The sequence below is a fragment of the Ochotona princeps genome, chromosome 28 (assembly GCF_030435755.1).
Source record: "Ochotona princeps isolate mOchPri1 chromosome 28, mOchPri1.hap1, whole genome shotgun sequence".
Lineage (NCBI taxonomy): Eukaryota > Metazoa > Chordata > Mammalia > Lagomorpha > Ochotonidae > Ochotona > Ochotona princeps.
In genome coordinates this window covers 142,494-204,294 of record NC_080859.1, presented here as the reverse complement: position 1 = coordinate 204,294, position 61,801 = coordinate 142,494, and the positions used below count along the sequence as shown (strand labels likewise).

The following is a 61,801-nucleotide window of genomic DNA, read 5'->3' as shown; positions in this document are numbered from 1 at the left end:
AAGCCGGGAACCAGGAACCTCTTCCAGGTCTCCCACGAGGGTGCAGGGTCCCAATGCATTGGGCCGTCCTCGACTGCTTTCCCAGGCCACAAGCAGGGAGCTGGATGGGAAGTAGAGCTGCCGGGATTAGAACCGGCGCCCATATGTAATCCCGGGGCTTTCAAGGCGAGGACTTTAGCCCTTAAGCCACGCTGCTGGGCCCACATGCTTGTTTTTAATGTACTGAATCCTGTCCCAGCTTGGATACCAGCGCGGGCGTTCCCCAAAGATCAGAATCTTAGCTTAGTGAGCTAAGGCAGGAAGTTAATGAGCTTGTTGGAGTGGGGCCCCTGTGGTGGGATCCTGGTTACTTCGCAAGGAAAGGCTGTGTAGCTGGGGGAGAAGGGACAGCTGTGCCTTCTCTCTCCGCTCCCCATGTGAGTCTCTACCTGTCCAGCACCTACTGTCTTCTTCAGACACCAGACCAGCGGGACCTGCCTGAATTGGACCCTCCACAACGGTGAGCAGAAATAAACCCTAATGCCTGTCATGTGCTTTACTTGTATCAGCAAAAAGCTGAGTGGTGAAATATTAAGAAACATTTTGGGCTGTGGATAAGAGACTGGGAAATGAGTTGGAGGGCGGCCAGGAAGGAAACACCACTTCTGACTGTGTGCATTCTAGGTAACTTGAGAAATTGGAATGAGTGGTTTTTTTTTTTGTTGTTGTTGTTGTTGTTGTTGTTGTTTTTAATTTAGCCAAAAACTTTTACATGTTTGAAGAGAAAGCAGCTGGAAAGGCTTGCCTGTTAATAAAAGTAAAAAGATTCACTCAATTATTTTTCTTTCATCAAGAGCCCAGTGAAAATATTCAAATAGAATAACCTGACATGTTGTAATGGTTGAGGCCTGTTGAGGATTTTATCATTTCATTATAATCTGCCTAGACTATATTTTAGTTCTTAAATAATCAATAATTATGGGAGATGTTTGGCTTTATTTTTTAAGAAAAATGTTCAAAATATGGGCCATTTTGAGAATGTATGTACTAACTAAATATGTAAACAAGCAAAAATGCAAATTTTGACCTCAATGAAAGTCCTGGCTCTGTGTGCTACAGGTAACCTTGTAACTGCAGCTCACTAAGAAACCCAACACGAGTCAGCCAGTCACGCTCAAGAGGCTCAGCAGCTCCAGCCTGGGTGCAGACTTTAGGTTTTTCTTGAAGGTAGCATATTGATACGGTTGTGAGGGAAGAAGTTGCAGTGCTGGGAAAGGGGGACAGGCAGTTTTTGAAACTGGAACTATGTGTGTTCTTTCTATTCTGATAAAAATGTTACATCTTTGGAAATATGCTGTCAATCACAATAAAAAAAGACCCCCTGTTAATATCTGGTGGGCAGTGGACAGAGGTGATGCCTGGCATTCTCCACTGAATGTGCTCAGATGGCAGGGAAAGGCAGATGGGCTGCCCCAGGATGGAAGCCCCTCCTGGCAGGAAGGGGCTGAGACTCTGAAAGGCCCCATCCCCTGGGAATCAGTGGCCCGTCTGTGTCTCAGATGGCTTTAGCAGTTACCATTCAAGTCCATAGTGTAAAGCTGTTGTGTAAGACACACTTGTGTATGTAAGGCTGTGAAAATGTGTGTTTGTTGTGTTTGTGGGAAGGGCAAGGATGTTGCAGGTACCACTTGCTGTAGTGCCTGTCCCTCAGGAAGCTGGATCAAAGAGAGTAGAAGGTACTTTTGCAGTCTTCCCAAAAACAACAAAAAAGAGTGTGAATTGCTTTTTAACTAAAAAAATGGATTTTCAGGACCAGTTTTGTGGGGGCGTGCGGCCAACCTGCAATGCTGGTATCCCTGTGGGTGCCAGTTCATGTTGTTTTTGCTGTACTTTGAATCCAGCTCCATGCTAAAGTACCAGGAAAAGCAGCAGGAAATGACCTAAGCACTTAGACCCTGGCTTGGGTTTGGGAAACCAGAACGAGATTGCATGCTTCTGACTTGAGCCTGGCCAATGTGTGACCATCTGGGGAGTGAGCCAGGGGATGGAAGATTCTCTTTCTCTGTCTCTCCTTTTTTTCCTGTAACTCTTTTTTTTTCTTTCTAAATCTATTTTATTGTGTTGTTGTTGACAATCTTTACATAGTTAATTACAGTTAAAGAAAGAAAAAGAAAAAAAAAAGGTTCAAGGGGATGGGGAGGTGGGTAATACTATTATGTCCATATTGTTTCCATCATGTATCTGAGGTAAAGGGGGATATTGAGGGAGAAGCCCCACCCGGTTTCCCGCCCACCCCGAGTCCCGGATGTGGGGCATGCTCTGAGATATGTGCTCGAGTGGTGTTAATAGTTCTCCGGTTATGAATCGCTGCCAGTTTCGCTCGATGAGGTCATCCACTGATTGATATGGTCCATTATAAAGTCTCCGTTTGCCCCATACTTTGCTGCCAACATATAGCTGAGATGAATGATTGATCCGCTCCGTCTTCTGTCTTTTCTTGATTAGAGTTCTGAGTCCAGCATTTCGATTGGGGAGATCTCCAAAGAAACTTTGAGGTATTCCCAGACTAGTTTCTTGTATGTTCTAGCAAGCACAGGGCCCGGCACAGTCCATCACCCCGATCAGCTGGTGGTTTCAATTGCTGGGTTGGTTCTGTTTTCGGTCCCGAGTTGCACTGGAACCAATGGGTGTTGCAGTCCAGTCTGGTTCGGCCCTTACATCAACCAGTGGGAGCTGCAGCCTAGGTTGGGGCGACCCACAATAACCCCCACGAGGCCTGCCCCCTACCCTGGTTTGCCAGTATGTGTAGCAGAGGACCAGTCTGTCCCCCATCCCATTTGGCTCTTGTACTTGTCAATGGGTATTAAAGCTTAGTTCCATCTAACCAACTCAACCATCCAGCCCTCACGGGTGTTGTTGAGTGCCTCTCTATTTAGCCATCCCAGCCCCCGTCCTAGTTTTCATGCCCTCCCACAGGAATAGTGACCCAAGAAGGGGGAACCCACTTTTTCCCTCTCAGGTCTCTGTCCTGGTTTATGCACTCTTTATGTGGTTCTGTGATTTGACTTGACAGAATTAGTCCCCAGTGCCAGCTTCTGCGGCTATGCCCATACATCCCTCACCCACTCTAATTTATGCTTGCACCAGCAGGAATAATCAGCCCAGCCTGGCTTTTCCCTGGTCTAATCCACATGCAGCGCACAGGTGATGTAGCCTCGCTTAGTCTGGTCTGTCTCTATTCCAGCCCACGCTCTCCAGTGGGAGTAGCTGTCCAGCGAGGGGACCAGCCCCTTAATCCCCCTGCTGGTTCTGCCCCTCCCTTCCTGGATCTCACGTGTGCTGGTTGGATGCTGCATTCATATCCAGTACAGGCAACCACGCCCTGGCATTCCATAATGTGTACTGGTTTTGTCGCGACCAAACCCGGCTCATCCCACACTCTGTTCTGGTGATCGGATTTGCCAGTGGGTGACATGAACTGATTCAGCCTGGTCTGCTCCTGACCCATGCCGAATGTGTGCCAGTGGGAAACTTTCCATGGCCTATTCTGGGCTGTTTCCTATCATGCTTCTTGCGCTAACCTGCAGGGACTGTGTCCTGCCAGAGGAGTTGCCCAGGCTCCTCCATCAGAACCCCTCCCAATGGCAGATTTTGCGCATGCCAGGGGTCCTTGAGCCAACCCTACTCAGTTCACCTCCTGTCCTAGCAGGAACAGTGGCTTTTCCTGGCTGGCTTTCACCCCATTCTGGTTCTTGTTGTTGGATGTTTCAGCCCGGCCATGGCTCGTCCATACCCGCATACAGCTCACGCATGGCTCAAGAGGGGATTGGGACCCAGCCTAATCAGTCCCACATCTACCCTCTGGTTCTTCATGACACCAGATGGTGTAGGGATCTGAACTGGCCTGGTGCATCCAATCCCAGCCCACACTAGTGCCTCGGATGACTACAACTGTTTCCTAGATAGAATGCAGCCCCCATTCCAGCACACGCACCCCTTGGTGGGAACCTCAACCCAGTTAACGTGTCCCCATGCCTCCCCAACTGGGCCTGTTCCTAGCCGTAGATCATGAGCCTGCCAGTGGTTGCTCTGACTCAGCTTATCTCAGTCCCTCACTTTTCCTGGCCTCTGCCTTAGTCAGTGTGACTTAGCGTCCTTGACTCAACTAGCTACCTAAGCAGCGATTCAGACAACCAATACCCCAGAGCTCCCTGGCCGGGCGGCCAGCAGGCACAGCCTGGCACCACATGGTGCACTGGCCACCCTGGGGGAGGCCAAGGACTCGTACACTGCCTTGCAGCAGTGTCTTTGGCGTGAGCCCCCAGCATTGGGTCCGACCCGGCAGGGGCACCCCCCACAGCCGCCACACTGTGAGGAGCGGCACTTGCCCCCGATCCCAAGGCCCGAACCTCCTGTAACTCTTTCAAACAAACAAATCTTTTAAAGTAAACCTAAATATTTTCAAAAGAAAACTCTAAAAGGCTTTTTTTTATCTTAGTTTGCAAAAGTCATGCATTCCAAGTTTATTGTGTGAAACATCTTGCAATTCTAAGTTTTCATTTCCGTGATCAAGTTCCTGATGTTCATTTATTGTCAGCATCCTGCGTCCTGCCCCAACCAGACGACACGAGGGTCACTCCAGCCAGGGCTGGACAGAGCTGCCTTAGCCTTCGTTGGATCTCTGAGGGACTGAGCAGTTGCAGGTTTTTGCTAGATGCTTTGCCTATCCAAGGTTTTATTTATTTATGTGCAGCATTTATTCTTAACATTTTAAATTTACTCCTTTTGCTTTAATTTGAAAGGCAGATACACAGAAATAGAGGTCTCCCAACAGGCCTAAGACAGGAGCCTACCTCTCAAGCCAAGTTTCCCTTGTGAATGGCGGGGACCCAGGGCCATTAGCTTTCCTAGACACATTAGCAGTAATGCTGCTTTGGAAGAAGCAGAGGTGGGATTCGATCCTAGCACTCAGATATGGGATGGCGGTATCCCAAGGGACAGTTCAACCAGCACCAGTCCCAGTGTTCTGTTGGTTGAAGCCATCCAGTTTTTGTGATGCTCTGGTATAGCAATGACTGGCAAACGAATGCCGCCCTGACTCCTACACTGACTTGCACTGCTTCCCCAGCCTGCCCTCCAACCCATGCTCATCATTTTTTTTCCTTTTTCTTTGAAGCCTCTCCTCATATAAATATGTGACCTCCTGGTGTTGCTTTCTCAAATACAGGCAATCCACCTAGTTAATGCTGTTTTACCTTCTGGCATTACTGCTTTGCTTCTTATAGCTTATCTCCATTGCAGCCATTTCGGGAGTGAATCATGAATGGTAGATCTCTCTGTCACTCGTCTCTGTAAATCTATCCTTCAAATTAAAATAAATAAATAAATAAATAAATGAAAGGAAGTGGAGTAGCCAGAACTCCAACCAGTGCCCAGTGTGGGATGCTAGTATCATTAAATGACCAGCTTAACCTACCTGAGAAACCATGTAAGAACATATCTAAACAGCTGACCTCAGCATCCTCTAAAGTCCTTTATGGTCATGGTTAATTTTCTGCTGCCGCAGACAGTTGGCTACAATTCTACAAGTCCAAGATTGAGGGGGGTGCTTCAGGGGAGCACTCTCTTGCTGTGTCCTCATATGGTACAACAACAAGGAAGTACTGATACAAAGCTATGAGGCCTTGTAGAATCACCATTAATCCACACCAGGGTCCCTGCCCTTGTGACTTTGTCACCTGGGAGGAGGGGCACCTCCTCACATGCTGATACAGAGACCAGGTTTCCAGTACCTGCCTTCAGTTCTCCTGTTCAGATAGTTCCCAGGCTTGGGACTCTTACAGAAGGCACAACCCAGGTGTGTGTGGCTGTGCTGTTGGTAAAGCAGCTGGTGTTGGGGGTGTTCACGGACACCCTGAACTTCTAGCACGCAGTTGAGCCTGGGTTGTTTCCCAAAGGTGGAGGTGAGGCCCGAAGGGAACAGTGGTCTTGGGGTGCCAACCCCCAACATCGTCATCACTATCCTACCTGGTAGCTGCCACGAAGTGGAAGGAAACCAAAGGTGTTTCTGTAGAGCCCAAATTTAGCTCCAGCAGAAAAAGGGTCAATAGGATGCCTGCAGGCAGAAGACCTTATGAGATAAGGAGAGGCAGAAGACCTTGCAAGATAGAGAGCTAGGAGCCGTTGGGTGCTTTCCAAGAGCTTGGAACAGTAAGTTTCAGTTTCCCAAGTTTTTATTTTACAAGAGAGATAAGTTTCCATTTCTCAGACACTGAGCCATTCTTGAAGACTGCTTTAAGCAGGGGCAGCTTTTGTACCAATCATAGCCTTGTGTGACCTAAAGGTGCCAATGGGATCCCTGTAACTATGCATCTGCTTCTGTAACCCCGCTTTTTGCTTCCCATATCTTATAAAAAGACCCAGCTTGTGCGGCTCGGGGCGACTCCTTACTTGAACGAGCGGGAGCGCCCACGAGCCCGTGTGAAATAAACCTTGCCTCATGCGTGATTGCATCTCTTGGTCTCCTGTCTCGTATCTGCCGGAGGGCTCCGTTTGTTGAGGGGCGAGGGCCCCTGGCCCCTGTCCACTCGGGTCTAACATTTGGAGGTCCCACCGAGATTTGGGGACCCTCTGCCGCACCCACGAACAGCTGGCCAACAGGAGGTAAGGCTGTGACTGCATTCAATCGCTTTCTGTTGTCTCTTATTGTTGTTTCTCTTTGTGATATCGTGAGACTTGGTTTTTGGAGATCTCTGTGATATTGTGAGACTTAGTTTTTGGAGATCTTTTTTTTTGTGATATTGTGAGACTTGGTTTTTGGAGATCTCTTTGTAATTTTGGTGATCTCTTTGTGATATTGAGAGACTTGGTCTTTGGTGTTTTCCTGACGGATCCGTGTGGCCTCTGATGAGGCGTGTGGGGGAGACTTGAGAAGGAGTTGACGGACTCAGACTTCTCTCTCCCCACCCCGGGGGGTGCCCCGTGGGAGTGGAAGCCTTCGAGCTTCGTGTGGAAGCCTTCGAGCTTCGTGTGGTGGCCGTGTGGCCTCTAATGAGGCGTGTGGGGGAGACTGGAGAAGGAGTTGACGAACTCGGACTTCTCCCTCCCCGCCCCTGGGGACGCCCTGTGGGAGTGGAAGCCTTTGGGCTTCGTGTGGAAGCCTCCGGGCTTGGTGTGGTGGCCACATCTTTTTTTTCCTTTTCTTTCTTCCTTGTTGTGGTTGTTTTTGGGTGCATTTGTTGTCCAGGGGTGGAGTTTGGTTGAACTCCCCGTGTGTTCTGTGGAGGCGCTGGTGCTGTGTGAGTAAGCGCGCTGTGTGTGTGTGTGTGAAAAAGACTTGTGTATGTTGCCTGTAGTGTGTGAAGTTTGATAAACAAGTAGTGTGTATGTATTAAAATGGGCCAAAAGGTCACAACTCCCCTGAGCCTCTCCCTAGATCACTGGAGTGAGGTCCGTGACCGGAGCCACAGCCCCTCCGTGGATGTGAAAAAGAAGAAATAAATGACCCTTTGCGCGGCTGAATGGCCATCATTCGATGTCGGATGGCCGCGAGAGGGAACTTTTAATCTACCCATTATTTTACAGGTTAAGGATCCGGATCTGGAGGAGTGGTAAATGTGTGGGAAAGTGTGTAAAGTAGACCGGTCCAAGTGAAAATTAATTTGCTGTAAAAATTTGTATATTTGCGGGCCTAAATTGGATGTGTACTGTGTGTCCTTGTTTTGTAGCCCTGTTTTTATTTTAGGCTTGAATTAGATACCTGGGAAGGCTCCCACAGCTTCAGAGTGCTGCTGGTTGGCCAAGGTGTGGCTTCTAGGCAGCAAGACCTGGGCGGGAGCAAACTCTTCAGTTAATTTAACTCTTTCTAGTCTGAGAGATTTTGGTTCCTTTTCTGGGGTGGTCTCTGCCTCTGACTAGGACTGTAGAATCCTATGTGCCTTTTGTGGTGTATTTTACTGATATTACTAATGGGTTCATGTGCCTTATCAGAGTTTTTATATTATGGCAAGTGATTTCGGTAATAAACTCTCAGGGTTTTACAATGTTCTTTGCTACTTTTTGGTCTTAAAAGTTAGCACTGGCTTCTAGTGTTGTAACTCAGATCAGATCTGACCTACTTGTCAGCATGCTCAGTTCTCCTGACTTTGGGAATTCCATAGGATCCATGGAACTCTCAAAGAAAGAGACAAAATTTGGATAATTCAGTTCTTATTTGAAACAATCTGGATTATATTCTCACAATGTTATGAAATTATGCAAAGTTGGTTGCTTCATATGTTCTATACAGTAATGGATATTTACATGGTTACAAAGAATGTGTATTGATGTTTATGTCCATTGGTCAAAATGTTTTTGATCACAAAATTAATTCAGGTTATAAGTTATCTGTGTTCTTATTTATGAAAAAGTACTGTTTTTAAAATTTTGCCTTACAAGAAAACAAGGAGTTTTTAAAGAATGTGTAATAAAGTTGTCTATATCGTACATAATCTTCTAAGTATTTAACCTTTTTTAGAGCAACAGAATCAAAACAAAAGTCAAAAGTTCTTGTCATAAGTTCTTCAGTGCCCTTGACTTCAGTAAAACAGAAGATAAGAAGATAGTCCAGGCCAATCAGCCCAAGAAAAAAGAAGGGGCATGCTTGGAGCCTGGCCTTTAAAGAAATTGGGACTTTAGAACTTTGACCTTGTCTCTGCCTTCATTTAAAAAGAAAAAAGTTCCCAAATCAACTAAAAGGAGGTAACCGCTTCTAGTTCTGAAGCGGGTTTGGGTTTTAAAATGTGTTCATGAGTTGGTTATATATGAAAAATAATTAAAGATTGCCTAAAGCAATTGTATTTAAAGGTTAACCTGTTTTTGTTTAGAAAATGTTTTAGTTTAGAGTTTTAAATGTTTCAAAATATAGATCCAGAGAATTGCCAGATGAAAGCTGGTTGTGAATCTGAGAATGTGTTCTTAGTAAGAAGGTTATAAAAAGAGGGTACTTTTGTTAAAGAAAAAGCATAGCTTGTAAAATTTTTTTTGTCCTACAGAATGGCTACAAAAAAAAAAAAAAAGAGCTGGGACAAAATACTTAAAGGTTTAAGCACGTTAAAAAAGAGTTGGGAAGTTGGAAAAGTTGAAATGTGAGTCTTGTAAATTTTATATAATTGGCTATAATTTTTGAGATACTATGACAGTATTGTTTAAACTTTTAACACTAATATCTAAGATATATTGATATTAGATACAAATGTGTTCTTGATGAAAAATGTTATAAAGAAGAGGTTTTTTTGGAAAAAAAAATAAAACATTTGCAGAATAAAGTTTGCTGAAGAAAGAATAGAGAAGCCGTAAAGAATGTGAGAAGGATACATCTTATATGATTTGTATGCAATATAATTAATCATAGTCTCTAAATACTATTTACAACATTTCCTAGGTAGTCTGTTTAATTGGTGAAGTTGTGAGATGATTTTATGCATTAATTTCTGTCTTTAATGTTGTAGTTTCCTTTTGGTGATTGACTAAGGAAATATACATTTTGCCTTCCAGTTAGGTAACTTTTGAGTTCTCTATATTGTCTTTGTTAAGTTTGCATAACTTAAAAAGAACAGTGTTTTCAAGAATATTTTCTGATATGTATTTAATTTAAAATATCTACATAATTACTTTATAAGTAAAAAAATTGATCTGGTACTGCTTAAATCAGCTTGACTAAATATTACTTGATAATAATGAGAAATCTCTAATTAGATCCTTTAAGACCTCTTGGTATATTTAACAGGTTTAACTCTTGTGTTTTGGAATTTCCAAATGAGCCCTAGAGGTCTGAAAGTCAAAAGAATGTGTGTCAAAGTCTCTATCTTTCTTTTAGTAAAAGTAATAACTTGGTTTGAATATTTGGATTATATGCAAAATATTATAAAATGTGAGATTATGTTAAATTTCAAGTTCTCTCATATTGTTATTAGTCATAATGGTTAGGCTCCTAGGCCTAAAAAGTACAAGCATGTGTAAAATCCTACAGATAATTTCACAGGGCTAAATAAAACATAGGTGTCTCTACCTAATCAGTGTTTTATAATTCTAATTGTGGCTACTGTATTTTTCTAAGTTGTGACAGACCTATTGTATCCATTAAAACTATGGTTTATTCAGATTACTAAGAGCAAGATGTAATTCTAAATAATTGATCACTTTAAAACACTTAAGAGAATTCTCAAGTAACTGTTATAAAAGCTGTTTTGTTTTATAATGTGTGTTATCTGATATGCATGTGCACGTTTATGTGGAAAACTATGAAGTCTATTTTAATTGGCTTATAAATGAAAATGTTCATAAATAAAATTGTTAAGCTGAATCCTTTTGAAAATAATATATGGATGCATAATTAAGTTCTTGGAGAATTATGTCTGTTCCTGTTTTCTCAGAATCTACAAAGTTTGTTCAACTATATAGTTCTGCATGCATTCAAATAGACTTACTGCTAAAGGCACAGTTTCAAAACGTCATAGAATGCCAGATCCCCATAAACTAAGTGGTAAAATGCATGGCTGTATATATATATAAAAGTGTTCAATGATAATTTAGATGTCAGGTAGTGTTAAAAATGCTCCAACATAGGAAACGGTTCTTACAGCAGACTCATAGACTGACAATCTTGAGTAACACTCAGTGGCCTCAGAATCAACCCAAAGGCATTCTGGTCTGACAGAAGAGCCAGCATGAGAACAAGCATATCAGGTGTAGAAAGCCAGGACACTGCTGCGAAGACTGTCCCTCCGTGAAAAACCTCAGTGGTCCACACCCCAGTGCAAAGAAGCAGCCATCAAAGATGGTTGTGCTCTTCTCTCAATAGAGGAGAGAACTTCCACTTTGTATATGGCCTTGTCTAAAAAATCCTGGGAGTGTTGTGGATTGAAGAAGCTTCCACAGCCTAAGCATTGTGTGTCAGGAGCCTCAGGTGATCACTGATGTCACACATAAGAGTGTTAATTTGTTAAACTCATTAGAGTCACTGTGTACTGACTTCCCATGCAGGACCTCTATCTTCAGAGTTACACTAAAAAGATACATTATTAATATTCATAGATTCTTTTAAGTAGTGATTTGTGAATCTAAAAAAGCCTTTTTAGACTCCACTTAACATGAAAGCTAAAATAAAGGTCGCCTCGGCCCTTGTTTAGTAGAGTAATGTGGGTTTGTGCCCCTCATTAGTACTACAGTGATTTCACAACCTAAGAGAGGCCCCACCAGAGTTCTGCCATGCATTCCAGGCTTAATTAGAGGTAAACTCTACCTTCCTCTGATAACTGTGGTAGACATTACCTATGCAATAATTTCCAAAAAGTCAGCTTGCATTTACCTGTCCTGTAGCGGGCTTATATCCAGATACTACATGCTAATCCTTACATTGTTACTGTGCCTTCTAATTAATCTAGGTCAACTATTTATACAGCTCAAAAAGAGTTTCATAATTTAGTAAAACAAAGGTTAAAACCTAACAATTCTCTTACATCTAAGCTCTGGAGCTCAAGTATTAAAACTAATGTTATGTTTTGTTATCTAGATTTCAACAAGAAAAAGATTTTCATGTGCCAGGCTGTGCATCGAGCACCTGATGACTTCTGCCTTCTATCAGGAACCGTTAGATAGGCCCCCCCACTATTGCTGTTACTCTACTGCGCCCATTCTCAACAGGAAATAGTCAAGAGCGGATGACAACGTCCCCTTTCCCTAAACAGTTAACAATTAAGGTCTCCGGTTCCTGACAGAACTGTGTTGTACACATATAACATCTTAACACTAAAAGATTCTTAAATATTAGTATTTTCAATGATGCTTGTACCTTGTTAATTGTATTAATAAGTGTTATTAAATCAGATATTTAATTAACTACTAAAATGAAAAATAAAGAACCTAAATGTTCTCTGCTTTTTGTGATTCTGCCCTAATGACTTGGCTAAAGACTGTATAAACTCCAGGCCTGACAGTCTACGTGACACCCAACAGGACACCTGGCAAGTCACGTAAGCAAACCACTCCTCAAAAAGAAAGATTGTGCACTGCCCTAAAGGAAAAGTGTTGTTTTTATACAGATCAGACAGGCATAGTTACTGAGACATTAAATAAACTGAGAGAAAGACTGGACCAAAGACAGAATTTGAGGCCCAACAGGGCTGATTTGAAGGAGTGTTTAACCGCTCACCCTGGCTGACTACCTTAATCTCTTCGCTACTGGGACCACTCATCATTTTGTTTTTGCTCCTAACCATTGGGCCATATATCATCAATAGACTAATACGATTCATGAGAAAAAGATTGTCAGTGATCCAGATTTCTATACTAACAAACCAGTATCAAGCCCTCAGACCAGAACAAGAAGCAACTTGAGTCAATGATTTGCCTCATGCCCAAAAGAAAAGGGGGGAATGTGGAGCCCAAATTTAGCTCCAGCAGAAAAAGGGTCAATAGGATGCCTGCAGGCAGAAGACCTTATGAGATAAGGAGAGGCAGAAGACCTTGCAAGATAGAGAGCTAGGAGCCGTTGGGTGCTTTCCAAGAGCTTGGAACAGTAAGTTTCAGTTTCCCAAGTTTTTATTTTACAAGAGAGATAAGTTTCCATTTCTCAGACACTGAGCCATTCTTGAAGACTGCTTTAAGCAGGGGCAGCTTTTGTACCAATCATAGCCTTGTGTGACCTAAAGGTGCCAATGGGATCCCTGTAACTATGCATCTGCTTCTGTAACCCCGCTTTTTGCTTCCCATATCTTATAAAAAGACCCAGCTTGTGCGGCTCGGGGCGACTCCTTACTTGAACGAGTGGGAGCGCCCACGAGCCCGTGTGAAATAAACCTTGCCTCATGCGTGATTGCATCTCTTGGTCTCCTGTCTCGTGTCTGCCGGAGGGCTCCGTTTGTTGAGGGGCGAGGGCCCCTGGCCCCTGCCCACTCGAGTCTAACATTTCTATTTGTGTAAAGGTAGTGACTGATGGAAGTGGATGGAGAAAATGCCCTCAGACAAAATGTGGAGGAGTCGGGCACCAAGATTCCAGTGACTTCAAAGACATCCAAGCCAGAGAGCCCTAAGGTTGGAGGTGTGGCCCCCTTTCACTTTAGAAGCCAAATATCCATGTCCAGGGCCAAGACAGCCAGCACCTTGCTTTACATGGTTACTTTTCTGTGTTTCTCTAGTTACTTGCCACCAGCAGGGTCCCTGGCCCTTGCTCTCAGCCACCGATTTCGTGCCAACCCAACCTCCTGTTATCTGTGCCTGCATGGCCCCGTCCTGCCCTGTGGGACCTGTGATGGAGGCTTGTCAGCACAGCCCATGGGCTTTCAGCCTGCACGGTCTCTGCGGGCTCTGACTGTGTTGCCCCCTCTCTCACAGGGTTCTTCTGGGGGCAGGAATGACAGCTTACCCTCTGTATCCTCACAGCCTGCTTTCAAAGGTGGTAAACAATTGAACAATGCGCTGGGCTGAATGGTTTACCTTCGTTCATGTCCTGCTGTGAATGTCATCCTATTTGGAAGTAGGGTCCTTGCAGGGGTAAGGGACGAGATTGTTCTGGACTAAGGTGGGCCTTAAAGGAGAGGGACATTTGGGAACAAGGCAGATGACAAGATAGCCCTGTCACCTAGGAAGTAGGAATGTGGAAGGGGTCCCTTGGCGGAGACCACAGCCCCAACGGCTTTGATGTCTGGCTTCAGGGTCCTTAAACCGAGGAAGTGAAAGCCTTTTGCAAGTCCTTCCCTTTGATCATTACTTGCTGCAGTCCTAGGAGGGGCATGCTTGGCCAAGACAGAGGTGCAATCTGGAATGGAAGACCTGGGGGACAGAGGGGAGTCAGCAAGTAGGGGTGAGGTCTGAGGCAGAAGCAGGTGGAGTTTGCAAACTTCTACTGCAGTCAGGGACAGGACAGCCTGTGAGTGGACATCCACTTTGGATATGTTGAGTCAAAACGGCAGATTGGGCAAGAGGGCAGATTGGATTTCCCCAGGTCACTGGCTTGACTAACTGCGAATTTCCTGCCCTGAGGCATGGCTGAGTAGGGCCAGCTCCTGTAAGTTCAGGCCCAGAGGCAGCCCGCCCAGTGCTGACTGCGGGCCGGCTGGTTGGCTCCCTCTTTTTGCATTTTCCTTGAGGGGAAACAGCAGCTTCCCTATGGGGTCGAGAGACTGATGCATAGCGCCAGTGCACTGAACCAAACGCGGCCTCGGCACAGGGGGAGCGAAGCCACGGAGGCCAGGCGCAGAGCCCTGATGGAGGTTCCGGAAAGAAGAGTGCCCCTGGGAGGAGGCAGCCAGGGCACGGCTCCGGTGAGTCTGCAAGGCGGTTGTTGAAAAGGTTCTCCCTGCGTTGGCTCTGTGGGTGAAGGGTGCAGGTCCCACGCGACGCTGGGCACCTGCTCCCTGGTCCTGTCTTGGAGAGACGCACAGCGGACCAGGGTGTTCGAGACCAGCCGAGTCCCCGGATCTGAGGCCGGAGGCTCGTGAAGCGTGGGTGCGAGGGACCGGAGGCCACCCTCGCGCTACAGCCGTCCTCGTACCCCGTGGAGCGTGACGAGGAGGTTCCGCTGAGAGGCAGGGTTCCCTGCGCCTCAGGCCGCCGGCGCCTCCCACTCGCCCCTCCGCACCGCGTTCCTCCCGGGCCAGGAGTGCAGCCGCGCCTGGGCACCTTTGGGTGACCCCTGCAGGCCGAGGTAAGTGCGCCCCAGCGGTCTGCGAAGCTGCTGCTCCACGCGCGGCGGTGGGACCCCGGCGCGACCCGCAGCTCCGTGCGGCAGCTCCTCCGTTCTCCGCGTCACGGGGGCCGCGTCGAGGGACCGGGACAGTGCACCGGCACCGCGCGGCGCGTGGGCGGCCCGCCCGTGGGCTCTGAGGCCACGGGACCCCCGCGCGGGGACGCCCCTCTTCGTGAATCCGGATGGCCCGGACGGGCTGGTTTGCACGCCGGGCGGCCGCTATGCCCCCACACTCTTGCTAGCGACTTTCACTTTGCAACTTTGGAGCCTCTTCCCTCCCGGAGAAGGGGCTGGAGTGCCAGAAGCTGAGCGCGGCCTGGTTCCGCGTGTGCTGGGAGACGGGGGAGTGGGGCGGGGGACGTCCTGCGTGCGAACTTTGCGCTCCGGGAGACGCCTGCTGCGGTGCCCTGCAGACGGCGAGAAGGTGGGGGTCCCCGCTGGCCCGGGTACCTTCCCCGCATCTGGCGTCTGGAGCAGGGTGCCCCACTTTCTTAGGCTGAGGTCAGAGCCAGCTGGGAGCGGGGTGCTTGCTGATGGTGCGGGATGGCGGTGAGAACCCGTCCCGTAGGGGCCGAGGAGGGGGGTGGCGGAACGCCGGGCTTTGGAGCCCCGCGGGTCTCTGGTGGGAGTCGCCCCGGCGTGCCGGCCCTGAGGAGGGAGCTGTGCCGGCAGGATCCGGTGAAGTGCTGCTCTAGGGTAGGGTTGGAGGAGGCTGCGGACCCAGCTGACTGACTGCCCCAGGAGGCCCTCCGAGGATCGCTGGGGACAGAGTGCTATTCCTGCTCGGCCCCTCCCCCAGGATCAGGACCTGCTTTAGTGGAGTGAAAAGGGATGTCTTTGGGGAATGGGTGGAATGCAGGCTCCAGAGGACTCTGAGGAGCCTAGACCAGAGCTGAGCGGGTAAGGTACTGTCTATGGAAGCAAGGAAATATAGAAAGAGTCCATGTAGTGGCCTCCGAGCAGCTTTTTGAGAGCTACTGCTCAGTCATAGAGACAAAAGACAGCAAAGTTAGTAAGGTCTGGGGACGCTAACACACCTGAGTCCAGGCTGCTGGGAGACCCAGCCTCCACTTCATGAGTCCGGGAAGGCAACAGGCATGGCCTAGGAGCTGGGGCCCCTGATGGAATTTCTAGCTGGTGACTTGGGCCTGGGCTTTTTGAAGACTTAGCAGTAGAAGGAAAATTCCCTCTGTGTGCTACTCTGTTTCTCTTCTTTCAAGCTAAAAAGGTTTTTGTTTTTTTTTTAATGAAGTCAGGATACCTAACCACCAAGTCGTCGGAGCACCTTACCCCTGCTGCACGTGCTGGGTGAACTGTAATGAAGGGTGGGAGTGTAACACAACAGGGCACGCGGAGACGTCTCAGCAATTTAGAGGTGTGCAGTTTTTTAAAACTTAATTTGCGTGTTCTTTTATAGGTATTCCCATGTGCTGGTGGTTTTTCCTGGTGGGTTTGTGAAGGCTGGCACTGTAGGAGAGCTAAATTTGTTTCTTACCTGGGCAGGGTCAGTGTGGGCCAGAAAGGTCAAGGCCGGATTCAGCAGTCGCAATTTTCCATGTGGGAAGCCAGACGGCCTTTGATGAGACTAGGCCACATCCTCCTGAATCACCAAGCTTGTCTCCTGCAGGTGACAGGGGATGGGAAGAGTAGATGACCAAAGGAGGCAAAGGTGGGAAAAGTGGATTTTGTGAGGCTGAACAGGAAGCATTGAGTGGAGGAGCTGGGGCCCTTGGGGCCCTGTGATCCACGGAGAGCTTGGTCTGAAATACCCCTGTTGTGCCGGATTTTGAAATCCCCAGATAATCAAGCCATTAAGGCAGAATCACAAAAGGCAGAAAACATCCAGGTTCTTCACCTCGTAGGTCTGGACCCAGCATGCACGCCAGGATTTGTGCTCCTTAAGGATCCAGCCAGCCTGTCATCCTGTCTCAGCTTAGGATGGGGCAGTGGTGTGAAGAACTGGACACCACCTGCCCCACTGCCACCCAGTGCTCCCTGCACCCCTCACCACATGGACCTGCTGCCCCCAGTCCTGTGGTCAGCTCGCGGGCTTCCTGCGGTGCAAAGTGGCCTGGGCTCCCTCTTGACCCCTGGGTCTGGAGAGTGAGCCCTGCTTGCTGGGGCCCCCCCAGCTTGGCCACCTGTGGCTGTCCATGACCACAGTGGTCTTGGGTTGGGCTTGGTTATTCTGCTTTGCGTTTTGGTTTGCTGTAGCTTGTCCAGACCACCCTGCTGTTCCCTGAGATTTCTCCTGTCCCCCACATTCTCTCTGAGGAACCAGTATAGCTCACTTCTTGGACTCCGTGCGATCTGCCTCTGCTGTCGCCTGGCTCCCAGCAGATCTGTCCTGCTCACTTCCTGCTCCCACCACAGCCGGCTGTGGCACGGTGTGGTAGTACAAGTGGTGACCTCCTGTCCCTGGACCATGTAAGTCTTCAGCATGGGGGCGTTTGCTGCTGATGTGTGTTTTGTAGGAAGTATAAGGCTGAGCTTCAGCTTGCTTGTTCAGAAATGTCAGGCTATAAGAAGCGAAGACCATGTCTTGCAGTGTCTTTCTCCCAAACTTCAGAACTTAGGAGTTTTGTGCCGAAGTTTGGATGTGACCAGGAGACTCATGTTGCATCATTTTGAAAACACGGACTTATTTTTTCTATGTAGAAGGCTGAGGTAGGGAGCGAGAAAGAGAGGAGAGGGAGAAAGAGAGATCTTCCTTCTGCTGGTTCACTTTCATGTGCATGAGTCTCGAAAAAGTACAATTAGAAAACACAAATGTGGGCCTGGCATGGTGGCCTAACGGCTGAAGTGCTCACCTTGAACATGCCCGGATCTCATATGGGCACTGGTTCTAATCCCGGCAGCCCCACTTCCCATCCAGCTCCCTGCTTGTGGCCTGGGAAAGTAGTGGAGGACGGCCCAGAACCTTGGAACCCTGCACCCTCATGGGAGACCTGGAAGAAGTTCCTGGCTCCTGGCTTCGGATTGGCTCAGCTCCAGCCATTGTGGTCATTTGGGGAGCGAATCAGCAAACCGAAGATCTTCCACTCTGTCTCTCTTCCTCTCTATATATCTGACTTTGCAATAAAAATTAATAAATCTTTTTTAAAAATAAATAAAATGTTATTCCTGGCTTTGACGGCAATAGCCTGAGCTGTTGCAGTCATTTGGAGAGTGAACCAACCAGTGGAAGATCAAAAAAAAAGAAGAAAGAAAGAAAACACAAATGTACTAAAATATCAGAGCTGTAGGAGGCGAGAAACAGAACAACTTTACAGCAAGAAACGCTTCTGGCACGAAAAAGGACCTGGAGGCCCAAGCAGCCAGGCATCCACCTCACCTCCCTACGTGGAAATTCCATTCTTGAATCAAACTTCAAGATCTCAATAAATGCATGCATGCTTTCCTTCTCTGAGACGCTATCACGTCTCTTGTGTTCTGCTCCCCACATCCTGGCAGGAGGCCACAGCCATGCCTGCTGCTGATAAAAGTCTCTGTTATCTCAAGCTCATCTCCCTGGTGAGGGAAGCACCGTCATCCCTTCACGCTGCTGGGCCTGAACGGGCAGCGCACACAGCAAGGTCAGCAGATGAGCGTGCTGTGTTGACAGCCTCATCAGAAGAGGTGGGCCCAGGGATGTGCATTCGAGTGGACGGGTCGGGTGGTGGACAGGAAAGTGTGACACGGGGCCAGGTTAGTGCAGCAGGGAAGTGACCAGAAGAACAGGGGATTGTGTAAAACTTAGAGATGTTCTGTAAGGGCCGTGACTTCTTGCTTGATGGGAAGGCGATCGTCATGTGCTAAGAAGTAGCAGGATGTCAGAGTGACCATGTGTCTGCTTATTTTCCTTTCTTTCTTCTTCTTCTTTTTTAATTATTCATTTGAAAGAGCTACAGAAAGGGAGGTCTTCCATCTGCTGGTTCATTCTCCACATGACCCCATCAGCCAGGGCTGGATCAGGCCCTCCACATCTCCCATGTGGGTAGTAGGATCTGAGCACTTGAGCCATTCTCAGCTGCTCTTCCCAGGGGGCATTAACAGGGAGCTTGGTCAGACATGGAGCAGCTGGGACACCCATATGGGATGCCAGCTGTACCCACTCTGCCACAGCCTGGCCGCTGGCCCCATGCCTGCTGTTTTTCAAGTGCCTGAAACTCAGAGGTCAGGAGCTGTGACGTGCATTCCTGGCCACTTCACACTGGGTGGCATCTGGCAAGCTCTTTCACTGCTTTTCCTTCTCCAGCCATATCTTGTCAGTCTCCTCATTTTCTCTCCTAGTCTATTTGAGGAGAATGTGTGTGAGGTTGCCCCCAAGGCACAGGCTCCTTGGCTGGGCTAGGGGTAGAGGTGAGCCAGCCTCCTTGCAGTCTGTGAGCCCTGGCATCTCTCCGGATTGACCACAAGTTCCCGGCAACTCCCCTGGACTGCAACGGAGTTGTGCTTTGGGTTGTGAAGCACAGCGCCTGACATAGTGCCTGTGCTTGCCGGTTCCTTCTCTTCCTTCACCGGCTGCCTGTGTTGCTGCAGTGTTTGCATTTGGAGTATTAAAGGAAAAGTGATGGAAGAGCAGATGGCTGTGAACCTAAGAAATGGCTCTGGCGTGGCCTGGGTATGAAGGGGGAGAGACCTGGGACAGAGGATGGCAGTGGTGGTTTGTGGAGATGATGCTGTCCTCTCAGGCAGAGCCAGAGGAAATAGAAGCACTTGGATTAGGAGAGGGTCAAGAGGAACCCGAGGTGGACACGGTTGAAGTGGCAAAGCCTGGAACTTGAAAAGCACTTGTAGGATGCAGTGGAGACAGTGGGGTTGCTGGCAGCCGTGTGGGCGAGGCTACCAGCAGAAATGAGGGTCTGCAGAGAAGATGGTGAGAGGGAGGGTGGTGAAGTCGCAGCCTGAGAGCAAAGTCCTGATGCTGAGCCATCTCCAGATGCTCCTGACTGCTCGAAAGAGACAAGAGAACTAGTGTTTCTTAAATGTGTACTGGCTCCCTTAAACCTGTTTACTTCTCACTGCAGGTCTAGCAAGTAAGAATGTAATGTACTAAAGGGGTAGAGATGGGACGCAAAAGGATAAAGTCTCAGAGTTCTCAGGGCTGACCCTTGCACAGCCCTGTTGGCACAGCCAGTGCTCGTGACAGATGACTGGGTAAGCACAACGGTGCAGACACAGTGAGGGAGAGGGTTTGGCCTGAAGAGAGGAGTCTTTTCTGTCTTAAAGCAGTTTTCTGTGGGGGAGGACAGAAGAGGGACGACCTTTTGCTGGTTTACTCTCCGAATGCTGCTATAGCTGCGCCTGCCAGGGCTGAAGCTGAGAATATAAGCCAGGTGGTCCATGTAGACTATAGGAACCAAATTACTAGAGACACCATTGCTGCCTGAGGGTGTGCAGGAGGCTGGAGCCCAGAGGTCATGAGGCAGTCCCTGAGTGCACCCAGTGCCAGATCAGTGACCCCAACCCTCTGCCCACGGTGCATCTGCTCCTTTCTCTGCTTGAATGTGCCTGGGTGGAGTGAGGTCCCTCATCCCAGCAGCTGCACAGTCTGATCCTGGTTCCTCCCTCACTGACGGTGAGGCAGGAACCATGACATCATATTAGCAGCAGACTCAGGCCCTGGATGCAAAGCCACTGACTGTGTCATCCCAGATCCCCTACTGAGTTAGTAACTCTGTTGTTCTGTGCTGAGTCATCTGGTGCCCCATGCTGAGTCACCTAAGGTCCCGTGTTAAGTCAGCCTTGGGTTATGTGCTGAGTCACTCCAGGGTTCCATGCTGAGTCACTCTAAGTTTCTGTGTTGAGTCACTCTTAGATCCTGCGCTGTGTTATATAGTCACAGGAAGGTCATCCATTCACAAACGGGCTTTTGGAGACCAAGTCCATCCCTGCCCCTGCCCAGAGGTCAGCCGGAAGCTGAATGGTGTTTGACTGGGGTTTGGTGATCACTGCCTGGTCTCACCAATGTCACAGTTAGTCTGCGATCCTTGGGGACTGCTTCCCTGAAGATACTCAACTAGAGCCTCTCGCTGCCTCCACCTGGAGGCGGATGAGATACTCAGCTGATCTGAGACATGCATTTTTGCACTTGGCTATATATAGATAACACAGTGATATAGGTTAGACACATCAGTCTGCTTTAAATGTAGTCTTCTGGTTGGCTGTGTGTTAAGGGCTGTCCTTTTCAAAGTACATGTTGTTAAACTGTTCTTCTTTTCTTGCATAACAAGCACCGGGAGTGAGTGTCCAGTGGCTACAGGATATGGGGTTGAAGTCCCCAGGCCTCTTTTGGTCCAGAGGTGGCTGCTTGGTCTCCAGCCAGCATACTACCAGGGTAGGTGGGGGAAAGAGAGAGTGGATAGCGGTCCTCTGGAGTGGAAGCAGAACAGAGGTGCTCACACATGCAACACACCTGCAGGCTGGTCCCCCTCACACCTGTTGGCCGGTTCCCCTCACACATGTGGGCCGATCCCCCTCACACCTGTGGAATGATCCCCCCACACCTGTGGGCCAATCCCCCTCACACCTGTGGGCTGGTCCTCCTCACACCTGCGGGCTGGTCCCCCTCACACCTGCAGGCCGGTCCCCCCCCTCACACCTGCAGAACAGAGGTGCTCACACATGGAAGAAGAACAGAGGTGCTCACACATGCAATACACCTGCAGGCCGGTGCCCCTCACACCTGTGGGCTGGTCCCCCTCATACCTGTGGGCCGATCCCCCTCACATCTGTGGGCTGATCCCCCTCACACCTGCAGGCCGGTCCCCCTCACACCTGTTGGCCGGTTCCCCTCACACCTGTGGGCCGATCCCCCTCACATCTGTGGGCTGATCCCCCTCACACCTGCAGGCTGGTCCCCCTCACACCTGTTGGCCGGTTCCCCTACACCTGTGGGCCGATCCCCCTCACATCTGTGGGCCGATCCCCCTCACACCTGCAGGCCGGTCCCCCTCACACCTGTTGGCTGGTTCCCCTCACACCTTCATGAAGGCCAAAACCCTTACACCTGTGGGCCGATCCCTTCACACCTGTTGGCCGGTTCCCCTCACACCTTCATGCAGGCCGAAACCCTCTCACACCTGTGGGTTTGTCCTCCTCACACCTGCAGACCAGTCCCTCTCACACCTACCTGCAGACCTGTCCCTCTTATACCTGCAGGCCAAATCCCCTGGGCCTTATCTGGAGTCTTGTTGGCAGTCCCCTAGTGTGGAAGCTGGAAGAACTTTCTAAAAGACCCATTTTGGGGGGCTATTTTTTGCATGGGAGCGCGAGGGTTTAGGACCCAGCTCTGGTTCTTCACTCCAGACCCCTCTCCGTCAGACCTGGGGAGGTGGCAGAGATGACTCACACAGCCAGTCTCTCACCCACGTGGGTGGCCTGGATGAGATCCTGATTCCTGGCTATGGCCCCAGCTGTGCCTATTCAGGGTATTTGGGGAGTGGACCAACAGCGGGAGTTCCTCTGTCTCTCAATGAACAAGTTTATTTTTAAATTAGAGGTTACAGAATATGTACACATTTGTGACTGTCTCAGTAAAGAGGAGCCATGGGTGAGTGCAGGAAGGTGACTGGGCCTGTGTCTCGATGTCCCCTGCCTGGCTCTGTCATGTGGCAGTTGGTGCTTGTCAACATCACAACCTGGCAGTGGGGTCCGCTGAAGATAACAAACATTCCCTCCTCATGGCTCAAAACTGTGTGTTCTGTCCATACACGGGCAGTGTGATCAAGGTACATGTCATTTCTGGTGGACACTCCAGACCTGCATCTGAGTAGATGCCACTGATCCCTAAGTTTGTGCCTATATTGCTGCTATGCAGGAGTGGGCACTTTGCCTGGGGATTAGCATCCATACTTCCCACCCTCTAACTCCAGTAGCATCCCCACTTCCCATGTCATGTAATGGCTCCTGCCTGTACTGGGAAGCCGTGGTAATGGTTCAGATACTGAGTCCCTCCACCCATATGTGTTTCCTGGGCGGAGATCCTGGTTCCCTGCTCCAGCCTGGCTCATCCCAGCGGTTTCATGTGCCCCCGAGTGTAGGCTGCTGACGTGTGCCCCAGAATGTAGCTGCTGACATAGTGTAGCCCCTGTGTGTCCAAGAGTACAGACTGTTATTTTCATGGCTTGGCAGCAAGCTGCATAGTGCACTCCGGTGTCATGTGACTGAGTGGCTCCATGGGCCTTGCATAGTCGCCACCATGAGGCTACATGGGACAGTCACCCTGGGGAAATGGTGTCCGAGTACTGCAATGCCCAGTGACTTGTCTGGGCTCTGCACTCGCAGCCATGCGTGTAGAGCCATCCTTCACTATAAGAGGATGGCATCTGTGGACTCATGCTTGTGACCTGGAGCCCACTGCCTAGAGGGAATACAGCCGCCTGTGGCATCTTTCTCAGCAGCATCCCTTGGACAAGGCGTGCTGCAGCTGCTTGGGCTGTGCTGTGTGATCTGGGTGGCAGAAGCCCATGCACAGCCCATGGGGCCGCTGCGTTGAGTGTGTAGTCATGGGTATGGCTGCAGGCTGAGGATTAACCTGTTAAGCCACAGGTCCCTCAAAAAATTCATTAGCTGTCACTTTTGAAAGATACTGAACATCCTGGTACAAAAAACAACCATCTTCCCACCTCTCAAGCCCCAAGACAGGTGCGTGTCTAGGAAGTTCTGAAACTTGGGAACAACTCTGTTGTCCAGCAGTGGAAACAAGTAGTGTCGGAATGAAGGGAATGATACATACAGATCTCACAGAATTAGAATGAACTCAAACTGTGTCAACTCCTGGTTCTCCAAAGAAACCGTCCTTGCCATGGAAGTCCTAGGTAAAGGCTCTGAGTTTAGTGTTTATAAATCATTGGGGCTGCAGCACAGAGAATGGAGTTGGGATGGGCCCATGAGGAAGTGGCTTCATATGCAGGCAACGCCTGAGCTGGCTAGGAGCAGAGCGGATCCTGGAGTGAAAGGAGCTGCTGGAATCGAGGTGTGTTTGCTGTGGGAGAGGATGGTCTGCCTTGCGCTTAACAGTGTGACCTCAGAATGGGCTGTCACCTGCATCAGGATTCCTTGTGTGGCCTCTGGGGATTACTCCTCTTCTGTGACTCTTTTTTCTTTTTTTTTCTGTTTAAAAACAGGAATAAATATAGCTACCTATGTCACAGAGGTGCTGAGTGCAATGGGTAAATAAGATAATGTGGGGAGAACCAGTGTCAGTGCTGAACCTTGGGCAAGAGCTGTTGCTTGACCTCCAATGACATGCTCAGGCAGCCTTAATGGGGATGGGAGTGGACCCAGGGTGGACTGGACACCAGCATGATGGGCCTCTCCCATCCACTGCCTGGTGGGAACCAAAGCATGAAGTTGCCTCTCTGTGGTCCGCATATGTTCCCAGAATTTGTCTGTGCAAGCGACAATGTGTTAGTGTTGAGAGGTGGGAATGGCGGGGGACAGAGCCCTGGTGAATAGGGTCTGGGAGCTGGCAGGGGCAGGGGAGCTGGTTGGCCTGCTTGTGAGGACACAGCAGCAGTGTGAGCTGTCCCAGGGGGTGAGCTGCGCAGCCCCAGGAGCCGTAATCATGTTCTGCTATTACACATTATCCTAGCCAGGAGGGAATTCACTGGCCGTGTGAGGAGAGTGTGTGTGGCATCTTGTCTCTGTGCATTGCTGTTCTAGGTAATGATTCTCCTTGGTAGGGAAAGAACAAAATCTTGAACTTTCTAAATCAATGAACGCCCCTTTTCCATTTCCAAGCTAAGCTGTAACAATACAAGGTAAAAACTGTTGGAGGGAATATTCTCCAGTTGAAAACTTTGCTGAAGTAGTTAATAATTCTCCCAGAGCCATCTTGTATCTCAGGCCACTAGGGAAAGAGGATGAGTAATCAGTGGCCGTGCTTGAACCAGAATAACTGGCAGCTCCCTTGGGGCAGGCTGCTACTAGCCACTCCTAGAAAATTTATTCATCACTCCTTTTGCTCCTGGCCCCGCCTCCCATTGCAAGCATGGAGCCTGACTCAGCACAGGCTGCTTCTCCCAGTGAAGGGCTGGGTCCACTGGACAGGAAGGAGGACCCAGGACTGAAGCTTGAGGCATAGGGCCTGCTGGTCGAGGAGCAGAACTGCTGTAAAAGTAGCACGGGTTTTCTTGTATCCTGTGGTGCAGTGTCACATGGAGGATTTAGAGTATATCTGAGCAAGCAGGACTCTGGGCTCTGGCAGAGTTTGGGGGCCTTGCTTGGGTGGAGATGATGGTGTTGCCTGCTTCGTGGTTGCTGCTGGTTACATCACTGTGCCCCTATGTGACACAGACATGGAGCAGCGTGGCACAGTGCCATCACAGCTCAGTGTGTGTCGGCATCCAGTGAGAACAGACAAGCCCTGGATCTGGTAACATTTGGAGGGCAGCTGGAGAAGAAGATAGGGGTGAGGATGAGCAGGGAGCCACAGTCAACACTCAGCAGGCAGTTGTGCTCCTGGCTATGCCACAGCACCTGGCACACAGGAGCTCGCTGAACGGGACTGCCACAGCACCTGGCACACAGGAGCTCGCTGAACGGCACACAGAGAGACCTGTCTGGGTCCAGGCGCTGGTTAGGCCTCCCTGAACTGCAGCCCCTGTCCCTTGCTGGATACTTATCACTAGACCACACTGCTCACTCCGTTCTTGCTTACCCATTGCAAGAGTCCCTGGGTCAGCAGAGCCAAGGGTGGATCTTTCTTCACATTGTACGAGATCATCTTGAGCATGGAAAAACCTGAGAGTAGAGCCCAGCAGGGTGGGCCACAGTGGGAGGAGCCTCATTCTCCATACAAGCCTGAGACCTTGGCCCAGGGTTTGGCCAGAGCCTCCATGGCATCTTGAAGCTTCTCTCCCAGCCCTGGCACCCATGGGAGCCACTGGGAGGAGTGCAGACAGAGATCACCATCCTCCCCCACTATTTCCCCAGAAAACTATGTCTGCACTTCTCCCTGCTCCCGTCTTCTGCCTAAAGAGAAGTTGGTTGTTGGGCAGGCATGCGGCACAGTGGGTAAGTGGCCACTGGGCACACCTACAGCCCAAATGGCAATGAAGCCGAGGTCCTGGCTGCTGCTGGGAAGGCTGTGGACATGAGCCTCCCGCTACCTGGGGCTCCTGCCTTCAGCCTGACCCAGCCCCAGTTGTTGTAGGCACGTGGGGAGTGAAGCAATGATTGGAATCTGTCCCTCTCTCTGTCACTTTGCCTTTCAAAGTGTTAGAAAAAAGAAGGCCTTGCCTGGTGCTCCCATCACCTGCTGGCTTTGGTGATTCCAGGCAACTTGGGAAAAGGATGTGGTTGGAAAGAAACTTCAAGCAGTGTCCTGGCTGGGACCTCAGTGAGGGAACAGTTTGCTTGGGTTATTGCAGACTTTTTTTCACCCAAGCTTGCTGTCATTTTCATCTTTTGTCTATTACCTGCACTGGTCACTGCACATGGACATGAACTCCGCTCGCAGGGAAAGGAAATACCATTTCCTGGCAGCACAGTGCCCACCCACGCCCTCAGGTTCAGTGTTTCCAGGCTGCTGTCCTCAGAGCCCATGGCCAGCATAGCTGCCCACACCAGGAGCCCCTTCCCAGTCACCAGCCCCGTGGCCTCTGGGCTGCAGTAGCTGTACCCACACTGTCCACTTCTCCCCACTGCAGGTGGGAGCTGGGTCCAGCTTTCTGAAACACCCAGCCCAGTCTCTAAACTCTGGTCTCCTCTGAGCCCCTCTCCCTTGGTGCATGGCCTGGCCCTGGTGTTCGCCCCAGCTAGGGAGAAGCCACAGCCCCTTTGGGGTTCGTCAGAGACTCACACACACACCCAAGGGCGTTGCACCTCCTCTGTTTCCCCTGTCCTGCAGTTCCAGGCCTTTTTGGCCTTGGTAACCAAGGCAAGGGGTTTATCTGCACTTGGGGTGGGTAGCACTGACTGCTGCTTTATAGGGATAAAACAGGCTCTGCTCACTTAGCCAAGCTGCACTCCAAACCAGGTAGGCCAAGAGCCAGGGTCTGGCCCTGCTTCTTCATTCTGAACTGAGCAATGTCCCTGTCCTGGGAACTTCAAGTCCAGGAGCCCAAGCCAGTTCCCGGAGGACACCTCTGGGCTCCTTTCCCTTCTTGTGACCTCCTGGTCCCAAGCTGACCTGAGGAGGCCCTGGAAGTGTGTAATGGGGATGGAGGCTGGCCTTTCTGTGTTAGTGTGAAGATGGCTATTAAATGAACATGACAACTCTGGGAGACTTGAGAAGCCTCTGGAAATTCCAGGTCTTTTCATTGCACCGGGGAAGAGTTAACTGAGTTGATTAGACAGTCCTTGCCTGACAAAGAAAAGAAAAGCAAACATTTTATTTGGGCAAGACTAGTTTTTAAAAAGATTCATTTATCTAAAACACAGTTACAGAGAGAGAAGAGGGAGAGACACAGAACGAGATGTCCTGTCTGCTGGTTCACTTCCCGAATGGCCATGACAGCTGGAACTGGACTGAACCAAAGCCAGGAGCCAGGAGCTCCGTCTGGGTCTCCCACATAAACAGCAGGGTCTCAAACACTTGAACCATGTTCCACTGCTTTTCCAAGAGCATTGGCAGGGAATGGCTTACCTCACTGCCCTAAGACTCACTCTAGTTGAGTGTTTGTGTAAGCTCCTTCCCATGAACTGGGGTTGGCTTCCCTATGACTTATTTTGCTGTAGCACTGAATTTGCCTATAGGCTCAGGCTTCTGGACTTGTTCCTTCATGACCACAGACTGCACCGCAGAGTCTGGCTTAGGTGGCCAGTATCCCCCTCCACAGGGGCTGCCCCATGCTCCTGACCTTACGCTCCTCATACACACCCTTGTTGCTCTCTGAGTCCCGGCTCCATGTTCATGTCCCGGAATCTTCCTCCCTGTGAGCATGTCCTACAGTTGTTCAGCTCCATGAGTCTGAAACTAAACTGGACACTCTGCTGGTTTCTGGCTTGGTATATGATGAGGTCCTCACTCATGACCTAAGCTTGAAACCTGAGGGTGGCCAACTGTCACTTGCCTCAGAGCCATGCTAGCTATGTCAGCTTCTGCCCCGTGCCATGAGTTTAGGCTAAAGGCCCAGACACATGCTGACTGTCGTGAAGCTGTAGACAGCTGAACTCAACGCACAAGGCCAGGATGAAGCTGCAGCAATGGGATGGTTCTCAACTGCTATAGAGCCCTTTGTGTGTTAGGAGCTAAACTGTTGATCCTTGCGAGGAAATGGATACTAACAAAACAGAAGTGAAGGAAAGTGTGTGTTTAGTTTGCTCAGCTTCTGTAATTGGCACGGCTTAGCCTGTTGTGTCCAACATAGCTGCTTGGAGTCCTCTGCTGCTCTTGTTCCTGAACATGGCATTCACTGGGCTCCCGTCTAAGCAGACCGCAGGCTTATTGGAACCTGAACATGGGGTCAGAACATGTGTGCCCCTGGGCAGCAGGGGGACCTCTTGAGGATGTGCAGTGTGCTGTACATCTGCCCAAACTGGAGCGATCCCTCCTCTGACATCACACAGCTGGCCCTTCATGTCTGCAACTTCTGCATCTACATATCCAACCGTCTGTGGATGAGAGTATTTGAAAAATACTTTTCCAGAAAGTTCTAAAAAGCACAGCTTGAATTTGCCCAGCACCAAGTATTGAATCCATGCAAATGGTGGTGGTGCAAGTAGCCCAGCAAGGACTGTATAGACTTGGTGCACATATTCTGCCCTTTTTGTAGGGATGTCTTTGGCCTGGACTGTCCTCCACAAATACCAGCTGGTGACTGCATTTATGTTCTAGGAGTCTGTCTTCCATTCTGCTTGGCACACAACAGCTCCCAAAGCTGGGTTAACACAGAACAGCATGGGATCTCACCATTCCACCTTCTCCATTTCCCTCTCTGGAGTCTTCCAAGGGCATGAACCTGACTGTCTCCATCTTTGAGCAGGTGGACATCACTCGTGGACTCAGGGAAAACTCAACTGGTTTTCTCCTGGTGCTTGGTGCCCTTTGTTAATCCTGGCACTCCTCTGTCCTCTTGCAGAATGAAGATTTTCAGATGTTGTCTCAAGTATACCCTGCAGCAGCAGATCTTCTTTGTGTTCCTGACCCTGTGGCTGCTGTCCCTGGTGAAGCTGCTGGACGTGAGGAGACTCCTCTTCCCACCCCGAGACCTATACCTTGTGGAGTTCACTTTGAGCACCTCGCCCTTTGTGAGGCACAGGTACACCCACCTTAAAGATGCAGACAGGGATGAAGTTAACTGCTCAGCTGTCTTTGAACAGGAGCCCCTGGAGATCGGCAAAAGCCTGGAAATCCGAAAGAGACACATCATCGACCTTGAGGATGAGGACGTCATGGCCATGACCCGTGACTGCGACATTTACCAGGCTCTCAGGCAGTATGACCCCAGGCCTGTGTCGAGGGAGGAGAGGCACTTCCCGATTGCCTATTCACTAGTTGTCCACAAAGATGCAATCATGGTGGAAAGGCTGCTCCGGGCCATTTACACCCCGCACAATGTTTACTGCATCCATTACGACCTCAAGTCCCCGGTCACCTTCAAAGTTGCTATGAACAACCTAGCAAAGTGCTTCTCCAATGTCTTCATTGCCTCCAAGCTGGAGGCTGTGCAGTATGCACACGTTTCCAGGCTCCAGGCAGATCTGAATTGCTTGTCAGACCTGCTGAAGTCTTCTGTACAGTGGAAATACGTTATCAATCTGTGTGGGCAGGATTTTCCCCTGAAGTCAAACTTTGAGTTGGTGTCAGAGTTGAAGAAGCTCAACGGAGCAAACATGTTGGAGACAATCAAACCCCCCAGCAGCAAGACTGAGAGATTCATGTACCACCATGAGCTCAGGCAAGTGCCTTACAACGCAGCACAGGTGCCAGTGAGGACAAAATCCTCCAAAGGGGCGCCCCCACACGGCATTGAAATCTTTGTTGGCAGTGCCTACTTTGTGCTCAGTCATGCCTTTGTTAACTATGTCTCCAACAGCTCCCTGGTGAAAGACTTCTTTGCCTGGTCTCAAGACACCTACTCGCCTGATGAGCACTTCTGGGCAACCTTGATCCGCGTTCCAGGAGTGCCTGGAGAGATTTCCAGGTCAGCTCCTGATGTGACTGACCTACAGAGTAAGACCCGCCTTGTCAAATGGAACTACTATGAGGGCTATTTATACCCTAGCTGTACTGGATCTCACCTTCGAAGTGTGTGTATTTACGGAGCTGCGGAATTAAGGTGGCTTATGAAAGATGGGCATTGGTTTGCGAATAAATTTGACTCTAAGGTAGACCCTGTCTTGACCAAGTGTTTGGCAGAAAAGCTAGAAGAACAACAGAGAGAGTGGATTACTTTGTCTTCAAAAACATCAGTTACAAAAGGGAATCCCACCTGCACATCACTGCAGTGAGACCTGAGGGGAAGAGCTGGGCATCTGGTCTGCTGGATCATGCAGAGTACCACCTGGATTTGGTGTGAACGGAGTGGGCAAGCTGGGTCAGAGGAGCTTGCTGGTGGCTGCTTGTCCTAGCACTTGATTTTCCCTGTGGTCTCTCTGAGCTGAGCCAGAGTCGTAGCTGGCCCCTCAGTGGCTGCTCAGAAGCTACACAGGAGCGACACCCAGGTCATGGTGAGTGGGTGGTATAAGGGAGACCCTGGCTACCCCTCCACCGGTCTCTGGGGACCACTCAGAGAGCTTTTGTAGTTGGTGTTCATCCTGTAAACCAACCACTCCACAACAGTTTGTGCAGGGATCCACACTCCATCTGTCTTTAGTCCGCTGGACTTTTCCTGCCCATGAGACTGTTTGGAGAGACACCATGACCTCAGAGAGCTCAGGGATCATCCAGGTTCTCAATGCCAAAGCCAAATTTTACTTTGCCTTGCCCATCAATCATGGGAATTGGGCTGTGTGAGTGGGGAAAGAATAGCTTGGGAAGGACCCACCTTGGCTTCAGGTTCCACAATGTCGTGATGGCAATCACCTTTTTTAAAAAAAATGATTTATTTATTTTTATTTGAAAGGCAGTTTTTTACAGAAAGAGAAGGAGTGATAGAGAGGTCTTCTGTTCCCAGATGGCTGCCATAGCCAGAGCTGATTCAAATGGGAGCTTGTTCCGAGTCTCCTATGTGAATGCAGGGCTCCAAGGACTTGGACCATCATCCACTGCTTTCCCAGGCAGGGAGCTGGATGGGAAGTAGAGCAGCAGGAACATTAACCAGCACCCATATGGGATCCTGCCGCTGGCAGGTGGAGGATCAACCTGTTGAGCACATATTTCTTACTTCTGTGGTCCCTGGGCATATGTGGTCAAGCATTCCAGGGAGCTCTTGCCTGGAATCTGCAGGTTCCCTCCTGCTGCCTTCAGACTTGATTCTTCCTGACATCTCTGGGTATGGTTCCTTCTCTGATGGGGAACATATTTTGCCTCCTGTGTGCTGTGAATGTTGTTTATGTGCTATTTATTGATTCTAGATTCCTAAGCTATCTAGAGATTAGGCCAGGCTCTTGGCATCTGTAAATTGTGTGTGGGTACTAGATATTAATAATAAAGAGCCACCAAAACATGTGATTTGAGTGATCTAGTATAATATTGTGCATATTTAAAAGCCAATGTTGCTGCTATTTTTAAAGTGTTTTAGTTATTGTAAATTAAATATATGTTTAAATTTGAAAATTTGCCTTCCAGAATGTGATGATATGAATACCTATATATTTTTTATATTTTTCCTGGAAAGCAAAATCAGAGTCTTCTTTGGGAATGTGAAATAAACATATGCTTATGTATGCTACAACTGTCCTAATTAGAGGTTTTTTTTCAAACATGTTTTTCAACTTATTTCTAAATTCCCCTTTTTTAAACCACATTCCCCATTCTAGGAGTTTTAAATAGATTACTGTTTAATTTTTGTATTCTGCTAGCAGATGTTAATTCTCTGATGCTATAAAATAAAATGGAATCCACTAGCCAGAGTCCTGGAATTTACAAGCTTCCCGTTCTTGGTAGTCTGGTTCCTTGCAGAGGCGCTTTCAGTCCCTGGCACCGCTCATGTTTGAAGACTGATTGGTGTTAGTTTCTCTTCAATGTAATGGACATCCTGTATGTGTCACAAACACTCACTATGTAACTTGGCCTCCACGGTTTCCTTGTCTCTTCTCCTTCAGGCTTCTCCAAAATGGACTTTCCAGGCACACCTTTCTGGTCACTTGATGACTTTGTGGCAGTCGGCTTCCAGTTGGGTAGCCTGATCTCCTTCTGTGCTTGGAGAACCCAATCTTGTATCTCTTTGAGGAATTACTGCCTTTGTGAGAAGCCCCTGGGTGCTTGGGAACAGACTCTGTCTCTAACCCTGTGCTTTGAAGGTGGACAGTCTCCAAGAGTTCCTTGTGTAGATACTACTTTGCTGAGCGGAATGCCTGTGAGATCCACCGGAGTTCCCAGAAGGAATGAAGGTGAGTGGTACATAGCAGTGTCCTGGTGATGAGGATATCAGCTTCCCATGCAGGAAGCTCATCCGAGTCAGGATAAGTGGATCAGGAAACCCTGCAGGTGAGACGGCACGACACGTGCGTATTTGTTCTCAGTCCTTTGATGCCAACTGCTTCAGCTTTGCTTCAGAGAATCCACCCAGGCTGGCAGGGAGAGGCCATGGGAGAGGACACCCACCTCAGCTTTGACCTCCATTCAGAACAGTAAAGGCTTGCTTCTGGGATTCCCGAAGAGAACCTGAGCGAGTACCCTGGGTAGATGTATTTGATTTTTTTTTTTGTTATTGTTACTACTGTTTCCTACAGAACAATAAAGGAAAATAAACAGAAATTGTATGTTGGAGGTTGTAGCATCCTGATGACTCTTAGTTTTAGGTGCACTTAAGTTCTTACATGCAGTTAATTCCTTGTGTGCAGCTAATTTTCACAGCCAAGTCCTCTTTTCATGATAAGTTTACTACAATCCAAAATGCTAGACACAGCAAGATGCTTAAGAGGTCCTTTATTCCAGCAGGGTAGGAACAGGAGAAGCAGGAGTGGAGGAGGGAGAACAAGAAGGCAAACATCTCCTGCCATGATGGCAGGATAAGGGGCTGCTAGGGCAGGGGAAGGGGCAAGATGGAGGAGGGCGGGGAGAGCCAGGTGAGCCTGGAAGATGTGTAGGGCATGTGGAATTGGTTGGGAGGGCTGTGGGTGGGCCCCAGCAATTGCTGAGGGAGATTATCACAGGTGATGGTAAGTGGGCAGGACTAGGGGAGGGGGCGCGAGAGAACATGAGTGAGGTTCCCAGGTAAGACGCCATGGGATTACATCTCATTTGTGGATAACCAGAACAGTGCAAAAGAAATAGTATGGAGTCCAAAATGGCTGAGGCCTTCAGGGTCAGTGTTTGAATTACTCCTCACAGACATCACTGAGTTCTCAGGATTTGCACAAACACACTTTGGCTTGTGTCTCTTCCTACTGCCAAGATATTACAGTGACGCTGTTGTGTGGCAGTGTGGATCCTTGTAAGATATTTGGACTGACAGCCACTGAAGCTTTGGTTTTGCCTGTTACGAGTAATGGGTATTGTGGAGTTGTGGGTGCAAGGCTGGGTGGCAGGGATTTACTCTTAACAACAGTAGTGATGAGAGAGTTTCTTAGCATAACCGCTCTATTGGGCTTGGCTTTGCTGCATAAAGAACAGGACCGATGTCATGATAGGGCTAAGGCCAGAGAGTAGGCCTAAGTCTCACTTCACTTCAAAGTTGCATTTTCTTCAGAGTGATGGAGTGGGCAGGGGGCAGTGACCTTGGAGATGGGCCAATCAGGGTCATCCGCACATCTGCAGGCAGAATGTTGTCTGCACTGGTGTGGATTGCACGGGAATGTGGCCTACACCAGTATGAGTTATACACGACCAAGATAAGGACTGTTTGCTGGACACGTTTTGTACATGACTAAGGGGATAAAAAGAGTCTGAAAGAGACAAGCGGGGTCCTTACCAAGACTCCACTGCGATGGATGAGACATGGACCCTAGCTCGAGCTAGCAATAAAGTTTTTTTGCTTTTGCATTGTTGCATGTGGAACTCGTCTGTCCATGGTTCGGGGATCTTTTGGACCTAACAGAATAAATAGCTCTGAGCTTGGATTTCCACCTTTCCTTAAGTCATTTCCATAAGGTGCATTTCTTTTCATATTCTTTTTAAAAAAAATATTCCTTACTTTATTTTCATATAAAGACTTCTTTCTGTTCTCTAATTCAGTGGTCTGTACTTCCAGAACAGTATGAAATTGTAATGGGTTTCATCTGTTTATTCAGTTAGGAGTGACACACAGTATTTTTAAAAAGACTTACTTTGAGGGCTTGGCATGATAGAGTAATGGTTAAGGTCCTCGTCTTGCATGCCTGGGATCCCATATGGGCGCCGGTTCTAATCCCAGCAGCTCCACTTCCCATCCAGCTCCATGCTTGATGCCTGGGAATATAGCAGTGGAGGACGGCCCAAAGGTTTGGGACCCTGCACCTGTGTGGGAGACCCGGAAGAAGCTCCTGGCTTTGGATTGGCTCAGCGCCAGCTGTTGCGGCCACTTGGGGAGTGAATCATTGGACAAAAGACCTTCCTCTCTGTATATCTGACTTTGGAATAAAAATAATAAATCTAAAAAAAAAAAAGACTTACTTTGAAAGGAAAAGGAGGGAAGAAGGAAAAGAAAGAATCGGCCATCCACTGGTTTACTTCCCAAACAGCCACAATGGCTGACACAGGAGGAAGCCAGGAGCTTGTATCTGGGACTTTCATGTGGATGCAGGGATACATTTATGTCATCTGCTGCCACTTCTGGATTGGAGTAGCCAGTGCTTAAACCAGTAGCCCATGGGATGTTGGTGTTGGCTTAACCTGCTGCACTATGCTGCTGGCCCCAAGAGGCATTTCTGAGAGAGACTTGACTTCTAAAGAGAACAGATTTGTATTGCCCACATTTCACAAATGTTGCCAATCACTGTCTCCAAGAATTGTGTGGTTGGTGCCTACCTATGTGAAATAAATTCTGTGCATTCATCCCAGTTCTCAGAGTAAGAAGGGATTAAAAACATCAAAGGTGTGTTTTGGTGCATGGTTGGGCCTTTAGGCTGGTGCTCAAGATGCCTACATTGGAATACAGGGTCACCTCTCAGCTGTGGCTTCTGAGTCCAGCTAATCAGGACCCTAGGCGACAGCAGTGACTGATGAGGTAATCTGGTTGCTAATACCATGTGTTCCCAGATCCTTGTTTTATATCCAGCCTAGTGCCAGTCATTGAGGGAATTTGGGGGAGTAAAACTAGCTGATGGGAGCTGTCTTGCTTTCTCTGAGACTCTAATAAATAATTTTTAAATAATAAAAAAGAAGGCCTGGCATGGTAGTCTAGTGGCTAAAGTCCTTGGCTTGCAGGCATAGAGATCCCATATGGGTCCCAGTTCTATTCCCAGCTGTACCGCTTCCCATCCAGCTCCCTGCTTGTGGCCTGGGAAAGCAGTCGAGGACGGCCCAAAGCCTTGGGACACTGCACCCTCGTAGGAGAGCCGGAGGAGGCTCCTGGCTCCTCGCTTCAGATCAGTCAGTTCTGGCCGTTGGGGACACTTGGGGAGTGACCAACAGATGGAAGATCTTTCTGTCTTTCTATATACCTGCCTTTCCAATAAAAAAAAATCTTTAAAAAATAAAAAAGTGATTTCTGATAACTTTAAAAAGTGCATATTGGTTTAGTTCAAATTTTAATCTAGTATTTTTATGGTAATATTCCAAAAATAGAATTCACATAAAATGTGACTTCTGTTCTAAGTGATATAAGCTGCACATAAATGTATAAGAAAATGCCTGAATTACACAAATTACCCTAATATCAATGGTTAACTCAGGGAACAAGTCCTTGAGATTATGACAAAGGTAACATGAACTTTAATTGTATACCTTCTAGAAGGTGTAATCTCCACGTAGCCAGCTCTGGGCCAAGGCCAGGCACTACGCATGTTCATTGTACCGACAGGAGGGGCGTGGACGCCTCTGGGAAATGTAGTCTCCCTTTCCCTTGGCCTCGCAGCCAAGACCCTGGGAGGGGGCTGCCCGAGTCCCCTGCGCACGCGCTGTCCCGCCCACACGCCATCTTTTATCCGGAAATCCAGATGTTGTGGCCGCGTCTATCTGTTGTGCAGACTCTGGGGTTGGATTCCATGTCCGTAAAGGTCAGTGTGCTGGGAGACGAGGAACGCCGCGTGTCGGGGGGGCCCTGGGCCGCACTTGGGGGAGCAGGGGCGCCGTGCACCTGGGGCGCTGCGACCCCGGCGCGTCAGCGGAGGCGCGTCCTGGGGTGGCTTAGCTCTGCCCGGAGGCCAGGCTGCCCGCGGCGTGCAGGACTGGCCTCGGGGCTGCTTGGGCGCCGGGCTGGGGGCGCCGCGGCGGGGTGAGCGTGCAGATCGATGGGGCGAATGGGCCCCCTGGCTCCTGAGGAGGGCCCCCCGTCCGCGGACGCCCCGCTCCCCTCGGCGGGATGTCGTTTCGGGGCGCCTGTAACTGTCAGTGAGGCGCCTGTACTTGTAGCTCCGAGCTGCTCCTGCAGCAAGTGCACGTCCTTGCCCCGTCTTGCCTGCCGGACGGTCCAGGGTTTGTAGACGTTTCTACAAGGACCTGGTTTCCAGCAATGGGGCATTCCGTGAGGAGGGATGAAGTAGCCGGGTGTGAGGAAGTGGCCTCGGAGAATAGGACTCTCTGAGGGAACGCCGACTGACTGCAGGAAAGAGAAGATCCCAGCGCGGTCTGGCTGCTCCTGTCACCTGGGAGTGACCAACTGCCGGATTCGGGAGCGGGGCGACGAGCAGGCCAGCGTTTGTGTCCTGGCCTTCTCCAAGGCTACCGGGTGTCATTTTCCCTCAGAGATTCTGGAGGTGCAGCCCTGCACAGCTGGCGCCACCGCCATGGCAATGCTCCTCTGTCCGCACAGTTGTCCTGGTGGTTCTGGAGGGTTTGCCTGGGTCTTTCTACCTGATAAGCAGAGTAATGCAGGATCAGTAAGTTGATCCTGTCACATTTAGTGGACTATGCGGTCATCCTAACCTTTTGGACAGGCAGTTTCTATTTTGCTACAATAAATTCAAAACTCATGTTTGTTTTTGAGATCAGTTTCAGGAGCTGCAGTCATTCAAAAGTAGATTTTTTTGGAAGATTTATCTTTTTTTTTTTAATTGCAAAGTCAGATATACAGAGAAGAGGAGAGACAGAGAGGAATATCTTCCGTCCGATGATTCACTCCCCAAGTGGCTGCAACAGTTGGAGCTGTGCGGACCAGAAGCCAGGAGCCTGGAGCCTCTTCTGGGTCTCCCACACGGGTGCAGTGTCCCAAGGTTTTGGGCTGTCCTCAACTGCTTTCCCAAGCCACAAGCAGGGAGCTGGATGGGAAATGGAGCTGCTGGGATACAAACCGGCGCCCATATGAGATCCTGACGCCTGCAAGGTGAGGACTTTAGCCGCTAGGCTACCATGCCGTGCCTGCCCAAAAGGTTTATAATGCAAGTTAATGTCAGTAATCCATTCTTGATCATCTTAAATACTATAGCAATGTAATAGCGTGTTTCCCACTATTTCAATTGGGGAAATTGGGCTGAATCATGCTCTCACTGCTAATTAGTTTCTTAAAATATAAATAAGACACAGTACGATGGCTACATATTGGTAAGAGTTTAAAGCAAAACCTATGATCTCCGATTTGTGTGTGTGATTCCTGTAATCTTTCTTAGCACCATCTGGTTATTTTGCACACTTATGAAAACTTCAGGCTCCTGAACTTGTAGTGATGGTACTCGCTGTGTAGTTTAGTTGTGTTTCCTTTCTGCTCAGAGTATCAGCGTATGTAATGAATCAACAAAACCCAGTCATTTTATTTGTAATTCCGAGTTAGTCTTTTAAGGTGAGTCCAGCAGCGTTGTTCCTGTGCTGGTTTAGTCATCTGGCTCCTTGAAGATGGTTTTACTTATATTCCCTGTGGCTTGTACTGGCTCCAGTAGGCAAGCCCTGCAGCTTTTCACAAGACAGCAGGATTCCAAGAAGGCAAATTCCAGCAGGCATCTACTTTTCAAAACTGTGTGTCACACCTTATGGTGTTCATTGGCTAAAACCAGTGAAATGGCAAAGCCGTGGGTCATTGTGGGGAAGGCCTGTGACATTTAGAGCCATTACTGGAAAAATATGTTAGGATAGTATGCATTGCATATGTTTTATTTATGTAAGTGTGGACCAAAAATATGAGGTTGGAAGATGTATGCTTTTCTCTGAAATTTAATAGAAATGTTATTATAGCATCCTGTGTGATTTGTCTGTATTAGTGGGAGATTAATATCATCTTAGCCTTTTTCTGTAGTGTAAATATTAGTGACTTCACAGTGCTTCGTTTGTTGTACTGTAAGTTAAGTAACCATCTTATTTATTTACTTGCTTGTTTTGTAAAAATTTACGTATTTGTGAGAGAGGAAAGGGAGTGTCAGGATTGATTGAACAGACAATGAGAAGATGCTTAACAGAGAAATAGTTTTATTTGGCCTGGTATGATAATGTAGTGGTTAAAGTCCTCGCCTTGAACGCCCTGGGATCCCATATGGGCACCGGTTCTAATCTCGGCAGCTCCACTTCCCATCCAGCTCCCTGCCTGTGGCCTGGAAAGCAGGCGAGGACGGCCCAGAGCTTTGGGACCCTGCACCAGCGAATCATGGGGCGGAAGATCTTCCTGTCTCTCCTCCTCTCTGTATATCTGCCTTTCCAGCAGAATTTAAAAATAAAGGGGTTTTATTAAACTACACTGCTACCATCATCCATGCTTTTAGGATGATGCACCTGAGAACTTGTAGACTTTTTTTTTTTTTTTTTTTTTTTTTTTTTTTTAAGATTTATTCATTTTATTACAGCCAGATATATACAGAGGAGAGACAGAGAGGAAGATCTTCCGTCCAATGATTCACTCCCCAAGTGAGCCGCAACGGGCCGATGCGCGCCGATCCGAAGCCGGGAACCTGGAACCTCTTCCGGGTCTCCCACGCGGGTGCAGTGTCCCAATGCATTGGGCCGTCCTCGACTGCTTTCCCAGGCCACAAGCAGGGAGCTGGATGGGAAGTGGAGCTGCCGGGATTAGAACCGGCGCCCATATGGGATCCCGGGGCTTTCAAGGCGAGGACTTTAGCCGCTAGGCCACGCCGCCGGGCCCGAACTTGTAGACTTTTATAACCCACAATGCCAGGGTGACAAAGCTCTTGTTACAAAGGCCAGGATATGCAAGCCTTTGTTAACCACTATCTTGGGTGGAACTAAGAGTCCCTAGGGTTGGTTTTATATGTTGATTAAACTTTTTTATGATTTATTTATTTTTACTGGAACATGAGATATACATAGAGGAGGAGAGACAGGAACTTCTGTCTGCTGATTCACTTCCAAAGTGACTGCAGTGGCTGGAGCTGAGCCAGTCTGAAACCAGGAGCCTGGAGCTTCTTCCGGGTCTCCCACTCGGGTGCAAGATCCCAAGACTGGGCCCGGCGGCGTGGCCTAGCGGCTAAAGTCCTCGCCTTGAAAGCCCCGGGATCACATATGGGCGCCGGTTCTAATCCCGGCAGCTCCACTTCCCATCCAGCTCCCTGCTTGTGGCCTGGGAAAGCAGTTGAGGACGACCCAATGCATTGGGTCCTTGCACCCGCGTGGGAGACCCGGAAGAGGTTCCAGGTTCCCGGCATCGGATCGGCGCGCACCGGCCCGTTGCGGCTCACTTGGGGAGTGAATCATCAGACGGAAGATCTTCCTCTCTGTCTCTCCTCCTCTGTGTATATCTGGCTGTAATAAAATGAATAAATCTTTAAAAAAAAAAAAAAAGATCCCAAGACTTTGGGCCGTCCTTGACTGTTTTCCCAGCCCACCAGCAGGGAGCTGGATGGGGAGTGCATGTGGGATCCTGGCACATACAAGGCAAAGACTTTAGCCACTAAGGCTACCTGGACTGGGGCCCTTGTTTGGTAATTGAACTTAAAGATAGCTAAAAAGGAAGAGCAACATAGCCAACCTGAACTTAGAGAGAGGAGGAGATAGCCTTGGGGTGGGGTAGGGTCTTCTTTAAGTTACCAAAGTTACTAGCAGAGGGAGAGAAGAAGAGAGAGCATTGAGACTTGGTTGCTCCAAGATGAACCATCACACCACGTGTTCTTGGCTCCTGATAAGTCACTAGTCCACTGACATTCAGCTCCTTCAAGAGGACAGGTATCTGCTGATTTACTTCCCAAATAGCACAGGGGCTGGATCTGGGAGACCAATATCAGGAGCCAGGAGCTTTGCCCAGTCTCCTTTGTGGGCACAGCAGCGCAAGCACTTGCACCATCCTCCATTAAACAACCGTTTTAAACTCTATGTCTTTATAGCAGTGTTTATTTTTATAGAATCAGCAGATAAACGTTTTCATTAACCTAATGATAACTTTTATTTAACATCTACCAGTTAATAAAATAGTGGGTATGATTTCAGTGAAGTTTTCCCGCCCCTTGTCATGTGTAAAGGGTTATTGCCTCACAGAGAAGTTGTGGTGAGGTAGGCAGTTAGTATAGGGTCACGAACTTAGAAGCCACCCCCCCAACACCTAGGTGTTCCCTCCTGTCCACCTGCAACTCTCACCTATCATCACCAGGAACCTGAAAGGGGGCAGTATTGCATTATTGTGTAACTACTCCCCTCACAAGCCTCTAGAAAGGCCCATGATAGGGAGGGGCTCACTCTTGGTTATTGTGACTCTGTCTCTCTGGCACTTGACTCTTGGCCTCCCCAGTACCTGCTTGCTCTCTGGCTTCCCAAGGACAAACTGAGGACAGATATCCCCTGAGCATGGCGCCTTGTGTGTCTGTTTTCCTCACCCTCTGTTTACTGCTTGGGCGGGACAATGAAGATAGCAACGGTAAGATGCTTTGTATTTATTAAGATTTATTTATTTTATTGGAAAGGCAAATGTATAGAGAGGAGGAGAGACAGAGAGGAAGATCTTCCGTCCAGTGATTCACTTCCCAAGTGACCAGAACGACCAGTGCTGTGCCAATCCAAAGCGAGGAGCCAGGAACTTCTTTCCGGGTCTCCCACACGGTTGCAGGGTCGCAAGGCTTTGGGCCGTCCTTGGCTGCTTTCCCAAGGCACAGGCAGAGAGCTGGATGGAAAGTGGAGCTGCTGGGATTAGAACCGGCACCCATATGGGATCCTGGCACGTTCAAGGCGAGGACCTTAACCATTTCACTATAGCGCCGGGCCCTATGCTTTGTATTTCTAATGTCCATACTTTGGGGAGTTTTAGGAGAGGTGAAACCTAGCAGTAATGGAGTGTGGGTAGAGAAGCCAGGGAAAGGTGAAAAATCTGCAGCTTTGGAAGTGTGCCCAGGTTATTTATTGCATGTCAGTTAGGTGACTTATGTTGTTGGGGAAGCTGGGACATAGGTCTTCAGCTTAACGAATGGACTTTAGGGTAATGACCATTTGTTCCTCTTGGGGTTTTGATTTTCTGGATTACTGTATGGATTTGTGATTTGCTATTTCTAGTGGGCCCTGTTATCACCAAGCTTGGTTAAGAAAGACTCATTATAAACCTTAGACTTGTTTGGTGTGATTTTGCTTGCACTGCACAATAGTCTCTTGGTTTTGGTTTTATCTCAGCTAACATGTACATTGTTCCTTTCTGTCATGGCCTTGCAATGCATAATGGCTTTTAGGGGCAAGACATACCTTTTCTCTTATTGTGCCCTTTCATTTTCTTGCAGCTGTAGGTCCAGAGTCCTCTTCATGTTTCCAAGAACAAATAAAATGAATACATCTCCCGTAAGTTGTTAATTTGTTTTTTTGTTTTTGTTTTTGTTTTTTTTTTTAAAGATTTATTTATTTTCATTACAAAGTCAGATATACAGAGAGGAGGAGAGACAGAGAGGAATATCTTCCGTCTGATGATTTACTCCCCAACTGAGCCGCAACGGCCGGTGCTGTGCCGATCCGAAGCCGGGAACCTGGAACCTTCTCCAGGTCTCCCACGAGGGTGCAGGGTCCCAAGGCATTGGGCCGTCCTCGACTGCTTACCCAGGCCACAAGCAGGCAGCTGGATGGGAAGTGGAGCTGCCGGGATTAGAACCGGCGCCCATATGGGACCCCGGGGCTTTCAAGGCGAGAACTTTAGCCGCTAGGCCATGCTGCCGGGCCCTGTTTTTTTTTTTTTTAATATTTATTCATTTTATTACAGCCAGATATACACAGAGGAGGAGAGACAGAGAGGAAGATCTTCTGTCCGATGATTTACTCCCCAAGTGAGCCGCAACGGGCCGATGCGTGCCGATGCGAAGCCGGGAACCTAGAACTTCTTTCCGGGTCTCCCATGCAGGTGCAGTGTCCCAAGGCATTGGGCCATCCTCAGCTGCTTTCCCAGGCCACAAGCAGGGAGCTGGATGGGAAGTGGAGCTGCCAGGATTAGAACCGGCACCCATATGTGATCCCGGGGCTTTCAAGGCGAGGACTTTAGCCGCTAGGCTACGGCACCGGGCCCAAGTTGTTAATTTGTTGCTAAGCTTGTTTTACATTGGAATTCAGGAGCTTTATGGGTATGCATTAAAAAGTAAAACTAAATGAAATTCAGCATCAGTGAAATACACAAAAACAAGCTAACATTGCCATGGTTATGAGGCTATAAGGCCATCTAGGTTGAGTACAGATTGATCTCTGGCCTTTCTGATAACATAGCAAAAAGATAGAATTGTTGGAGGATTCAGTTTGTCCCTAACAGGAGAATATGTGTGGTTCTTATGGGGTCTGAATTTTGGATCACACACTGTATTGGGTACATGAATGATATAGTGGACAGTGTTGGAATACCAGTCTGAAAATCAACATTCAGCATTCTGCAGTAGTAATACTTGCTATATGCTAAAGCACAATTAATTAAGTTTTTCTGGCATTGCTAACATAGTGTGAACCCAGATATCTTTGGGAAAAGGCAGCATTTGATTCGCCGACAGAGCTGGGAATGTGTGCTGAGTAGAATGTACTGTAGGTCCCTCCATGGCTCTTTGAATTTTTCTTCCAGTGCGTCCATATGCAGGTAATTCCAGACTTCTCAGTAGTACTTCCTGCAGGTGTACACTGTGATGGTAACAGGGTAGTCTTAGTTCAGTTTCAGAAGTTTACCAATAACTCAAATTATAGTCAGGTCCAAATACCTAGTAATATTTGCGTTAGTTGCATCTTCTGTCATACTGTTTGATATTTCCCTTGAATTCTTCTGTGGTAGTGACCTCCGTGGCAGCTTCCTGTCTTCTAGCTTCTTATTGCTGACATAGCTTAGTCAGTTGTGCTATCTGGTCTCCCATTCGTCTCAACTGCAGTTCTCCTTTGCTGATGTGGCCTCCTTGGCCTGACATTGCTAACTGTTTCTCTCTTTTAGACTGACGCTTTCCTCACCATTTGGATCATATTTCAACTCCCAGTTTGTTTGTTTTGCTGACCCCAAAATATCTCACATACAGCAAATCCAAAATAAAACCACATTCTTCACTTTTCCCTCTTATATGGCGTTGGTGCCAATTTGTTTTGACCCATACCACCAAAATGGGGCTTTTCCTGGGCTAACCTTCTTGGGTTTAATCTTCTTTGGAGACAAATCCTGCTTGGTATTAAAAAAATTTTTTAGACATTTATTCTGATTCCTGAATGCAAAGTATATAAAGGAGGGACTTTTGGTGCTAAACAAATACAATAACTTTCTGTTTTTATGTTGGCTTTATCCTTCTTGACAAATGTGTATTATCTCATGATGAAATTTCATTCTCAGCTGTGCATGCAGCCAGTAGATGTGACAGTCTTAGTGGGAGAATGCATCCAATAGTTAATGAGGTGCTTGTGAATGAGACAACAGGAAGATGAATAGGGCACACAGATGCTAATGATTTATAACTTTTGCTTTTATATCTGATTTTATCTATTGTGTGTATTTACACATAATTATGACTTGTCATATTTTTAAACATTTATTTTACTTAAGTGTTGGTTCACTCCCCAAATACAATGGTCCGAGCTGGGCTGATCGGAACGTGGGAGCCAGGAGCGTCTTCTGGGTCTCCACCGTGGATGTGGGGGCATAAGGACTTAGGCCATCCTCGCTGCCTTCCCAGGCCATAGGCAGGGAGCTGGATTGAGGTGTGGAGCAGCCAGGTCTTGAATGGTACTCTAATGGGATGCCAGTGCTACTGGATGGAGGATTAGTGTCCTGTGTTACCATGCCCTGACACTTTGATTATTTTGAAGTGTCAGTTTAATGGCATTAGGTATAGTCACATCATTTTGTAATTGTTATCACCCATCCATCTATAGTAATTATTTTATCTTCCCCAGATGAAGCCTCTGTATGCACCAAACACCAACTCCCTATTTCTCTCTAAAACAGACCATGGCAATCCCTGGTCTACTTACTAGCTCTGCAAATTTCCCTACTTTAGGAACCTCATGAGAATGAAATTGTACAATATTTGTCCTTTTATTTAGCTGACTTACTGCATGTAGGATAAGGTTTGTCTGTGTTGTAGAATTTGTCATCATTCCTTTTTAAAGCTCAGTAGTGTTCTGTTGTAGTTATGGTTTAATGTGGTCTGTTCTCTCTGGAATTTAATCCCACTGTGGGGTGCTAAGAGGGTGAAAACGCAATCCAACTACGGTATTTACAGGTAGGTGTTTGGGAGGCAGTTGGTGTTGTACTAGATCATAAGGGTGGAACCCAAGGAGACATTTGTGTGCTCCCTGTCTCTTGCTGTGTGAGTAAGAAGGTCCTCACCAGGTCTGCCCCTTCTCAGCCCCCGTGGCTGGAACTGTGAGCCAAAATCAACTTCTTTGTGACTTGCCTGTCTGTGCGATTGTGTCAGTAGCAACAGAAAACAGACCATTCATGTTTGTATAAACCACATTGTATTTATTCCTTTACCCTCCATGGACACTTGAATTGCTTCCACTTGTTGGATAATGTGTATAATGGTGCATTCAACTGTTCTAGTCCCCACTTTGACTTTTTGTGTATATCCCCAGGAATATAATTGCTGGATTGTGTAATAATTTTCCTTGTTTCCTTCAGGAATCTCCATGTCATCTTCCATGTCAGTTCTACCATTTTACACTTATATCAGCAATGTGTTAGCATTTTTTTGGTAGTGGACATTGCAGTGGGTGTAGAGTGAAATTTCATTATATTTCTCATTTGTACTTCTCCAGTGATTAGTGATGTTGAACTTCTCATGTGTTTATCAGCCATTTGTATATCTTCTCTCAAGAAGTATCTCTTTAATCTTTGGCCCATGTTTCTTTGTTTTGATTCCCTGTTTTAAGTTGTGAGATATCAGTCTCCTGTAAGATTCAGATGTTTTTTCCCATTCTCTGGGTTGCCTTTTCACTCTCGATAGCATTTTTAAAATTTTATTTTTATTTGAAAGGCAGAGTTAGAAGGAGAGACACAGAGATGTTCTATCACTGGTTCGTTCCCTGCGTGGCTACGATAGTATGTTTTATGTCATTTTTGTGTTCACTGCTAAGCTGTCCAGTTTAACTTTGTGATGAATATTCCCATGTTGTATCTTTTTCTGTCCTTTTACAGAATAATTAATAGTAGTGGTAATAATAATAATAAACAATAAATACCTCAATCTTCTGTGCTTTATGTATGGCACTTTTGGATATAATATTGAAGTATATATATTTTATAATCAAGTCTGACTTTTTGTGCCTAAATTATTAGTACTTTTACACTTAATTACTAATATGATTGAAATATGTTCCACCTGTTGGTACTCATTTTTTGTTTGTCTCATCTGTTCCTTGTTTGCCACCATCTTTTTGGTTAATACAACTTTATTTGTTTTAGAAAGAAAGAGGTCCCATCCATTGATTTACTCCCTAGATGCCCCCAGTGACCAGGATTGGGCTGGTGCCAGGGCTAAGAGCCAGGAACACATCCAGAGGAACCCAGTAACTGGAGCCATCACTGCTGACTCCAGGCTGTCCAATAGCCGGAAGCTGGAGTCAGGAGCCAGACTGGGAATTAAAGCCAGACAATGGGATGTGGGACATGAGCATCCTAACTTCTAGGCCCAGATATTTTAGTATTTTTTTTTTTTGGTATCAATCTTTCAGTTCTATGTTATAGACTGAATTATGTTCTCCCAAAGGATTTATGTGGAGACTACACACCCTTAGTGACTGTATTTGGAAATGGGACCTTCAAATGGGATGTCCTGTGGGTAATCCCTACACCAGTCTGTGTGTTTGTAAGAGAGGTGCCGGGGTAGGAAGGCGCACAGAAAAAGCCATGTGAGGACATGCTGAGAACTTGGCCATCTTCAAAGCTAAGAGAAAAGCCTTGTGTGAAACCAGTTCTGCTAGCAGCTTGCACCTGGATTCCACAACTATGAAAATAATACTGTCTCATGGTTTAAACTTTCTAAGCTGTGGTACCTTGTTATGGCAGCCTGGTAAACAGACACAGTGCTTGTTTCATAAGTATCTTTGATACATGATTGTATACACTCATTTTTTAAAAAAAGATTTATCTATTTTTTATTGGAAAGGCCAATGTACAGAGAGGAGGAGAGACAGAGAGAAAGATCTTCCATCTGATGAATCATTCCCCACGTGACCACAACAGCCGGTGCTGTGCCGATCCAGAGCCAGGAGCCAGGAACTTCTTTCCAGGTCTCCCACGCAGGTGCAGGGTCCCAAGGCTTTGAGCCGTCCTCGACTGCTTTCCCAGGCCTCAAACAGGGAGCTGGAAGGGAAGGGGAACAACCAGGATGTGAATCAGTGTCGATATGGTCTCCTGGCATGTGCAAGGCGAGGACTTCAGTCACTAGACTACTAGGCCAGGCCCAACAGTAACAATTCTTCTTGATGTTGAAGGGAAATTTGTAGGTAATTATGAGCATGCTTTATAGATAATTAGAAACAAATCCATAAAATTTTTATTGTTGAGAGTAAGTCCAGTATTTAAATATACAGTCAATTATTGTTTGTTGATTTGTTTTGCCCCTTTACTGTCTTTACACAGCTCAGGAATACTCAGTTGGACAGTGGGCTGTTTATAGTTTCATTCATTTGGTGTGTGTGCATTGTGCTTTTATGAATACTTTACTTCTGTTGCTGTTTATTCAGCTGTGTAGAAGATCTAAACATCTTTGGGTTTCAGTGAAGTGCAATTTGATAATACAGAAAAATCTATTTTACCTGCTTCCTTGTTACTCTGACTTACATTGAACAGGTGCCTCAACTTACCTGCTATATTATTTCAGGTATGTGTTTGTACTTACATCTTTAGACTAGACTGTGATCTCCTTTCAGAATCAAAATTGTATGTATGTTATTCGTGCTAGGAATAAGCATTTTGATATACATATAAAGGCAACTTTATGGTGGTATTTTTTTTCAACCTGCAAAGTTAATAATACAAGTACAAAAATTGTAATTTTTTTCTTTGCATTGCCATATAAATTTCAAAGTAAGCTACATCATATGTAAGGAATATATGTGACACTTCCAAGAAAACCTCTCAGGCTTCTTGTATTGTGATTACAAGCTGATATGTTGAGGAGAAATATGCTGTTACAGGTGTTGATGTCTTTTGAGGACTTGGCTGTGGATTTTTCCTGGGAGGAGTGGCAGGACCTCGACAGTGCTCAGAGGACCCTGTACAGGGATGTTATGCTGGAGAACTACAGCAGCCTGCTGTCCTTGGGTGAGCACAACTCTCCAGTAGCTCCCAGGTGGAACACTTTGGTTTTTTTTTTTTGAGAAATGCATGAACTTTGCATGTGGTTTAATGCCATCTACGTGTAAGATTCCAGTCTATGAAAAATGTGGCTGTAAATGCTAGCAAAAGGTTCAAATTAGCACTTTCATTGCATAGTTCCTGAAACTAAGCTGTGGTCCTTCTTAAAAGGACCAAAACAATTTGTCCAAGCCCTGCATTCTTTCCCATTCACAGGATTCTGCATTACCAAGCCTGAGGTCATCTTCAAGTTGGAACAAGGAGCAGAGCCATGGACAGTAGAGGACTCCCTAAACCAGAGTCTGTCAGGTCAGTGAGTGCGTCTGGTCAGGGAGACCAGTATGAGAAGAGCTCAGCAGAAGTTGGCTCTGTTGAGCTCTTCTCATCTGTTGTAGCCCTGACAACAGCTGCTTTCATGCATCAGACGCATGCATTGTGTGTTCTCAAAGGAGAGTTCTCTCGTGTCCTTTCTAGGAAGGGTGAAAACTGAGTGTAGGTGCCAGTTCTCTTCCCAGCTGTGTTGCCACTTATAGAACAGACTGGTGGTCTCCTCTGTACCTGCAAACAGCAGGCCAAGGAAACCTTGCTGTCTGCAAAGCAGAGAGAGCAGCAAAGGAGAAGCACAGTGCCCACATGACTGCTGCTATAAAAAGCCAGAGGAGAAGTGCAGCATGGCAGGTGACAAGCTAGGTAGTGAATGAATATTTTTGCCAGATATTTCTTCACTTATTAAAATAACAAAGCAGTAGAAAACAACATGATTTAACATTTGAAAATCTGTTAATACAATTAATATGTTAACTTATTAAGGAGAAAACCACATTATTTACCATTATTAAATACTTTTTGTTGATGTTTTTTTCAATCCTACACCACTGGGATAGGAACAGATTAAATTTGTGTTTGCCTTTGTAGGAGAAGTCCAGGATTAGTGTTTACGTTTGGTTCATGAGATTTTTTTTTTCCCTCATTTCAGTTGTTCAGAAAATTGATGACCTGATTGAGACCAGCCAGGAAAAACAAGACATAAATTTATGGCAATTTGTAGTTACAAACAGCAACACATCAACTAAGGAAAGAGTGGAATTAAGAAAAACATTTAATTGGGGCTCAAGTTATATTTCAGAATTTATTTTAACGAATGGAAGTTACTCACAACTTAGACCTCATGTGTTTAATCTCTGTCAGAATGTGCTCCTCCCTGGGGAGCCTGCTGACATGCAAGCTGAAGTCAAGTATCGTGACTGTCATATGCCTGGGAATTCTGTCAGATGCTGTGGCCACCTTGATGCACATTATGACCTTCAAGTTTTGCATCAGCCTTTTGAATATAATGAACAAGGGGAAACCTTCAACAGTGAGGAATTATTCTTCACACATAAGATGATTCAAATAGGAGAGACTTCCTATAAATACAGTGAATGTGGAAAACTCTGTGACAAGTCAGCTGTCATTGTTGGAGAGACAGCACCTATAGGAAAGGAAGCATTCTATGGGAAGTGTAACCTCACTGAACATCAGCAAGCACACAAAGATGAGAAAGTCTCTGAATGCATTGAATTTGGGGAAGCTTTCCTTAGCAATGGTGATCTTATAATAAATCAGAGAACACATGTAGGGAAGTATGAGAAGCCTTTTATCTGTAGACCAAGCTTTACTATCAATCACAGAATTCACCAAGAGGGAAAGCCCTATGAATGCAATGAATGTGGAAAGACTTTCTACCACAAGTCAAACTGCAGCAGGCATCAGAGAACTCACACAGGAGAGAAGCCCTATGGATGTAACGAATGTGGGAAAACCTTCTTCAGGAAGTCACACCTCAGCATGCATCACAGAACACACACAGGAGAAAAGCCCTACGAATGTAATGAATGTGGCAAAACTTTCTACCACAAGTCACATCTCCGCATGCATCAGAGAACTCACACAGGGGAAAAACCTTACGGATGTGGTGAGTGTGGAAAGGCCTTCTTTAGAAAGTCACATCTCCGCATGCACTACAGAATTCACACAGGGGAAAAGCCCTATGAATGTAAGGAATGTGGGAAAACTTTCTATCACAAGTCACATCTCAGCATGCATCAGCGGACTCATACAGGGGAAAAACCTTATGGATGTGGTGAGTGTGGAAAGACCTTCTGCCGGAAGTCACACCTCAGTATGCATCAGAGAACTCACAGAGGGGAAAAGCCGTATGAGTGTAGTGTATGTGGGAAAACCTTCTACCAGAAGTCAAACCTCAGCAAGCATCAGAGAACTCACACAGGGGAGAAACCTTATGCCTGTAGTGTCTGTGGGAAGACATTTTGTCAGAGATCACATCTCAGCATGCACCAGAGAACCCATACAGGGGAAAAACCTTATGAATGTAACGAATGTGGAAAAAACTTTTACCGAAAGTCAGACTTGACTATACATCAGAGAACTCACACAGGGGAAAAACCTTATGAATGTAGTGAATGTGGAAGAACTTTTTGCCAAAAGTCCCATCTCAGCAGGCATCACAGAACTCACACAGGTGAAAAACCCTATGAGTGTACTGTATGTGGGAAGACTTTCTGCAGGAAGTCAAACCTTAGCATGCATTTGAGCATTCACACAGGGGAGAAGCCCTATGAATGTAATGAATGTGGGAAAACCTTCTGCCGGAAGGCATACCTCAGAACCCATCAACGGATTCACACACGTAGGAAAGCGTATGAGTATGAAGAATGGGAACAGTTTGTATTGTAGGGCTCACTGAACATCCACAGTCACACAGAGGAAAAGTCAAAGTGTATTGAATGGGAGAACCCTTTTCTGAGTCAATCCTTGACAGATGTCCCACAGAGAAGATACCTTAAATGTAATGAGTATGTGAATACTTTTCCCTGAAGTCACACCTCACCACCTCACAGGTATTTAGGATTTCACACGGGAGTAATGCTGTGTTGCAGAGGCTGGCTTTGGACTCTTCGCATTGTACTCTGCTTCCTTGGACATGCAGCCTTGATTTTCAGATGACTCCAATTGTGGGTGTGATTATATAACTGATATTAGTTTCCACTTTTCAGTTTTGGGAACATTGAATACATAACACCCTCCTATTTAAAATATATCATTCACTATAAATTACTATTAGAGTGGCTACTTTTCTGTCATTCTTTGTCCACATTATCCTATAAATATCAACTGTGTAACCACAGGGGCATCACATGATTGTTAGATGTCAGCCATAAAATTATAATTCAATTCTGCATGATGAGTGCTTTGTCCATGGTAGAGTTGCTGGTTACCACTGTATTTATGATGATCACAGCCTGCTGTGTCTGCATTCTGTGTTCACAGGGTGAAGAAAGGCTGTGAGCAGATTGTGCCACTGACTCAAATTTCAGGCAGTCTAGTGGTTTGTTGATTCTGTGCTAGAGTTTTTCTTTTGTTTCTTTGATTGTTTTGCTTATACTTTGTTTAGTTGGATTATTCCTGTTTTAATAATGAACCTTGATTGAATTTATCTGGTTGTAGTGACTCCTTTTTTTTATTTCACTGAGCTCTTTGCCCACACTTGTTGAAAAACATAACTGTTTAATATTATCATAGTTGTATATTCCTCTTAATATACTCTTTTTGTGTCATATCCTCCTTTACATTGATCCTTAGTTTTTTCTAAAGTTTATGTGAACTTCCTTTCCACAGCCCTTTTTAGAAAAGATTTCTTTATTTGAAAGGTGGTTACAAAGAAGGAAGACTGGGAGATAGAGATAGATATCTTCCACCTGCTGGATCCAGAAGGCAGTGATAATCAGGGTTGGACTAAATCAAAGCCAGGAGCCTGAAATTCTATCTGGGTCTCCTAAATGGGTGGGCCCAGGTACTCCAGCCATCATTTTCTGTTTTTTTTCTAGGCACGTAGCAGAGAGCTATGTTGGAAACACAGCATCTAGGATTCGAACCTGTGTTCATATTGTGTGCTGAATTCACAGATGGCAGCTTAACTTGCTGCACCGCAATGCTAGCCACCCCTTCTGTCCCCCGCCCAGCCCTACCTGAATTCTTATAGTATACAATATGGTTTAGTGCATACAATATTATACAGTTAGATAGTACATGTCACCCAGGTAACCTGACCATTCCTGGGCACCAGGGATACAAATGCATTTGTAGATGCTGTTGCTCTCGATAGGCTTAGACCATTTTCCCTCCTGACGACAAACCTGCAGGGCACCCCATCACCTCCTCTGCTCCACTTGCCCTTGTCATAACTCCTGAACTTTCCCAGCAGTAGTACTGTATTAACAGCTACGCAGAAGACAAATCATGGGCAGAGGAACATGAGGACACTGAGCCCAGGCTGTGCTAGGCCCAGGAGAAGAGCTGCATTTCCTATGCAGCCTGTAGTTTTATTGTGGGTTCCACCTTGTAGCCTGTTTCTAGTAGGGAAGCCTCCTGGATTCTGGTTATCCCCCTATTTGTTCTGGAATTTCTGTGGAGAGAAGATCAGGGCTCCAAAGTAAGGACAGAGTGGGAAGAGAAAGTGTGCTTTGGGATGTAGCTGAAACCAGGGAACACAGAGAACAGTGGCGGTGGCACTGCACAGACTCATTCCTGGGTCCAGTTTGGGGCCTTCAAATCCCAGAAATGAGATCAGGAGAGTAGAAGAGATGGTTGAAGATGATGTCACCAATCATCTTGGCAACTTGGAATGTGAGTAGGACAACGAGGCCTTCCACATCCTGACCAGGTTAATAGCCCTGTCTGTCCTGGAGTATAGCATTTTTTGATGCTTGGTTCTCCTGGGCAGCCCTATTAGAGCAGGGACTACTGTTGGGCATAGGCAGTTGTTAATTTGCTGTTTGTTGTGGAGGTGGTTTCCTCCTCCTCTGCCCACCACATATGCATCTTCCATCTGGATGCATGCATGGGTTTTGGATAAAGAGTTGGAGATAAATTTGCTCATGATGAAGTGTGTGCTGGGTGCTTGTGTAGCCTGGCCTTTTGCTTCTGGCCTAGAAATCCAGTATCTTGCCAGCATTCATGAAGTCTGAGTGGGTGACTGTCTACTTCGAAACAGGGCATGATCTGAACCTGCATTGCTCCTGACCCAGAGTTGAGCTGGCCTGTCAGCTTATAAGGCTGGTCCTTCCCTGGACTTAGTGCAGGGTCTGCTGTATAGCAGGTACAGTGTGACACAGGGGAAAATCAAGAGAGAGGGCAGGAGCAAGTCAGGAATATTTGAGACCCTAAGGTCTGCAGCTGAGTGTGGAGGTTGGAGGGTCTTGGTGAGTGGGAGTGTAGCTTTCTATCTGCTACCATTCTGCTTCTGTCTCTCCCACAGTTTCTCTATCCTTTTTCATTCTCATCTTTGCTTCTTGTTTCTCTTGGCTTAGTTCTTCCTTTTTCTAATTTCTTATGGCAGAAGACCAGCTGATTTCAGGTATTATAAAAATGTAAACACTTAGCCTATAAATTTTCCTGAATCCCTGTTTTATCTGCATTGTGTTCATATTTTTATTGTGTGTTTTCATGTTCAATTATAACTTGCCTTGTAATTTCTTCTGTAACTGACTAGCTGGGTGGTATGTGATATTTCAGTATATATGAGTTATATAGATGAAATAGGTAGCATTCGTTGTCAATTCATTTTGTTTATACACTTGTTAGCCTTTTACTAATTTTTCTGTCAATTAGTGAAAGAGGAATATTGACATTTGCAAGTACTATTATTGAACAGTATACCTCTCTGAATTTTTGTCCTGTATTTAATGTTGAGTTTTTGTTGTTGTTGTTGTTAAGTATATACATGTGTGATCTTGGTCATTTAGATTGATTGGCCTTTTCATTACTATAAAATGTTTATCTCAAAATTTTATTTTGTTTTAAAGTTTGTTCTATCCATTTTGAGGATGGTTAGCCAGTATATCTACTTTCTACATGGTATATCTTCTTTCTATATCCTAAATTTCAGCATTTCTGCAAATGAATTTAAAGTGTTTATTACTTGGGACTGACATTGTAGTGCAGTGGATTAAGCCACTGCGTACAACACTGACGTCTTGTACTGGAGAGTCAGTGGAGGTCCTAACTGCTCCTGATGTAGCTCCATGCTGATGCACCTGGGGGAGCAGTCTGTGAAGGTCCAAGTTTAGGCCCTTGCTCTGCTCTGTGGGATTCCTGGGTTCTGACTTTGTTCTGGCCCAGTCCTCAGTGCTATGGCCATTTGGGTAGTGAATCAGCAGATGGAAGAGTTCTCATTCTGCCTCTCTCTCTCTCTAACTCTACCTTTCAAATAAATAAATACATAAATATTTTAAGGCATTTTTTGTGCATGTATGTTTGTTTTACCTGTTTTCTTAAATGCAATTTGGCAATTTCTGTTTTTACAATTTATATTTTTTAATAGGTTTATTTATTTGTATTTGAAAGGCAGGTTTTTACAGAGAGAAGGAAAGGCAGACAGAAATCTTCCGTCTGCTGGTTCATACTCGAAGCTGACATAGTGATCAGAGCTGATCTGAGCTGATCTGAAGCCAAGAGCCAGGAGCTTCTTCTGGCCTCCCAAGTGGGTACAAGGGCCCAACGACTTGGGCCATCCTCCAACTGTCTTCCCAGGCCATAAGCAGCTGGATTGGAAGTAGAACAACCAGGACTAAAACTGGCAGCCATGGAGATGCCAGCATCATAGGTAGTGGATTTGTTCATTATGTCATGATGCCTGCCCCTAAACTTCTTAGCCTTAATTAATGAATAACTAACAAATAATTGGGTTTTGAGTTCACATGTAAGTGATTTCATGCAATACTAGTCCTTCTGTGCCATATTGATGTCATTTAATATTATGTCCTCTATGTTTATCATTATGTTAAATGACAGAATTTTCTTCTTCCAAAGGCTGAATTGGGTATCATTGTATTGTGGATACATACCAAACTTATTTTTTTAGAGACTTATTTTTTATTTGAAAGACCTCTAGAGAGGAAGAGGTCTTCCCATTGGCTGGTTCATCTGCAGAAGTCTGCAGTGGTCAGGGCCTGCCTGGCTGAAGTCAGGAGCTTCTAAGTCTCCTGTGTAGGTCTTAGGGTCGCAAGCACTTTGGCCATTTTCTACTCTTTTCCCAGCTGTTAGCAGCAGCTGAGACATGAACCAGCACCCTTATGAAATGCTGGCTTCACAGGCAGTTGCTTTATGTGCTATGCTGCAGCACTAGCTCCTATACTAAATTTTTAAAACACATTTATCCATTGGTGAGCCCATTGTTAGTTTCTGTATCTTGCCTGTTGTAAACAATGCTGTAATAAGCACTGGGAAACTCCTTCAAATATATCCTCAAAAGTGACATAACTGGATCCTGTGGTAGTTCTTAGCTTTCTAAGAACTTTCATATTATTTTCAGATTGGCTGTGCTAATTTATATATATAATAATAGTGGATAAAGTGTACTTTTCTCTGCATACTAACAAATACTGCTTACTTTCATCTTTTTTTTTTTTTAAGATTTATTTATTTAAAAGGCAGATTTACAGAGAGCACACACAATATCTTTCCATTTGCTGGTTCACTCCCCAAATGGCTGCAACAGCTGGAGCTGGGCAGGTCCAAAGTCAAAAACCAGGAGCTTCTTGAATTTCTTAGGTGGGCTAAGGAACCCAAGGACTTGGGCTGGAGTAATGGCTTTCCCAGGCCATTAGTAGGGAGCTGGATGGAAGTGAAGCAGCTGGGTACTGCATTGGTCCCCATCATTTGGGATGCCAGTTTTGCAGGCAGTGTGGTTCTACCAGTTATGCCACAACACATGCACCAATGTCCCATTGTTTTGTTTAGCATTGATTATTATGTTGAGGATTTTTTTTTCATATAATCTATTGGCTGTATATGTGTTGCTTTTGAGAATTGTCTGCTCAGGACCTTTGCCCATTTCTAGTAGGGTAGTTGATTGCTTATTACACAGCAGCTGGAATTTCTTATGTATTTTCCACAGTGACCCTTTATTAGATGTATAATTTTTAAATATTTTCTTAAACATTTCGACTGTCTGTTTCTTTGCTGTTTTTTTGCTTTGCTTTTGGGGACCATATCCAAGAAGTTGTTGTTAGGGCCAGTGGGAGCGTTCACCTTATATTTGCTTATGTTTTGCAGCTTCAAGTCTTATGTGTAAGTGTCTAATCCATTTTCTCTTGATTTTTGTATAAAGGTTGAGTTAAGGATCCAGTGGATTCAGTTGTTTTTCTTTTTTTGCAAGTAGATGGCAAGTGTTCTCAACATTGTATGTTACAGATGGTACCCTTCTGCCATGAAGTGTTGATTTTTAAGCATCATTTTGTGTTCTGAAACTTCTATGAATTAATTTAAATTCTTACAGATTTTAGTGGTTCATTAAAGTTTTTATATTTACATGGGATAAACATGCTAAATGTTGGCAGTTTTTCACAATAGTGTTTCAGGCTTATTAGGTGTATTTTTTGCATCTCTTGAGCGTTTGGCCAGTATATTAATGTGATGAGTTACATGTATTGATTTGCATATATTGAACTATCCTTACTTCCCAAGGAAACAGTCTTTTTGCTGTGCCATTGAATATAATTTAGTTAATATAGTTGAGTGTTTTTGCATCTATTTTCATCTTAGATAGTGTTTCTACCCCCACCCTCCTTGTAGTGTCTGTCTTGCTCTGGTATCAGAATAATGATCGGATCTTATAAAATGAGTTTGTAAGTATACTCTCTTCAATTTTTTAAGAAGATTTTTGGAATTAGTATTACTTAAGTGTGTTGTAGAATTCAGCCCTGAAGCCCTCTGGTCCTGAGTTCTCATTTGGTGGGAAATTTAGTATTGACCTAGTCTCCATATTAATTATTGGAGTATTAATATTTATGATTTCTTTGGGATTTGATCTTGGTGGGTCACGCTTCTAGGAACTCATTTTTTCTAGGTTATTCTTTCGGATCATAATTATTCATAATATTCTCATACAATGCTTTGTACTTCTGTTACAGCTTAATGTCTCCTGATTTTATTTTAGTCTATATTGTTAGACTAGCTAAAGGTTTTTCAATTTTGTTTTCACTTTATTAAAAACCAGCTTAGTTTCACTGATGTTTTCTATATTTTAATGTCTGCTTTGATTTTTGTGATTTCTTTCCTTCTACTGACTTTGAGTTTAGGTTCTTTTCTAATTTCTTGAGATTTCATTTTACATTATTAGGTTGCTTGAGATTTGTATTTATTTGAAAGGCAGAGTTTTGGTGATAGGGATATATGTATATATATATATATATATATGAGAGAGAGAGAATCTTTCATCCATTGGTGAGAGACCCTTATCTGTTGATTCACTCCCCAAATGGCTGCTGTGACCAGGGCTAGGCCAAGCTGACACCAGGAGCCTGGAACTGCATTTGGCTGTAGGGGCCCTTGCACAGGCCATCTTCTGATTTCCCAGGTGCCTTAGCAGGGATCTGGATCAGAAGAAGAGCTGGTGTCGGTTTGGGATGTAGGCTTGGTAGGCAGCACCTTAACCCTCTGGTCACAATGCTAGGCCCAAGACCTTATTTCTTGATGTAGACATTTAATGCTGTAAACATCCTTCTGAATATTGTTTTTATTGCACCCCTTAAGTTTGTGCACTATGATCCATTATTTTTATATTTTCTCTTTTAAGTTCTTCTTTGACCTAGTAGCTGCTTAGGAGCATATTATTTAATTTCTACATATTTGTGAGTTTTCCATTATTTCCTTTATTGACTTATGTTTTCATGCCATTGAATTTTGAGGAGATATTTGATATGATTTCAGTTTTCTTGAATCTAAGACTAGTTTTGTGGCATATCTGTGATTTATCTGGGGTATGTACTGTATGTACTTCGCAATTCCCTCTCCTGGTTGTAGCTCTTGTCCCTCTCTGCTGGGTTTTGAGTGTTTGGACAAGCATTTACCATGTTGCCTGTCAAAGCAGAGGGATTCGGGTTCTAATTTTGACTTTCTTCCTCTCTGGGCTGCTCGCTTACAGTTGTAGGCTGAATGGCAGTCCTTGCTGCCATCGAGAAACCCACAGCCTTTTTGGATAGGGAAGGAGATGGATTCAGCCCCATTCTGGCTACTTGTTGTTTCTGCTCCTCCTCCTACCTGCTGCTCTCCTTCTGAGGGGATTGCTGTCACATTCAGAGAGCAAGTGGACATAGGTGATATCCTGGTAGATACAGCGTGCAAGAACTGCCAGCTGTGCCCAATGTCCTGGACAGGGACTTGCCATTGTGGTGGCCAGAATACAGTGGGCTCTGTGTGCTGAACCCAAGTCTCCGATCGCTGGTTCCTACTTCCCCTTCCATGTCTCCCACTCTTCCACAACTTTTACTTGCTTCTGTTCCTGGCTGGAGTTACCTCTCACTTCCCCCAGACCCAACTAGGTCTCCTGAAAGTAACTGTGGTGTCCGCCAAGAGAAGCCATGTTGTTTCCTTGCCAGCAGCTTTTATTGTGCTTTTTTCTATCATTCTGCAGGATAATTGCCACGTTTAATAAGTGTTTAAAAGATGAAAATTGGTAATAATGAGTTCTGTCTTTAGTTCCATATGTCTGTTTATTCATTTCAGTGCCAGGTCTACAGTGCCTGTGATAGTGTACCTCAATATTTATCTTTACAAATTTTTAGTGGAAAAATAACCTTGAAATACTTAAGTTTGGACAACACAGCTAATCAAAGTCTTGAATAGGTCTGTCTTGCACACTCATAAAGCCGTGGGACATTCTGCCACCTTCATGTAAGCTCCCTGGCCCTTGAGGCCAGAGAGAGGAAGAAGCCTGGTGCTTCTGTCCACCCACCTGGAAAATGGGCCATGGAAGCCCCCGGCTGCCCATGCTTCTGCCTGCCCCTCAGCTCCCTCAGGTATCATGAGTGCCTCCAGAGGGCCCTAGGATCCTGTCCCCAGGGAGACCTTATGCCTGCCCCTCAGGCCACCTCACAGCACAGCCAGAGGCTCATTTGGTTGGTGAGGCAAATGACTAGCCTCCAGCTCTGAGCTGCCACAAAGGAGCCTCTTGTCCAACAGAACTGTGTTGAAACTGTGCAGCCCCTCCCACCTGCCTGCCCCCTTTCCTCCCTCACAAGAAAATATGCTCTCATTTCTATTCCTGCAGAAGGCTCCTGGCTAGAATCCCTTCTGCTGTCTGAGCTGATGATCTGACCTCACCCTCAGGCCCTACACTCTTACATATCTGTCAGACATGACAGTTTTGTTTACATTTTTATAAGGCAACGATGTTTCTTGGGAGAATGGCACCGGGTCATAGTGAATTATTCCTATTGCCCTCACATGTGCAATAGAGAAGCAAGCCAATGTTTTGGCAGCTAGCTTTGTGTTTGGGCATTCATCCTGCTGCCTCTTCCCTGTCTCTGCTCCCCCTAACCCCGCCCCTTTCACTTGCCTGGTTGCTTCATTTGCATGCAGGGTGTAGGTTGGAGTAATGTCCCTTTGACTGGCACAGCTCTAGTGGTACACCTGGTAGCCATCATGACCTCGTAGGTTCTTCAGCCCTTAATACCACTGGTCACAGTGATATCACCCAAATGTGGTTCCTCCCACTCCTAGGCCACTGGAACAACCATTCCATGGCTCCTAAAGAACTGAACTTTTGTTTTTGTTTGAGACTGGCAGAGAGCCAAGTGCTTGCAAGGATCAATACTGGGTAAGGCCAAAGCTGAGACCAAGAACACAATTCAGGCATCCTAGGTGTTTGGCAGGAACCCAGGGTCTGCGTCAATAGGAAGCAGAGCTGGGAATCATGGAGCCTCCTACCCAGTGTCTTAACTCAGCTAAATGCCTACTCCAAGCTTTATAACAGACTTTGCATCTTGAACTTATCTGTATGAGGAAGAGGGCTGCTCCCTACAGCCACCTTACGTTCCCTAGAGACTGTGTCCAACAGGCTGTAAGGTCGTTCTCTATCCTTTGCACTCAAGCTCACATCTTTTAAGATAAAACGAAGAATTCTCTCCACTTCCCGCATTTGTAATGTTGTCTTTGTAATATGTGCTGTGAGATAAATAAAGGCAGGGAATCACTCCTCAAAGTGTGGAATGAATCAGTGGAAATATTACATACAAATGGAGACTTACAGTCCACGACTTGTTGTATTAGTGATAACATTTGTCAGCTATATTCTTGCATATTATATTTGTAAGTCAATCCTATGGTGTATTTCTAGCAAGGATTACTTATCAGCATTAATACTTAATGGTGTTAAAAACTTGGGGTAGGGGGAATGAAGCATCCTGGTGACATACATGCAAGCTGAGAGACCAAGCTTTTAAGAGCTTGGGGTATTATAATACCTGAACTCCTTTACTGTGAGTTAGCTGAAGACAGCATGCAATGAGAGGGTTAATAACAGAAGGGTCCATCAAATGGAGCACCTACACCAGTTTAAAAATGTATTTATCAGTGCTGCACACAGAGCTTCTTTGGACTGTCGGACTTTGAAGAAATTCTTAGAGTCCTATGCAAAACTTATGAATGTGCTTTATACATATATTTAGGCTTAAGATAATTCCCTGGTCAATCATTTCCCCTTAGTATCCTAATCTCCTTTGCATCATTCAGAAGAATTTTATCAGTGTGATTGCCTACTTCCAGGGCTGATTCCACTTTTTTAAAAATTGCCTTTGGGGCCTACGCTGTGGCCTGGTAGACTAAGCTTCTGATGCCAGCATTCCATATGGACACTGAATCATGTCCTGGCTGCTCCACTTCCAATCCAGCTCCCTGTGATTGGCCTGGGCCCCAGTACCCCACACAGAAGATCTGGAAGAAGCTTCTGGCTTTGGGATCAGCTGAGCTGCAACCATTGTGGCCATTTGGGAAGTGAAGTATTAGATGGAATTCTCTTTATGTAACTTTGCCTTTCAAATAAAAATAAAGTAAATCTGAAAAAATTCCCCTTTGCCTCTTGCTCAGTGTTTTGCAGTATTTACCTTACGTGGAGGAAAAGAAAGCCTTAAACAAGAAGTCCATTATAAACATACTTTATTAGTATGATTGTCATTTTAAGAAAAAAGTTTTGTGCATGGAGAATTTTACATATTTTAATAAAAATATCTAGTATCTTAAAGAGATAAAAAATTTTGGAAATGAATTATATTAACTCATAGTACATTTTCCTCTTCACTTTGTAATATTTGTATGCATTGTGTAATTTGTTATATTCCAAAAATTTAACAGCATTTAGAAATAATTAGTGTGATTGAAGTAGTGAGCAATCAGCAATGAAGATTAAAGTAACATCAGATTTCTGATTTTTTATTAAAGATTTATTTTTTTTTAATTGGAAATGCAGATACAGGAAGATCTTGCCTCTGCTGGTTCACTCCCCAAGCAGCCGCAATGACAGGAGCTGAGATGATCCATAGCCAGGAGCCAGGAGCCTCTTCTGGGTCTCCCAAACAGGTGCAGGGTCCCAAGGCTTTGGGCCAACCTCGACTGCTTTCCCAGGCCACCAGCAGGGAGCTGGATGGGAAGTGGAGCTGCTGGGATACAAACCCGCACCCATATGGGATGCCAACCATGCTGTGTCCTCCAGGTTTCTGATTTTTATTCACTTTTTATCTGTGTCTCCCGTCCCGCGGAAGAAATCACCCGATACTGGAGAGCGTTTCAGAGGCACTTTTATTCCAACCTTCAGTTCCCTCTTTGGGGCAGAAGCCCCTGGCTTATATATCCCTCCTATCCATTAAATCCGTTACCCAGAAGCCTTCAGTTAAGTCAGTTAAGTCCGTTATTTCCGTTACACAGAGAACCTCCTCACCCCTCCCCCGAGGCCCCTGGCTATCTCTCAATCCTCCAATCAGCTTACACGCCTGAGGCAAGCAGTAAAGGGCCAATCACAGGGCACTTCCTGAAACCTGTCTCCAAGAGGAAGTAGGGTCCAGGCTCTCCTTAGGGCAGGGCACAGGTGCAGTGCTCCCAACAACTCCCCCTTTTTGTTTTATTAAGCAAGGGACTGTGCCTGTCTTAGGTGTTCCGAGTCCAGGCTCTCCTTACCCGTCATGGGCAAACCGCGTGGCTAGGAACGTGGCGCCTGTCTTAGGTTGGTAAAGCCTTTTCGGATACTTACCCGTCTCTGACTACCAGTCCAACATGCCTAGCCAGACTTCTGGGGATTCTCTGTTGTGAAGGGCAAGCACAGCTTGCACTAGCAGCCGCTGTTGCTGCTGCTGATGCCATACTCAAAGATGAAGCATCTGCAGACCCCCAAAGAAATAAGATAAGGCCCAGGCCTACTATACCGGCCCATTGGCGTGCAAAGGAAAGACCCTTTAGTATCCAATTTGTCCATTGCTCTACCGTGGCAATCTCTACTTTG

At 46.5% G+C, this 61,801-nt stretch overlaps 2 protein-coding genes across 9 annotated transcripts; both read left to right on the top strand.

Moving 5' to 3' along the window:
- Positions 1 to 4,575: 4,575 nt before the first annotated feature.
- GCNT4 (glucosaminyl (N-acetyl) transferase 4) lies at positions 4,576 to 31,648 on the top strand. 6 transcript variants are annotated; one of them, XM_058656392.1, is made up of 3 exons: positions 18,055 to 18,322; positions 20,920 to 21,023; positions 28,714 to 31,648. In XM_058656392.1, the coding sequence occupies exon 3, from the start codon at positions 28,715 to 28,717 to the stop codon at positions 30,083 to 30,085; it is 1,371 nt and encodes a 456-aa protein (XP_058512375.1). In that variant the 5' UTR covers positions 18,055 to 18,322; positions 20,920 to 21,023; position 28,714; the 3' UTR covers positions 30,086 to 31,648. The 6 variants fall into 6 exon arrangements, with proteins under 6 accessions (XP_058512376.1, XP_058512372.1, XP_058512377.1 ...); XM_058656393.1 differs by lacking the exons at positions 18,055 to 18,322; positions 20,920 to 21,023 and adding an exon at positions 4,576 to 4,711; XM_058656389.1 differs by lacking the exons at positions 18,055 to 18,322; positions 20,920 to 21,023 and adding an exon at positions 14,523 to 14,662.
- Positions 14,522 to 50,356, top strand: LOC101529612 (zinc finger protein 717). Of its 3 annotated transcripts, none has more exons than XM_058656387.1 (5): positions 14,522 to 14,662; positions 41,450 to 41,507; positions 47,310 to 47,436; positions 47,686 to 47,778; positions 48,446 to 50,356. In XM_058656387.1, exons 2-5 carry the CDS (start codon positions 41,472 to 41,474, stop codon positions 50,203 to 50,205), a joined length of 2,016 nt encoding a protein of 671 aa, XP_058512370.1. In that variant the 5' UTR covers positions 14,522 to 14,662; positions 41,450 to 41,471; the 3' UTR covers positions 50,206 to 50,356. The 3 variants fall into 3 exon arrangements, with proteins under 3 accessions (XP_058512370.1, XP_058512369.1, XP_012782736.3); XM_058656386.1 differs by lacking the exon at positions 14,522 to 14,662 and adding an exon at positions 35,742 to 35,875; XM_012927282.3 differs by lacking the exons at positions 14,522 to 14,662; positions 41,450 to 41,507 and having other exon boundaries at positions 46,668 to 47,436.
- The last annotated feature ends 11,445 nt before the right edge of the window (positions 50,357 to 61,801 follow it).

Excerpts from the sequence above, each read along its gene's own strand:
- LOC101529612 (XM_058656387.1), top strand. The coding sequence starts at position 41,472 with ATGTTTCCAAGAACAAATAAAATGAATACATCTCCC. Across the intron at positions 41,508-47,309 it reads ATAAAATGAATACATCTCCC|GTGTTGATGTCTTTTGAGGA; the intron begins GTAAGTTGTTAA and ends ATGCTGTTACAG. Across the intron at positions 47,779-48,445 it reads CCTAAACCAGAGTCTGTCAG|TTGTTCAGAAAATTGATGAC; the intron begins GTCAGTGAGTGC and ends CCCTCATTTCAG.
- GCNT4 (XM_058656393.1), top strand. The coding sequence starts at position 28,715 with ATGAAGATTTTCAGATGTTGTCTCAAGTATACCCTGCAGCAGCAGATC.